The sequence below is a fragment of the Rutidosis leptorrhynchoides genome, chromosome 1 (genome assembly GCF_046630445.1).
Source record: "Rutidosis leptorrhynchoides isolate AG116_Rl617_1_P2 chromosome 1, CSIRO_AGI_Rlap_v1, whole genome shotgun sequence".
NCBI lineage: Eukaryota > Viridiplantae > Streptophyta > Magnoliopsida > Asterales > Asteraceae > Rutidosis > Rutidosis leptorrhynchoides.
Window position 1 is genome coordinate 54,322,515 of NC_092333.1, and position 72,089 is coordinate 54,394,603.

At 34.7% G+C, this 72,089-nt stretch overlaps 2 protein-coding genes across 11 annotated transcripts; one reads left to right on the forward strand and one right to left on the reverse strand.

Moving 5' to 3' along the window:
- Positions 1-12,611: 12,611 nt before the first annotated feature.
- LOC139859918 (probable lactoylglutathione lyase, chloroplastic) lies at positions 12,612-53,535 on the forward strand. 10 transcript variants are annotated; one of them, XM_071848717.1, is made up of 14 exons: positions 12,612-12,630; positions 12,763-12,851; positions 13,032-13,095; positions 13,238-13,423; positions 13,532-13,645; positions 14,080-14,161; positions 51,464-51,659; positions 51,767-51,891; positions 52,077-52,141; positions 52,267-52,482; positions 52,555-52,602; positions 52,702-52,809; positions 52,956-53,096; positions 53,314-53,534. In XM_071848717.1, exons 7-14 carry the CDS (start codon positions 51,526-51,528, stop codon positions 53,359-53,361), a joined length of 885 nt encoding a protein of 294 aa, XP_071704818.1. In that variant the 5' UTR covers positions 12,612-12,630; positions 12,763-12,851; positions 13,032-13,095; positions 13,238-13,423; positions 13,532-13,645; positions 14,080-14,161; positions 51,464-51,525; the 3' UTR covers positions 53,362-53,534. The 10 variants fall into 10 exon arrangements, with proteins under 10 accessions (XP_071704818.1, XP_071704802.1, XP_071704812.1 ...); XM_071848701.1 differs by lacking the exon at positions 12,612-12,630 and having other exon boundaries at positions 12,676-12,935; XM_071848711.1 differs by lacking the exon at positions 12,612-12,630 and having other exon boundaries at positions 12,676-12,935; positions 13,368-13,423.
- Positions 53,536-55,309: 1,774 nt separating this feature from the next.
- Positions 55,310-57,072, reverse strand: LOC139870464 (uncharacterized). The gene is made up of 2 exons (XM_071858281.1): positions 56,397-57,072; positions 55,310-56,106 (listed from the first exon to the last, which is right to left on the reverse strand). Exons 1-2 carry the CDS (start codon positions 57,070-57,072, stop codon positions 55,310-55,312), a joined length of 1,473 nt encoding a protein of 490 aa, XP_071714382.1.
- Between the last annotated feature and the right edge of the window lie 15,017 nt (positions 57,073-72,089).

A 72,089-nucleotide genomic window follows, 5' to 3' on the forward strand; every position in this document is an offset into this window, starting at 1 on the left:
GATGACTTAACGACTCAGTTAAAATGTATATACATGTAGTGTTTTAATATGTATTTATACACTTTTGAAAGACTTCAATACACTTATCAAAATACTTCTACTTAACAAAAATGCTTACAATTACATTCTCGTTCAGTTTCATCAACAATTCTACTCGTATGCACCCGTATTCGTACTCGTACAATACACAGCTTTTAGATGTATGTACTATTGGTATATACACTCCAATGATCAGCTCTTAGCAGCCCATGTGAGTCACCTAACACATGTGGGAACCATCATTTGGCAACTAGCATGAAATATCTCATAAGATTACAAAAATATGAGTAATCATTCATGACTTATTTACATGAAAACAAAATTACATATCCTTTATATCTAATCCATACACCAACGACCAAAAACACCTACAAACACTTTCATTCTTCAATTTTCTTCATCTAATTGATCTCTCTCAAGTTCTATCTTCAAGTTCTAAGTGTTCTTCATAAATTCCAAAAGTTCTAGTTTCATAAAATCAAGAATACTTTCAAGTTTGCTAGCTCACTTCCAATCTTGTAAGGTGATCATCCAACGTCAAGAAATCTTTGTTTCTTACAGTAGGTTATCATTCTAATACAAGGTAATAATCATATTCAAACTTTGGTTCAATTTCTATAACTATAACAATCTTATTTCAAGTGATGATCTTACTTGAACTTGTTTTCGTGTCATGATTTTGCTTCAAGAACTTTGAGCCATCCAAGGATCCATTGAAGCTAGATCCATTTTTCTCTTTTCCAGTAGGTTCATCCAAGGAACTTAAGGTAGTAATGATGTTCATAACATCATTCGATTCATACATATAAAGCTATCTTATTCGAAGGTTTAAACTTGTAATCACTAGAACATAGTTTAGTTAATTCTAAACTTGTTCGCAAACAAAAGTTAATCCTTCTAACTTGACTTTTAAAATCAACTAAACACATGTTCTATATCTATATGATATGCTAACTTAATGATTTAAAACCTGGAAACACGAAAAACACCGTAAAACCGGATTTACGCCGTCGTAGTAACACCGCGGGCTGTTTTGGGTTAGTTAATTAAAAACTATGATAAACTTTGATTTAAAAGTTGTTATTCTGAGAAAATGATTTTTATTATGAACATGAAACTATATCCAAAAATTATGGTTAAACTCAAAGTGGAAGTATGTTTTCTAAAATGGTCATCTAGACGTCGTTCTTTCGACTGAAATGACTACCTTTACAAAAACGACTTGTAACTTATTTTTCCGACTAGAAACCTATACTTTTTTTGTTTAGATTCATAAAATAGAGTTCAATATGAAAACATAGCAATTTGATTCACTCAAAACGGATTTAAAATGAAGAAGTTATGGGTAAAACAAGATTGGATAATTTTTCTCATTTTAGCTACGTGAAAATTGGTAACAAATCTATTCCAACCATAACTTAATCAACTTGTATTATATATTATGTAATCTTGAGATACCATAGACACGTATACAATGTTTCGACCTATCATGTCGACACATCTATATATATTTCGGAACAACCATAGACACTCTATATGTGAATGTTGGAGTTAGCTATACAGGGTTGAGGTTGATTCCAAAATATATATAGTTTGAGTTGTGATCAATACTGAGATACGTATACACTGGGTCGTGGATTGATTCAAGATAATATTTATCGATTTATTTCTGTACATCTAACTGTGGACAACTAGTTGTAGGTTACTAACGAGGACAGCTGACTTAATAAACTTAAAACATCAAAATATATTAAAAGTGTTGTAAATATATTTTGAACATACTTTGATATATATGTATATATTGTTATAGGTTCGTGAATCAACCAGTGGCCAAGTCTTACTTCCCGACGAAGTAAAAATCTGTGAAAGTGAGTTATAGTCCCACTTTTAAAATCTAATATTTTTGGGATGAGAATACATGCAGGTTTTATAAATGATTTACAAAATAGACACAAGTACGTGAAACTACATTCTATGGTTGAATTATCGAAATCGAATATGCCCCTTTTTATTAAGTCTGGTAATCTAAGAATTAGGGAACAGACACCCTAATTGACGCGAATCCTAAAGATAGATCTATTGGGCCTAACAAACCCCATCCAAAGTACCGGATGCTTTAGTACTTCGAAATTTATATCATATCCGAAGGGTGTCCCGGAATGATGGGGATATTCTTATATATGCATCTTGTTATTGTCGGTTACCAGGTGTTCACCATATGAATGATTTTTATCTCTATGTATGGGATGTGTATTGAAATATGAAATCTTGTGGTCTATTGTTACGATTTGATATATATAGGTTAAACCTATAACTCACCAACATTTTTGTTGACGTTTTAAGCATGTTTATTCTCAGGTGATTATTAAGAGCTTCCGCTGTCGCATACTTAAATAAGGACAAGATTTGGAGTCCATGCTTGTATGATATTGTGTAAAAACTGCATTCAAGAAACTTATTTTGTTGTAACATATTTGTATTGTAAACCATTATGTAATGGTCGTGTGTAAACAGGATATTTTAGATTATCATTATTTGATAATCTACGTAAAGCTTTTTAAACCTTTATTGATGAAATAAAGGTTATGGTTTGTTTAAAAATGAATGCAGTCTTTGAAAAACGTCTCATATAGAGGTCAAAACCTCGCAACGAAATCAATTAATATGGAACGTTTTTAATCAATAAGAACGGGACATTTCATTAGCCCAATCAATCTCCTTGATCTATCTCGATAGATTTTAATTCCCAAAATATATGATGCATCTTCCAAATCTTTCATGGAGAAACATTTCCCTAGCCAAGCTTTGACATCTTTCAATGTCGGGATATCGTTTCCCATGAGTAATATGTCATCGACATATAGTACAAGGAAGACTACAACACTCCCACTAGACCTAACATAGACACATGGCTCATCTTCGCTTCTGATAAAACCAAATTCTTTGATTTTCTCATTAAAGCAAAGATTCCAGCTACGAGAAGCTTGTTTAAGTCCATAAATGGACTTTTGAAGCTTGCACACACTTTTAGGATACTTAGGATGTACAAAACCCTCAGGCTGTGTCATAAACACATCCTCTGTTAGCTTACCATGAAGGAAAGCTGTTTTTACATCCATTTGCCATATTTCGTAGTCATAAAATGCAGCTATGGCAAGAAGTATTCTAATGGATTTCAACATAGCCACTGGTGAAAAGGTTTCATCGTAGTCTACACCATGTTGTTGCGTGTAACCCTTAGCCACCAGTCTGGCTTTGAATGTGTGTACATTTCCATCCATGTCGGTCTTCTTCTTGAAGACCCATTTACACCCAATGGTTTTAATTCCTGGTGTATGATCAATCAAGGTCCAGACTTGATTATCATGCATGGATTGAATCTCATTGTCCATAGCCTCCTTCCATTTGGCAGACTCGGGGCCTGTCATTGCTTCCTGATAGGTAATAGGTTCATCAGAATCTATATTTTCGTCATCACCCTCAGATATGTGTAAACTATATTTCTTTGGTGTTTGACGCACTCTATCAGATCTACGTATGGGTGGTGGCTGTAGGTCAGTTTCTTTCTCAACAGCAGGCTCGTCGACCTCTTGTAGAGAATCGGTTCCAATATCGGTTTCCATGTCGGTTGATTCTTGAATTTCTTCAAGGTCAATTTTGCTCCCACTGGTTCCTTTTGATATGAGATCCTTTTCAAGGAAGACTCCCCTTCGAGACACAAAGACTTTATTCTCAGTAGGGTTGTAAAACAAATATCCAAAAGAATCAGTCGGGTATCCAACAAATAAACACTTTTCAGATCTGGGTTCAAGTTTATCTTGAGCTTCACGACGAACGTAAGCCTCACATCCCCAGATTCTAAGATACGAGAGAGACACGGTTTTGCCATGCCATATCTCATAAGGTGTTTTGGAAACTTTCTTGGTTGGGATGAGGTTAAGGATCCTTGCGGCAGTTTGTAGGGCGTAACCCCAAAAACTGATTGGAAGCATTGTGCGACTCATCATGGATCGAACCATATCAAGTAATGTTCGATTCCTCCTTTTAGCCACACCATTATGCTGTGGTGTTCTAGGAGGAGCTAATTGTGAGATTATCCCACAACCCCGCAGATGATCACGAAATTCATCATTAAGATATTCACCACCTCTATCAGATCGGAGAATCTTAATTCTTTTGTTCAGTTGATTTTCTACTTCGTTTTGGTATGCCTTGAACACTCCCAAAGTTTCAGACTTTTGTTTAATTAAATAAACATAACCATATCTACTGAAGTCATCAGTAAATGTAACGAAGTATCGTTCCTGGTGTCTAGTAGGCGATCTGAACGGACCGCACACATCAGTGTGTACCAATCCTAACAGATCCTTAGCCCGTTCACAGTTTCCTGTGAAAGGTGCCTTTGTCATTTTTCCTGATAAGCAAGATTCGCATTCATCATATGATATTATATCAAATGATTCTAGAATTCCATCTGACTGGAGTTTGGCTATGCGTTTCTTGTTTATGTGGCCTAAACGACAATGCCATAGATACGTTTTATCCAAACCATCTTTGGATGAATCAACATTATAGATTGAACTATCATTTAGCTTTGCTGTGGTTTCTAAGATGCCTTTACAAGGACTAGCCTTGAAATAAAACATCCCATTTTTGTGAACAAGTATTGATCCATTATCAAAACTAAAATTAAAACCATCATTAAATAAAGCATCAAAAGATATAATGTTTCTTGCCATTTCGGCACTGTAGCAAACATTAGATAAAACAATACATAAACCAGAATCAAAAGAAAGCTTGTATTCTCCAATCATGTCAACAGAGGCAACATTCTTATTCCCCATGATTAGATTAAGCTCTCCGGTCTTCAGCTTCCTACTTCTTGTGAGTCCCTGCACATTAGTACAAATGTGAGTACCACATCCTGTGTCCAATACCCAGGAATTAGAAATAGTAGTATTGTTTAGTTCAATCATGAACAAACCTGAAGGTAGGGCGATTCCCTTAGCCCGTAGTTCATTAAGTTCCTTCAAGTACTTAGTACAATTGCGCCTCCAGTGTCCTTTTTCCCCACAATGAAAGCATATTGCTTCTTCAGGAGACTTGGTTTGCGAGATCTTTGAAGTAGAAGAGTTAGCAATGCCCTTAGGTTTAGGTTTGAAGTTGGACGTGCCAACCTTACCCTTGCCCTTGTTATTGCTCTTTGTTTTGTTTTTCTTCTTCTTGATCCCACCTTCACGAATGGATAGGACGGTAGTTGCGGGTTTAGCTTTGGCCATGTTAGCCTCAGCAGTTTTCAACATGCCATGGAGCTCCATGATTGTTTTCTCCATATTGTTCATATTATAGTTCATAATGAATCCTTCATATGCACTAGTCAGCGAGTTCAGGATAAAATCCGTTGCAAGCTCCTGACTTATGGAAAAACCAAGGCGCTCCAGCCGGTCTATGTACCCTTTCATTTGTAGTACATGGACACTAACGCTACTTCCCGTTGCCATTTTGCAAGATACGAGAGCTTTCACGGTGTCAAACCTTTCTTGCTTTGCTTGTTGTTGGAACATGTCCTTGAGTTGGTTAAGCATGTCATACGACCCTAAGCTCTCCATGCCCTTTTGGAGCTCCGGAGACATGGTCGCCAACATCAAGCATGCTACCTCATTAGACTCAGAACGACGTTTTTCAAACTCGTCCCTAGCCGCTTGAGTAGCTCTCGATCCGGGTTCTGCCGGTAAGGGTTCCTCAATTGCCCTGATCTTTCCTTCCATCCTAAGAGCAATTCTTAGGTTGCGAAGCCAGTCCATGTAGTTCAAGCCCGTAAGCTTGTCCTTTTCGAGGAGCCCTTTAAGGCAGAAATTAGTGATTGATGACGGAGTAGGATTTGTGTTTGTTGCAGACATCTGTCATATTTTTTAAAGTAAGTTGTATTAGTTAGTTTTGATATGTTTAATCCTTGTTAAAATAATTACCCAAGTGTGTTCAAAATTTTAACAATTATAATTAACAAGGCTAAGATCCATATTTCACTTATGGTAACGACGGGTTTGCCGCGGATCGCCAATCATAAGCTATTTAGGTAGGTAACTATATTACCAATTTCATCCATTATGAAATTCTTAGGTTCTGCGGGATTTAGTGATAATCAATTATTTCACTTGGCATGTTTAATCCCTTCTACGCAAATCCTTCCTCGTGGCGGGTTTGCCGCGAACCACGATTTCAGATTGTAAACCGTCCGTGATAGATACACGTGAAATCCGGCCCAAGACTCTCGGGTATCGCGAAATTCACCTCACCCTTCCCAACACCCAATTAAAATCCGGCCCAAGACTCTCGGGTATCGCGAACTCTAATAGGTAGAAGGTTCGGATGTGTGTACTACTCATGGATAGCGTAAAGTTTACATTTAAAACGGGTTTTTGTCTTCTTTTAGCAAAAGTAGTTTATACCATTTTAAAACATTTGCTAATTATGTATTGCGTGTTGCGTTTGTTAAACCAATTTTAACCAAACCATTTTAAGTGATTATTGTCTTTTGTTTCTATACTAATTTTCTAGCTAGCATGGCATAGACAAATAAGAACACAATAATAATCATGACACGCAATTATCGGTAGTATGCCTCAAGTCCTATGTGTTTTTCCGGTGAGCCAACACTCGGAAAAACATGGTCAACTAGGGACATAACCTTGTGTGAGAATTGGCTCCCACTAAAACCGCCATCTCCATTATATGCTCGGATGGGCCGCCTTGTGAACATCTTCTTTTTGATTCCAATCTTGGTTGCATTATCTTACAAAAAAAAAAAAACTATTCTATTTTCTATACTATTACAAATACAATATGAATAGAAAGACGACATGCAAGTCGTTTAACAAATTATTACATTCATCCCGAATAAATAATAAACACGACATGCAAGCCGTTTAATAAATTATTACATTCATCCCGAATAAATAATAAATTAAATCATACAACCAAACATCCACACAAGGGTCTTATTGAGGCAAATACTACCGATTTCATACAACAATCATATACACAACAAATGGAGTGCCAAATATCCATTTTTATGAAACATGTTTCGATAAGGATTGATTTAAACAACACTTAATGGCACACAAAATAATCAATCCTTGTTTACATAACTTATGTATGCATGTAAACCCACTTCATATTTTGTAAGTATGGTTTTCATGCCAAAACCATCCAAACAAACATATTAAGTGAATCAAAACATGTTGGAGATTTATTCACTTTAACCAAGCATAAAGTCTAAAATTAATAATTTTAATTTTTTTCATTTCATGTAAAACATGAAAAGAATTCATGTACTTTATTTTCCTAAACATTGAATCTTTAATAGTCAACATGCAAGTTACATTTTTTAATTTTCGGAATTAATTTTTTTTTTGGCAGATTCATACATCAACTTTAAATGGCCATATCTTACTCATTTCTAATCCGTTTTCGATGAATTTTTTTTTTTTAAATTTAAGTTCTTTGAGTTAGCTTTCAAATGCAATTGGCCTCATACGAAAATACGGAGTTTAAAGCCTCGAAACAGTCCATGAAAGACAGACTGTTCAAGCTGAAAAAAACTTTTAAAAGGAGATTAACCATTTAACATTTTGCCAAAACTCAAGATTCAAATATTATTTAGGAAACATAAAAACACAAATCATAATAACAGTTTTGCATGTTCGTTATGCATAATCATCTCCAAGTATCATGCATAACACATTCATCAAAACGATTATCACAAGAAAAGTTTGCTAAAACTTGTACAAGATGGCTCTGATACCACTTGTTGGAGTATGATACAAAAAAAAAGTGAGCGGAAGCATTTTAAAATTTTACAAAATCATACTCTCCCAAGGACCCATGTACAAAACTTTTAGCAAACAAAATATAAATCGAACAAGAGAAGGATAAGATTACAACCTTTGTAGTCTTTGAAGATTGTTGTGGAGAACCCGAAGAAGAGTTCCTCTAAACGGTAGACACCCAAAGTTCCAACCTTTCTTTGATATACACCTTCTAATTCTCTAATTCACTAAAATCTTTTCTACCCTTTAGCACCCGTAAAAGACTTATCAAGTTTTTAGGAAGTTATTTTTGGTCAAAAGGATGAAAAGAGAAATAATTAGAGTGGGTTCCTTATTTTCTTCTTTTTCAAAAGCCCACCGAACAAAACTTATATCTATTTATGTTTTGTTGGTCAAGATTCTTCATATAGAATGGAGAATTTTTGGACTTTTAAGATACGCACATATCGGGTTTTTAAAACCACAAGCATGCCAACCTTTTATTTGTCTTTTTAAGGTGAGGTAGGCAAGCATGCTTATTAATAAATTAATTATCAATTAAGTAATCTAAAATAATATTTATTTATTAAACCAATAACAATTGATTAATAAATTAATTCCCGATTAGAAGGTGTATCAAACAATTTACGATTGGCCTTTGTGTGTGACCGAATAGGATAAATGGACTTTATATTATTTAATGTCATGGGCATACCTTCGGAGTATATGTACCACGGTCAAATCACGGTTGAACCGTAACCAACCCGAGAACATATTTCCAACAGACTCCCACTTGCACTGACATTAATAATATTGGTTAGTCTTGAAAGACACACCCTGTGTAACACTTAGTCAGTTTAGTTACACTCCTATATTTTGATTTATATCAATCATCCTTTTGTTCTAGATATCTTTATGAACGTGTGACATGGTTGTGTCAATCATCATCGTTCAAGATTATGTTTCCCGATTGAGATTTGTGGTGATCAAATAGACTGCAATTGCATTAATTCAGTCGTTGCATGGCCATGCATTTAATTCAGTACAAACCAACGAGGGGCCCAGAGATATCGCTTCAACTTGCTAAGAGAAGAAGGAACAAATTGCTTCAGCTGTATAGACATCCACCACATCCCATATTATACCTGATCTGCACCCTTATGACTGGCATTTACGCACAGCGTTAAATACAGGTCAAAGTAGAATATAGTTTGTGTCAGGATTCCTCATACATATCCACTCTAGGATAAATGACGTTGCCATCTTAGAGCTTACTTGTGACTTAAAACCATGAAGTAGCGTCTAAGTGTGGTCATTCCAGAACCTTGAATCAACTATCAAGTTCCTCATGAATGTAGTTTCATATAAGCCTATATTACTACACTTCATAGCAGCCTTAATTCAATTCTCTCTTCCGTAGAGAATAACCGACTGTGGAGGTTTATGAAATAATATTCATTGGAAGTTAAAACATGCAAAATGAAACATGGCAATATACAATGAAATGATCGCATCGTGCGTATAATATAATCTCGATATATTAATCATCAGATCAATTGCAACATATATTATTGCCAATGTTTAAAGTGTCAAACTTACATAATAAGTAAAATCAAACTTTATCATCAATGACACGAATACCAATAGACATGCTATGAGCATCATGCTTAGTCTGTGGCAAAGGCTTGGTGAAAGGATCAGCCAAGTTCTTAGTCGTGTCTACTCTACTTAATAATATGTCATTATCTGCTACAAGTTGACGGATGTAATGGTACTTTCTGAGTATGTGCCGAGTGCGCTTTTGTGACCTCGGTTCTTGAGCCAAGACAACCGCACTCACATTGTCGCAGAAAATCTCAATAGGATCATGAATTGTAGGAACCACACCTAGATCCCCGATGAATTTCTTTATCCACATGGCCTCTTTAGCAGCTTCATTTACCGCTATATACTCGGCTTCTGTCGTAGAATCAGCAATAGTACTTTGCTTGGAGCTTCTCCAAGTGACGGCTCCACCATTCAACATAAACACAAATCCTGATTGTGAAGAGCAATCATCTCTATCTGATTGAAAACTAGCGTCAGAGTATCCTTTGACGCTCAACTCGTCATTCCCACCATAGACCAAGAACATATCTTTAGTTCTCCTAAGATACTTTAGAATGTTCTTGACTGCTATCCAATGAGCTTCACCAGGGTTGGCCTGATAACGACTAGTCATGCTTAAAGCATACGATACGTCAGGCCTAGTGCATATCATGGCATACATGATCGATCCTATAGCTGAAGCATATGGAGTCCGACTCATGGTAGCTGACTCCAAGTCAGAATTAGGACATTGAGACTTGCTCAATATCATTCCAGGGTTCATAGGAACACACCCTTTCTTGGAGTTGTGCATACCGAATTTCTTCAGTATCTTATCTACATATGCACTTTGGCTTAGCCCAATCAATCTCCTTGATCTATCTCGATAGATTTTAATTCCCAAAATATATGATGCATCTTCCAAATCTTTCATGGAGAAACATTTCCCTAGCCAAGCTTTGACATCTTTCAATGTCGGGATATCGTTTCCCATGAGTAATATGTCATCGACATATAGTACAAGGAAGACTACAACACTCCCACTAGACCTAACATAGACACATGGCTCATCTTCGCTTCTGATAAAACCAAATTCTTTGATTTTCTCATTAAAGCAAAGATTCCAGCTACGAGAAGCTTGTTTAAGTCCATAAATGGACTTTTGAAGCTTGCACACACTTTTAGGATACTTAGGATGTACAAAACCCTCAGGCTGTGTCATAAACACATCCTCTGTTAGCTTACCATGAAGGAAAGCTGTTTTTACATCCATTTGCCATATTTCGTAGTCATAAAATGCAGCTATGGCAAGAAGTATTCTAATGGATTTCAACATAGCCACTGGTGAAAAGGTTTCATCGTAGTCTACACCATGTTGTTGCGTGTAACCCTTAGCCACCAGTCTGGGTTTGAATGTGTGTACATTTCCATCCATGTCGGTCTTCTTCTTGAAGACCCATTTACACCCAATGGTTTTAATTCCTGGTGTATGATCAATCAAGGTCCAGACTTGATTATCATGCATGGATTGAATCTCATTGTCCATAGCCTCCTTCCATTTGGCAGACTCGGGGCCTGTCATTGCTTCCTGATAGGTAATAGGTTCATCAGAATCTATATTTTCGTCATCACCCTCAGATATGTGTAAACTATATTTCTTTGGTGTTTGACGCACTCTATCAGATCTACGTATGGGTGGTGGCTGTAGGTCAGTTTCTTTCTCAACAGCAGGCTCGTCGACCTCTTGTAGAGAATCGGTTCCAATATCGGTTTCCATGTCGGTTGATTCTTGAATTTCTTCAAGGTCAATTTTGCTCCCACTGGTTCCTTTTGATATGAGATCCTTTTCAAGGAAGACTCCCCTTCGAGACACAAAGACTTTATTCTCAGTAGGGTTGTAAAACAAATATCCAAAAGAATCAGTCGGGTATCCAACAAATAAACACTTTTCAGATCTGGGTTCAAGTTTATCTTGAGCTTCACGACGAACGTAAGCCTCACATCCCCAGATTCTAAGATACGAGAGAGACACGGTTTTGCCATGCCATATCTCATAAGGTGTTTTGGAAACTTTCTTGGTTGGGATGAGGTTAAGGATCCTTGCGGCAGTTTGTAGGGCGTAACCCCAAAAACTGATTGGAAGCATTGTGCGACTCATCATGGATCGAACCATATCAAGTAATGTTCGATTCCTCCTTTCAGCCACACCATTATGCTGTGGTGTTCTAGGAGGAGCTAATTGTGAGATTATCCCACAACCCCGCAGATGATCACGAAATTCATCATTAAGATATTCACCACCTCTATCAGATCGGAGAATCTTAATTCTTTTGTTCAGTTGATTTTCTACTTCGTTTTGGTATGCCTTGAACACTCCCAAAGTTTCAGACTTTTGTTTAATTAAATAAACATAACCATATCTACTGAAGTCATCAGTAAATGTAACGAAGTATCGTTCCTGGTGTCTAGTAGGCGATCTGAACGGACCGCACACATCAGTGTGTACCAATCCTAACAGATCCTTAGCCCGTTCACAGTTTCCTGTGAAAGGTGCCTTTGTCATTTTTCCTGATAAGCAAGATTCGCATTCATCATATGATATTATATCAAATGATTCTAGAATTCCATCTGACTGGAGTTTGGCTATGCGTTTCTTGTTTATGTGGCCTAAACGACAATGCCATAGATACGTTTTATCCAAACCATCTTTGGATGAATCAACATTATAGATTGAACTATCATTTAGCTTTGCTGTGGTTTCTAAGATGCCTTTACAAGGACTAGCCTTGAAATAAAACATCCCATTTTTGTGAACAAGTATTGATCCATTATCAAAACTAAAATTAAAACCATCATTAAATAAAGCATCAAAAGATATAATGTTTCTTGCCATTTCTAAAATAATATTTATTTATTAAACCAATAACAATTGATTAATAAATTAATTCCCGATTAGAAGGTGTATCAAACAATTTACGATTGGCCTTTGTGTGTGACCGAATAGGATAAATGGACTTTATATTATTTAATGTCATGGGCATACCTTCGGAGTATATGTACCACGGTCAAATCACGGTTGAACCGTAACCAACCCGAGAACATATTTCCAACACTTATAAATTGGTAAATAATTAACTTAATTAATTAATATAATGTTTTCATCGTGTTTAAAATTATGTACTCCGTACATTTTTTGGTAGGAGTATATTTTCACATTTACATGCTATTCAGCTGTCGTCAATGAATTGTGTATCCCATAGTACTGTATTTTTGTATTAATCAAAAAATTATTAACATGTGTGTTTTTGCTTGGATTAAATTTTTGTAGAAGGATATCAGATTCAAGGCTCGAGATCAGCAGTACAATTCATTATCATTCGAAAATTCCATCGAGCCTATGGTTTGCCCTAAACCTAGGTTACTCAGTTTATTCAATTCTATCTTTAACGAGCCTGATAGCCCTTTCCGTTATTTTTTGCTTTAATCATTTCCAGTTTATCAGTTAAGCTTTAATTTTTTTATTACTATTATTAAGTTTTTTTTTGTATCTATCAATCTATCTATTTATTTACTCCGTATAATTTTGATTTTTTGCAGGTACCAATCACAGAGTTTCAAATCGAAAGCTGTCCCTGAGCTTCTTGACCTCATATTTTCAAAGGTAATTTATTAAATTCGCTTTATCATTAATTCTAATATTAATGGATATATTAGTTGAATAATCAGTTAATGATCTGTATGAAAATAATTAAAGCTACTTAATTAACTACGTAACTTTTTGGTATATTGTTTATTAATTATAGGATGTCAGTATTGTTGGATCAGATCAACCATACTTTTAAGTTTTAAATGAGTTGGGGTTTATTTATTGTTTGAATCTTTTGATTTTGAACCTCTTTTTTCTAAAAGTCTGATGTTATCTGCTATGGTTAGTTGTTGTTTATCAATTTAGAGCATTTTGACCAACAGTTTTGCACTTTCATGGACGGGTAATTACGATTTCTATTTTATCGTTTTTGGTCTCTTTATTTTCTGTATTTTGCTTTCTTAGGGTTTTTGATTGTGATATGCCATTTGTACTGGTTGTTTGTTTTCAGGTGTGATATGCTAAATGGCATCCGATTCGGTGGCGATGGGAACGACGGTGATAGGTTTTTTCAGCTCTGATGGGGCAAATTATGGATATGCTCTAACCATTCGATTGATTTGAAGTAAGTGATACAATAAATGCATCATTTTTCATTCATTATTTTGTTACAACTAGAATTTTTAATATGAAATTATGTGTAAAACTGCTCATTTGAATTTATAAATTGAAATTATGTGTAGAACTTTTGAGTATAATTAAATAAATGAGTAATGAAATATTCTTCATTCCTTTTTATTTCGGTTTTTTCACTGTTATGTTTGTTGATGATATTCCAGATTGGCTTTATGTTTTTCTATTAGTTGAAGGTTTTCGTCGTTTGCAGATTTGATTTTCAAATATTCACATATATCTGTCGGTTTTAAGGTTGTCTGTTCATCAAATTTCAGGGTTTTACTCCTTTTTTTGTAGGATTACTTATTTGTTGTTCATGTGTTACTTTCGACAACGTAACACATTTTATCATTGTTTTTTTCCTTTCATGGTTGCTTTTACTAGGTAGTAGTAGCAGAATACAACGTCTCACTGTATTGGGATAGATGTGAAGAGGTGGTTGCAGAAACAATTTCAAATATTAAAGGTTTGGTCATTTCATTATGGGTATTTTCTACTTAAATTTTTGGGCCCAGTTTGTCCACTTAATTGATGTGGAAATCAAAATTTAGTTATAGGAACACTTCCAATATAATGAAATATGAAATAGAAGGGAAATTGATCAAAATACACCTTTTTTTTAAAAAATTGTCTTTTTACACCATTCGGTAGACGGGATTCCGTCTACCACCTTTATCTGTCGTCTACTACCATTTTTACAAAGTAGTCGACGGTGAGATATAGGTGGTAGACGAATTCCCGTCTACTGGCAGGGTTAGTAGACAGCGAGAACAAAGCAGTAGACAGACATTTACAAAGTAGTCGACCGTCTACTGCCTTGTTGTTGCTGTCTACTGCCTTGTTAGTGTCTACAAGGCAGTAGACAGCAACAACAAGGCAGTAGACAGCAACAACAAGGCAGTACCACCTTTATCTGTCGTCTACTACCATTTTTACAAAGTAGTCGACGGTGAGATAAAGGTGGTAGACAGAATTTACAAAGTAGTCAACCGTCTACTACCTTGTTATTGCTGTCTACTGCCTTGTTGTTGCTGTCTGCTGCCTTGTAGACACTAACAAGGCAGTAGACAGCAACAACAAGGCAGTAGACGGTCGACTACTTTGTAAATGTCTGTCTACTGCTTTGTTCTCGCTGTCTACTAACCCTGCCAGTAGACGGGAATTCTGTCTACCACCTTTATCTCACCGTCGACTACTTTGTAAAAATGGTAGTAGACGACAGATAAAGGTGGTAGACGGAATCCCGTCTACCGAATGGTGTAAAAAGACAATTTTAAAAAAAGAAGTGTATTTTGTTTGAAGTCTAAAAAAAAAGTGTATTTTGAACAATTTCCCGAAATAGAAATATTATGCAGGAGTTGAGAAGTTTATGACAAATATGACAAGACATCAAGTTGTGGTAATAGGCAGTGGATCTATAAAAAGTGAAACGACCCCGAACCCGTTTACCAAAAACGAAGCACATTTTTTTTTTTTTAAAGTTAGGTCCCATTAATACAATACATTTCCAACTCTGTTTTAACCAAAAACATAATATCATAACGTTGCATTTAACAACTTAATATAACTCTTAGTACACAAATGACACATTACAAAAGCATTTGTAATAACGACCCAATTACCCAAAACACGGGTTAATACTCAATAACCCAACCCAATACCAAGAGCATAATCCCGGGGACTACCAAATTCCCAATCCGCGTCCGAATATCCAAAAGCTAATCCTCCAAGCTTAAGCAACGTCTAACAACCATAGTCTAGCAACTAGGCAACTCCGCATCAACAATACCTATAAAAAGGTAAACGACGAGAGGGTAAGAATAAAGCTTAGTGAATGCAATAATTATACATATACATATATAATCTACTTACTTGCAAACACTTACACAAATACCGCATACATGCTAGCAATCTAATTAGCATACCATCGCAAGTATAAAGCTAATAATCTCCCATACCACAAGCTAGCATAACCAATAGCATATATCCATCACAATATTAAATGCTAAATAAACAACACACACAATATGGTTAATCATACCCACGCTATGGTGCTACCTGCTCTTTGGTTCACACCATACGTCACATGCTACGGCGCTACCGGCTCTTTGGTTCACGCCACTACGCATTTGTCATGATGCTACCGGCTCTTTGGTTCACATCATAACACTGAGTCTACCGGCTCTTTGGTTCACCCCCTAACAACTCGCGCTATAGTGCTACCGGCTCTTTGGTTCACACTACAACATACGTACCATGATGCTACCGGCTCCTTGGTTCACATCACAACACACTCACACATACTATGGCACTATCGGCTCTTTGGTTCATACCATAGCACACAAATAAATACACTATATACATACACGTATAATTATTCCACTCACCTAGCGACGCACGCACAAGTACAAGCCATGTATGTACAACCTTCGTCATCCCATCCGAGCACGTAATCACCTATATAACACATAGGCACATAAACAGATAAAAACCAATTCTCTAAAAGAGAATCTAATACAAACACCCTTAACCAAGGGTTTCCACCTTGCCCACTAACACTCGCCCATTTAGACATCTAAATGGACATCACTAAATTACCACTACGGGTGTTAATTCTAACCCGCACACAAACAAGTACAAATTTAACGCCTATCGCACTTGATCCGAAAGACCTAACCCATTACCACTATATGTGGTAATTTTGAACCCAACAACACTCTAAAATGGTTGACACTACTATCATGTTCAAAATCCCAAACAACAACACTTTATTGACTTTTTAACCATTTACCCAACTTTGGACAGCCCACTTTGACAGCAGGTTTTGACCCTTTTAAACCCCAATTCAGTAAATACAAACTTTTTCATTGAAAAGTACACTCAAAGACCTTTCCGAAAAGTGCTCACACGCCTTAAACGGAGTCACGGTTTGCAAGATATGTCCTTCACAAAATCATGTTTCGTGCAGTTTTTTATGGTGACGGATTTCATCATACTTCAACCAATTTCAATCCATAATAAACCATAACACTTTTAATTGTTCAAAATCAGTTTATATACATTAAAGGACTCATTTTATCTACAATAATCATCAACATCATCATCCACACTTCTTTGAGGCATTTCATCAAACACTTTGTATGCATGCCCCAAAATCTAAACAATCAAGACCCAAAATCACCAAATTTAGGGTCTTTGAATACTAACAACCCCAAACCCACTTCTAAACCAAGAATCAAAATCATTAAATTCGGATTTGGAACTTACAAAGGGTGTAGAGATCAATCTCTAGCTTGAAGAAGACAACAACACACCTAAATGAGCAAGAGTTAGCACATCATCTTCATCTTCTTAGCTTTCTCTCTCTAAAATAGCCTCTCTCTCTCTCTCTCTAAAATGTGAGTGAATTTTCCAGAAGTTCTTGAGCTGGAAATGAGCTCCAAGAACTGATTTTGAGAGCCAAAAAACGTTTTTGGCATTTGCCCCTTTTAGTCCCTCAAGTTTGCAAAGCTGTCACACCCATTTTTAACTCGTTTTCGGCCTATTTACCGCTAATCGGGGCAGAATTTTGAAAAATTTAAAACACGAAAGTTGTCACATATTTAATTACGGACGTCTGGGTTTTTGAATCACCTTAATCCGAGAAATTATGAGCAAGTTATGCTCGTTTTACGAAACAGCTCCAAAATGACAACTTATCGAAAAGTTAACCGTTAAGCATTTCGGCTTAATATTTTTAGCCCACGACCACCAACACTTATTATTATTAAAAATAATAATATTTTAAGTCACTTCTAACATCTCGAAGCATCTCGATCACCTCCGGCATTATTAATTAATATATAAGAATATAATACAATAATACTCCGAAATTTCGGGATGTTACAACTCTCCCCCACTTATAACTGATCACGTCCCCGTGATCCGCGCTACTCATCAGTAAAATTCACACATTCACAACCCACACTCAAACCAATTTGTTTCAAGGCGAAATCTCAGGTACCACCATTGCTAACCTTCTCAGGGCAGTAGAAGTCACTTCGACCTACACACGTCAATTGCTCGTCCTTGAATTAATTCAGGGAAACGTCATTAAGCAATACGTTCAATAGTTCACCACCCTATTACACATGGTTTCTTCTCGATCCCCATCAAATTCCAATGAACAACGGCTTTCTAGCACTAGTATGGATACTATTCGTGTACTAACAAGCCATCACCAAAAGATCTCTCCCCGTCAACCATCGCACAACCCGCAACACGCTCACCAACACCGGACGAGCCTCTCGCATTGACCGCCCGTTAAGGAAGGTCTTGACATCACAACACACCAAAATCTCACAAATCAAGGTGACACACCCTCGAACGTTAAGTCGCAACCGAGCGCTTCTAAGTGAAACACTTGGAACCGACACAATACACCCACGATCACTCGCAAAACGGAATAATCCACTAGCGACTTCCACGAACACGCTTCCCAAAACAGGGAAAACGATTCAATCTCCTCGACACGAAACTCAGAATTGCTTACCGACACCATCTGATATTCACAACTTTCCGAATTTACGCTACGGATACACCCTTTGGGGTATACCCTCACCCCTACTTCAGGACTCTAAGGAATCACAATGGGCCTCGCACTACCATTTGGCGATTCCCGATCCCCCTTTTTTATGAGGACCTAAGCCCCACACAACCATCATTACGAAAATCCCGCGCACAATCTCTTCGAATCATGACTAGGCGTTCGTAACGCCCGACCTTGAGTCCCATACCATCAGCACATCGCTCAACCTCGTTAGGAATTCGCATCCTTATTGAGGTCCATAACGTTACCGTCCGACACTTCTGGCCATAAAATACTACCAAAACTTCCTCATGGAATAATAGAACTCCCCCACTTAGGATTTAACTTCACACTTCAATCACGAAGATGGTAACGTCTCGTGAACTTATCGTTCACCAACATACATGACCATCATCATCACTGGTCATATGAACACCGAAATTCCAAGAATCAATTTCAAACCCCTGCATTCATCTAACGCAAACATCCAGGACGTCATACTTACAATGACATCACACCTTTACTAACGCGAGTCACACCCGTCTCCCTCAGGAAGACTCTCACAAAATTTCTACGCACATCTCCAAGCCTAGGCATAAGCCATCACGCTCCATCAGTCCTACCAATTAGTCGATCTCACTCGAACTTCCACCTAATCATCAGCTGATCACTATCGGGCTCTTGCTCACTCTCATGGAGAAGAGTGACCACTCCGACACAACAAAACAGTCGCCCGCACTAAACAACGTGTCATCATCAGTCGCAACCTAGTAGACAGTTATGTCTATAGTCTCCTTGCCAATCATTACAACCCACCGAGCTCTTAAGAGCAATAAGAAACACCCGTCTCGCGAGCTCATCAACACACGCAACTCATCACCCCCCTCGAGTTGTACATAGCAAATGACTACATTGTTCATCTGCCCTACTTCACTTCATGTGAAGCACGCACTGTAACCATCTCTCTAACATCGGCTTTTGTAATTAGTGAATCCCAATCGCCAAACAATTTCCATGGCCATCACCATTGCACCAAAGGGTCTCTCGATCATACCCTAGGTACACCATGTTTACACCAACATCGGAGTCACACATCACACTAGCAGGTATAAAAGAGGCACCTGACGCAGTGTCATCAAACTCCCATTACCTTATACCGAAGTTTACATCTCGGTCCTTAGGGTTCCACACACCTGACTTTGTCCAGCACGCTACTGTTTCACCCGAGGTCATACATACCCGATGAACCTTACGATTCACTAGACCACCAATTGTGATGACCCGGGAATTTTCGACCAAATTTAAACTTGAATCTTATTTGATTTCGATACGATAAGCAAAGTCTGTAATGTCGATGTTTCAAAAACTTTGAACTGTGTTCATGTAATCAATTACCTTTCGACTGTTCTCGACGATTCACGAACCATCGATCGTAAATAGAAATGTATATATAAATAAATATATATGTAAATAATTATATATTATGAATTAAATATATTAATAAACCAGTATGTGATTTAGAAAGAAAACTTAAACTTGATATTTAAAACATGATTAAATATGAAGTAGTTGAAATATATAAATATATAAATATATACACATATATATAGGATTAATATACATAATTATTAATTGTATGCATATTTGAAATATACATATGAAATATTTGATATTATTTAATATATAATAGATTACATAAATAATAATAGGTAATATTGATATATTCAATTTAAATTTAATAATAAATATAATTGTTATACTAAGAATATTATTATTACTTTTACTATTATTGTCAATATTATTATTAATATTAAAATCAGTATTATTAATAGTATTATTTTCAATATATAACATATAAATATAAAATTGATAATAATATTATAAGTAGTAATAATATATCAATTTATATATATATATATATATATATATATATATATATATATATATATATATATATATATATATATATATATATATATATATATATATAAATTGATATATTATTACTACTTATAATATTATTATCTTTATTAATAATATAATTAGTATTATTATTATTATCGATAATAATATTATTATTACCATTTTTATTATTATTATTATGGTTAGTTATTATTATTATTATTATGATTATTATTATTTCTATTATTATTATTATTATTATTATTATTAGTATTTTATTTTATTATTAACAAATTTTAATAATATAATTATTAATTAGTATTATTATTATGAATACATTTATTAATAAAGTTAATTATATAATCAGTCTATTACACGTAAATTATATCATATCACTGTCAAATTTTATATATATTTTTTTCTGCATTCTATTTCGCTCGTGATTATTAGCCGACACCTGCAGTATATGATTGATCCTCTTATTGATAAAAATCATTCAATATTTCCAGCATCACATTCAAATACCGCTAGTTCTATAAGGTACCAGTTGAGGAATCAAATTTTTATTTATTTATTTCGATATCTCTGTTCGCATGACCTTTTTGCTCATATTTCGAAATCGGATTCATTTTAAAAATCTAATAATGCAGAAGTGTCCCAAATCACGTCGTGAATGTTCCCTCAAATTCTCAGGTTCCAATTCCTTTTAACGAATTCAAATTTTCGAGTCAAACCTTAAAAAAGAAAAGGTCAAATTTATGTTCTTCGATCAAATTGAAGTTTTAGAAGTTATCTTAGTTGAAATTAACGACTCATAAAGTTTTTATAGATGATTTAAAACATGATTCATGTTGTAACAATTGGCCAAATCTTTAAAGAATTCGAAATCAAATATTTTTTTTTTTTGAAGACCTGCGACGGACACAGCTTTCTGTTTTTTTTTTTTTGATGTCTTTTAATTTACAAACACAACTTTAAATCACATATGCCTCAATTTTACATCTTAAATTATACCTCTGGTCGATGCAGTTGAATCCCTGATCGATTTAAATTTGAAGAAGATAGAAGATGAAGTTAGGACAAATTAATACGGATTATATAATTTAAAGTTCAGTTAATTTCAGAAAAATTGGAACGGTCGGATGGTTAAAGTGTTGGTGCGGGTGAGCGAGAGGTCGGGGGTTCGAGTCTGGTTCGCGACATTAATTTTTTTTAAAAGCTTATTCTAAGGTAGTCCCTTTTTCTTTTATTATTATTATTATTAATATTATCATTTTTATTATTATTATGATTATTATTGTTATGTTTATCATTAGTAATTGTTATTATTACAAGTATTATTATTATGGTTATTAGTGTTATTACTATGGTTATTATTATTATTATTATTATTATTATTATTATTATTATTATTATATTATTATTATTATTATTATTATTATTATTGTTATTATAAGCATTATAATAATTATTATTAGTATCATAATATGTGTTATAACAATTATCATTATCATTATTATTACTATAAGTATCATCCATGTTATTATCATTATTAATTTATCATTTTAGTACTACTATTATTATTATGATTATGATTATGTTTAGGATTATTATTATTGTTATTATAAAAACAATACAAGTTATTATTATTCTCACTAATATTAGCATAAATATCTTTTTTCGTAATTATTAGTTTTACTATTATTATTATTAACATAAGTATCAATCTTTAACAATATCGTTATTATTATTAGTATTACCAATATTAAGAAAGTTATTATTATTAGTAAATCATTATTATTAAAACTATCATTTTTTGTTACAAATAAATATTTTGTACCTAAAATATACGTAATACATATATATTATGATTATATTAATAGTTTATATACCACATATCAAACATAATAACATTACTTATATAAATACTTGTATATAACAAATTAAGGATATTTTTATATAATACTAACCATATATATATATATATATATATATATATATATATATATATATATATATATATATATATATATATATATATGTATATATATATATATTAAATATTTTGAATATATACACAAACTAAATAAGTATAATATATAATTTAAGTTATAATATATAAACTTGTTCGAATACAATTATACATTTTAATAAATATACAAATGATATAGGTTCGAGAATCCGAGGCCAACCCTGCATTGTTCAGTATCGTCATATGTATTTTTACTACAAAATACATTATGGTGAGTTTCATTTACCTTTTTACCCTTTATATTTTTGGGCTGAGAATACATGCGCAATTTTTATAAATGTTTTACGAAATAGACACAAGTAATCGAAACTACATTATATGGTTGAATGATATAAGCCGAATATGCCCCTTTTTGCTTGGTAGCCTAAGAATTAGGGAACATCACTAATTTTGAGAATTAGTGCACGCCTAATTGACGCGAATCTTAAAGATAGATCTTTTGGGCCTAACGAACCCCATCCAAAGTACCGGATGCTTTAGTACTTCGAATTCGTTTTTATCATGTCCGAAGGATTTCCCGGAATGATAGGGGATATTCTTATATGCATCTTGTTAATGTCGGTTACCAGGTGTTCACCATATGAATGATTTTTGTCTCTATGCATGAGACGTATATTTATGAGAACTGAAAATGAAATTCTTGCGGTCTATTAAAATGATAGAAATGATTATTTATGTTAAACTAATGAACACACCAACCTTTTGGTTGACACTTTAAAGCATGTTTATTCTCAGGTATGAAAGAAGTCTTCCGCTGTGCAATTGCTCATTTTAAAGATATTACTTGGAGTCGTTCATGACATATTTCAAAAGACGTTGCATTCGAGTCATTGAGTTCATCAAGATTATTATCAAGTCAATTATAGTTAGATATATTATAAAATGATATGCATGCCGTCAACTTTCGATGTAATGAAAGATTGTCTTTTCAAAAACGAATGCAATGTTTGTAAAATGTATCATATAGAGGTCAAGTACCTCGCGATGAAATCAACTGTTGTGAATCGTTTATAATCGATATGAACTTCGTCCGGATGGATTAGGATGGGTCGCTTCAGTTGGTATCAGAGCGGTGGTCTTAGCGAACCAGGTCTGCATTAGTGTGTCTAACTGATAAGTCGTTAGGATGCATTAGTGAGTCTGGACTTCGACCGTATCTACATGTCAAAAGTTTTGCTTATCATTTTGTGTCGAAAATTACCTACTTATCATCCTTAGGAAAATACCAGCTTATCATTCTTAGTCTAGACACGTCTTGCTGCATTGATTGCATGAATAGTGTATAGACAAATTCATATCTCAGCGTATCTGCTAATTCATATCTTAGCGTATCTGTTATTGTTACCTTTGTCTGACAGCTTCCGTAGATTCCTCCGTAACTTATGGGATTTTAGTATTATATATGCATATGTAAATTATGTATTGCAGGGTACTAATCTACATTCTATAATCTATTTCTTATCAAAAATCATTCATCTGATCGTACGAGAGGAATCCCTCAACCAGTTCGAGTCCTCAGATTCCGATAGCTATTCCGATAGTTATTCCGACAGCTATTCCTATATGAATATCCACTCAAACTTCGAAAGCAGTGAGACCGGAATGAATCAACCAAATCAGCCATCCCCAATTCATCTGATGTGTTCGTAGTCGACTTAATCAATGGAGACGCGAAGAAAGCAATCCTTTCCACCAACCAAATTGCCCTCTTGGCGAAGATCCTGAAACACTTACCGGCGAATCAGTCTGAAACACCATTTTCACCCTTATTTTCAGGATATCTCGTCACGAATATACTATCTCAAATTCTAAACCTTATTCATTCGCTCGTTCTTACCGACAATCATCCCTGAGTAATCGAAGAAGTCAACGAACTTCGCGCTCGAGTAATTAATTTGAAAAACGTGGTGCAAAACCTACCAGCTTCAGCAACAGCACCGGGAACACCAAAACAACCCAAGTTTCAACATCACACGCCTCAACATCTCATTCCGTACCTCGAGATCTCATTCCGTACCTCGAGTATAATCATCGTTCTACGTATCGTTCTACATCAATTATCTTCGTTCAGTATGGCGATTATGTAATCTCTAATGTTTTAGAAATTTTATATTCTTGTTCTAACAATAAATCAAATGAGATTAATATCACATTAACTCATTAAATCCGTGATTATATCTGAAGAAAATATATATGTATATATATTTTCATAAAGATTGTAATTAAAAATTCTTTCGTACAAACTGTTAATGGTGAAAATATTTTAACGGGTAGGTAATACCCGAGAAATATTTAGATTTCACATTAATAAGTTGCACGGTACATTCTTCGAATCTGATTCAACAGTCATTTACTATCCTATTTACAACCACCGATATACGTATCCGTTCACCGCAGAATAACCATTTTCATTCAATTTTATATTTGGATTTTGACTTCTCAGAATCCAACAAGTGGCATAATGAAGAAAACATTGGACAAAATAAAATTTGTTAGAAACAAACAATTTAACTATGAGAAGAATTTTGCTAAGAATTCACGCTAATTGTTCCTAGCTAACTGTTCCTAGCTAACTGGTTACATTTTATTTATCGCAATTTAATTATCGCAATTTACATTCTCGTAATTTACATTCTCGCAATTTTAATTTATCGTCATTTAACTTCTGTTATTTATTTTACGCACTTTAAATATCGGGACACGTATACAAGGTTTTGACATATCATATCGACGCATATATATATATATATATATATATATATATATATATATATATATATATATATATATATATATATATATATATATATATATATATATATATATATATATATATATATATATATATATATATTATTTGGAATAACCATAGACACTCTATATGCAGTAATGATCGAGTTCTCTATACAGGGTTGAGGTTGATTCTATAATAATATATATACTTTGAGTTGTGATCGAGTCTGAGACATGTACACGGGTCACGATACGTATTAATTAATTCGAATATTGTATATTAAACTATTTATGAATTATTGAGTTAGTGACTGTGGACTGCTAACTGTGGACTACCAAGATTGGACAATTAAAATGAATTAAAATATTGATTATAACATATGAAACTAAACAATTCTTCAAGTTGCCACTTGATTTCATCTTAAACCTCATTTGTATCTTCACGATTACAATATGCGTTCAAACCTTTCATGATTCTTGACAATACTTCAGTCGAGAGAATGAACCAACCGCACTTCATCTACGGAAGGAAAGATTTATGTATATAGTATTGCACTTGAGAAACTTTCGACAACTGAGAAAAAGTTTAACACGTAGCCGCGTCAGATCCTTTGGCATTTATTTAGCAAAAAATAACTTTGCGATCCCTTTTCAAAGTAGCCAATTTTGTCACAGCTCCAGCAAGTCAACTTCGACTTTTCATTCGAAGTAGCCTTACTATAATCCTGATATATACGATTACCCTTTTGATACCGGAGAATTCTTTTATATTTCACTATATTACCAGCAGACGTACCAGCAACCTCGTTGCTCCTTGGCTCAAATCTCTACGACAAATCAATATATTTATCTATTGAATTCTTATCATGAACTCCATATATTTATCTATTGAAGTCTTATCATGAACTCATCGGTATCTTGTAACGATAATTACCATACCAAGTACCGGAAGGCATCAATCGAAATTCTCAGCGATTCTACGACAACAATTTATATATATATATATATATATATATATATATATATATATATATATATATATATATATATAACTTCTATCTCCTGGATTTACGAATTCCAATTCTGAAATTCTGAAAAGCACCCATTCTGCAAATTAATGCTCTGAATTTTGAAAATGTTGAATGAAGCAACAAAAAAAACTGTAAACGACCTCAACAGCCAAAAGTTGATGATAAAGAATTGTATGTTGGCAAAGCTTAGAAAAAGTTTGAAACTGAAAAACTGATTGAGCAAACTACGAAGGAGTCTCTGAACAAATCACAAGAACTAAACTTGTACATTAAGAATCCTGATGATTCTGTTTCTGATGAAATCTTTAGCGAATACCTTGCTTCTGACTCCAAACTCTTGCGGACAAATTTTCTTCACCATCCTTCGATATTAGAAATTCCAAGATATCATCGTATCTTTCATTATAAATATCCTCCATATTTCTGAAGATATTTTCATAACTATTCTTATCTGAAATCATTAATCTCTTCGTGCTATCAGTATTACATCATATAGAAACTGTTAGTTTCTATATTCTGTAAACTTTCGAGCTTAAAATATGAATGTTATTGAAGTAATGTTGGTAACTGATGCATGAGTTAGTATAATATAACGACACTTGATCAACGTGATTATATTACAGTAAGTCATGCTGAGTTTCTAAATGGAACATGATGATTCACAGATTATAACGTCATCATGTGTCATGTTACATAACTCTTTCATTCTGATTAACTTCTGAACATATCAAGAAAATATATTCTTGATAGTTCTATTCTTAGTGATTCTGGTAATTTGACAAATCAAATCGTGCGATTTCGTTCTTTCCTGTTTAGAACATTAAGTTCATTCGAAATTCCACACTTAAGAATTCTGGACCATTACTCGCTTGATTTAAAGCCGAGAAGAGAAAAACAAGAGCATGAAGCTCCGATATATAAGTGAAAATATAAAGCCCAATAACAACACGAGGTTGCAAACCGTGGATATTAATACGAATAGCAATATAAAGACATGGTATAATTAAAAATAGTATCACCCCAAGGTAATAGTAGAAGTAAACAGATTCTTCTGGTGGAAGATTGAAAAGAAGGATGACAGAAATGATAATTAGAAAAATATCAAGGATTAGAACTGGATTAAGCATTTTCACAATCTTTTGGATGTATGAACTAAGAAAGAAAGTATAGGAATGGTGAGAATAATGGAACGGAAGAGTTTAATTTATAAGGGAAATATCAGACAGAGTAATCGAGGCAGATCACCGTATTTAATTATAGAGATCTTAATTTCCTTATTCGCCGAAGAATCAAATTTTTTAGATTTCGAAGATTTTCTTTAATTTCCTTGAATTCCGGAATTTAACAGTGACGACGTCAAAAGTCAAGACGCACCTTATTTTCTAAATTCCATCGTGACTACGTCAAAAGTTAAAACGAAACTTCATTTATTCATTTCACTCTTTTGTGATAGCTTCATTCGTGCTCTTGGAATAATCGAATTATTTTATCTGTATTATTTAATAATGATAAAACTCTATTTTATCAGCTCATATTCGTCAGGAAAACATATTTATTGTTAGCCATGACGACCCCACTCAAATTTCGGGACGAAATTTCTTTAACGGGTAGGTACTGTGATGACCCGGGAATTTCCGACCAAATTTAAACTTGAATCTTATTTGATTTCGATACGATAAGCAAAGTCTGTAATGTCGATGTTTCAAAAACTTTGAACCGTGTTCATGTAATCAATTACCTTTCGACTGTTCTCGACGATTCACGAACCATTGATCGTAAATAGAAATGTATATATATAAATAAATATATATGTAAATAATTATATATTATGAATTAAATATATTAATAAACCAGTATGTGATTTAGAAAGAAAACTTAAACTTGATATTTAAAACATGATTAAATATGAAGTAGTTGAAATATATAAATATATAAATATATACACATATATATAGGATTAATATACATAATTATTAATTGTATGCATATTTGAAATATACATATGAAATATTTGATATTATTTAATATATAATACATTACATAAATAATAATAGGTAATATTGATATATTCAATTTAAATAATAAATATAATTGTTATACTAAGAATATTATTATTACTTTTACTATTATTGTCAATATTATTATTAATATTAAAATCAGTATTATTAATAGTATTATTTTCAATATATAACATATAAATATGAAATTGGATATATATATATATATATATATATATATATATATATATATATATATATATATATATATATATATATATATATATAAATTGATATATTTTTACTACTTATAATATTATTATCTTTATTAATAATATAATTAGTATTATTATTATTATCGATAATAATATTATTATTATTACCATTTTTATTATTATGATTATGATTATTATTATTTCTATTATTATTATTATTATTATTAGTATTTTATTTTATTATTAACAAATTTTAATAATATAATTATTAATTAGTATTATTATTATGAATACATTTATTAATAAAGTTAATTATATAATCAGTCTATTACACGTAAATTATATCATATCACTGTCAATTTTTTTTTCTTCTGCATTCTATTTCGCTCGTGATTATTAGCCGACACCTGCAGTATATGATTGATCCTCTTATTGATAAAAATCATTCAATATTTCCAGCATCAAATTCAAATACCGCTAGTTCTATAAGGTACCAGTTGAGGAATCAAATTTTTTATTTATTTATTTCGATATCTCTGTTCGTATGACCTTTTTGCTCATATTTCGAAATCAGTTCATTTTAAAAATCTAATAACGCAGAAGTGTCCCAAATCACGTCGTGAATGTTTCCTCAAATTCTCAGGTTCCAATTCCTTTTAACGAATTCAAATTTTCGAGTCAAACCTTAAAAAAGAAAGAGTCAAACTTATGTTCTTCGATCAAATTGAAGTTTTAGAAGTTATCTTAGTTGAAATTAACGACTCATAAAGTTTTTATAGATGATTTAAAACATGATTCATGTTGTAACAATTGGCCAAATCTTTAAAGAATTCGAAATCAAATATTTTTTTTTTTAAGACCTGCGACGGATACAGCTTTCTGTTTTTTTTTTTTTTTTTGATGTCTTTTAATTTACAAACACAACTTTAAATCACATATGCCTCAATTTTACATCTTAAATTATACCTCTGGTCGATGCAGTTGAATCCCTGATCGATTTAAATTTGAAGAAGATAGAAGATGAAGTTAGAACAAATTAATACGGATTATATAATTTAAAGTTCAGTTAATTTCAGAAAAATTGGAACGGTCGGATGGTTAAAGTGTTGGTGCGGGTGAGCGAGAGGTCGGGGATTCGAGTCTGGTTCGCGACATTAATTTTTTTTAAAAGCTTCTTCTAAGGTAGTCCCTTTTTCTTTTATTATTATTATTATTATTAATATTATCATTTTTATTATTATTATGATTATTATTGTTATGTTTATCATTAGTAATTGTTATTATTACAAGTATTATTATTATGGTTATTAGTGTTATTACTATGGTTATTGATATTGTTATTATTATTATTATTATTATTATTATTATTATTATTATTATTATTATTAATTATTATTATTATTATTGTTATTATAAGTATTATAATAATTATTATTAGTATCATAATATGTGTTATAACAATTATCATTATTATTACTATAAGTATCATCCATGTTATTATCATTATTAATTTATCATTTTAGTACTACTATTATTATTATGATTATGATTATGTTTAGGATTATTATTATTATTATTGTTATTATAAAAACAATACAAGTTATTATTATTCTCACTAATATTAGCATAAATATGTTTTTTCGTAATTATTAGTTTTACTATTATTATTATTAACATAAGTATCAATTTTTAACAATATCGTTATTATTATTATTAGTATTACCAATATTAAGAAAGTTATTATTATTAGTAAATCATTATTATCAAAACTATCATTTTTGTTACAAATAAATATTTTGTACCTAAAATATACTTAATACATATATATTATGATTATATTAATAGTTTATATACCACATATCAAACATAATAACATTACTTATATAAATACTTGTATATAACAAATTAAGGATATTTTTATATAATACTAACCATATATATATATATATATATATATATATATATATATATATATATATATATATATATATATATATATATATATATATATATATATATATATATATATATAACTAAATTTATAGATATTAAATATTTTGAATATATACACAAACTAAATAAGTATAATATATAATTTAAGTTATAATATATAAACTTGTTCGAATACAATTATACATTTTAATAAATATACAAATGATATAGGTTCGTGAATCCGAGGCCAACCCTGCATTGTTCAGTATCGTCATATGTATTTTTACTACAAAATACATTATGGTGAGTTTCATTTGCCTTTTTACCCTTTATAATTTTGGGCTTAGAATACATGCGCAATTTTTATAAATGTTTTACGAAATAGACACAAGTAATCGAAACATTATATGGTTGAATGATCGAAGCCGAATATGCCCCTTTTTGCTTGGTAGCCTAAGAATTAGGGAACATCACTAATTTTGAGAATTAGTGCACGCCTAATTGACGCGAATCCTAAAGATAGATCTATTGGGCCTAACGAACCCCATCCAAAGTACCGGATGCTTTAGTACTTCGAATTCGTTTTTATCATGTCCGAAGTATTTTCCGGAATGATAGGGGATATTTTTATATGCATCTTGTTAATGTCGGTTACCAGGTGTTCACCATATGAATGATTTTTGTCTCTATACGTGGGACGTATATTTATGAGAACTGGAAATGAAATTCTTGTGGTCTATTAAAATGATGGAAATGATTATTTATGTTAAACTAATGAAATCACCAACCTTTTGGTTGACACTTTAAAGCATGTTTATTCTCAGGTATGAAAGAAGTCTTCCGATGTGCAATTGCTCATTTTAAAGATATTACTTGGAGTCATTCATGACATATTTCAAAAGACGTTGCATTCGAGTCATTGAGTTCATCAAGATTATTATCAAGTCAATTATAGTTAGATATATTATAAAATGATATGCATGCCGTCAACTTTCGATGTAATGAAAGATTGCCTTTTCAAAAACGAATGCAATGTTTGTAAAATTTATCATATAGAGGTCAAGTACCTCGCGATGAAATCAACTGTTGTGAATCGTTTATAATCGATATGGACTTCGTCCGGATGGATTAGGACGGGTCGCTTCACCAATCACCCCAGTGAACACATGCCACAACGAACTCTCCTAAGCTATGTAACATAGCTTAGCTAAATCCTTCACAACACACTAGGGATTGCTTGGTAACACCAAGTCTTACACTCTACCGCATATCGACACAACCATCAATACGGGGAAGATTCCATAAGGATCTTACCCTACTTCCACAAACAACCACACAAAGCATCAACATGAAGGGTCTCACTCCCGCGAGTTTAATGACCCAAGCACACATACCGATACATCATCGTCGTAGACGACCAACACCCTGAATCACAACCGGATTCACTAACCTCGTACCCACCCGAGTACCAGCACAAAACGCACCCAAGCGACCTATTACATCCCAGCACGGGATCTAAGTCTCCGTCAGACACTCACATCCAACATCCTAGTTATGGTAAATCATTATACCAAAATCAATTTCAACAGTACACCCAATACTTAGGGTGACCACGTACGCGTCAATACCATGAGTTCACCTACCCACTTTAACTAACCGAATTCACCGTAACACACTTCGACCAAAGATAAACCTGATGTGACACAAGCACATCACCCGAAACCACCATAATCTAGGAACCAATACACGAGTCCTAAATCGTCCCGAAACTACCCCAACCATGCTACAATCGTCCGTTCGGTACTTGACATGTCATGTTTGGTGCCAATATACACGATTGTAATAATGGTGATCAGTCACTATTACAATTGCGTACCTTACCATTTTCGCATGGTCACGCAAAGTACTTTACCCGGACTGACGCGACATTTACACAAAATAACACGCGATAACTCCTAGTACCCGAATGACCAAAGTCCTTACCGTCAACTTGATCACTCAAACCGCCAAATATTCGAATCTTTCCAATAGATTCGTCTCTAGGACATCGCACCAATAGATACATGTATATATACACATATATACAATAAAATAATAAATATACACAAGTACACCCCAACAACAAGTCAACCTACAACCTAGGTGACTATCACTAAAACAACGTCCAGGTTCACCTACTTACATTAGACACTAGCAATCTAAGGCACTAATTTACACACGAAATAAGGCCCCACATAATCACGCTTTGGACAATCACAAATCCTGGTTAGTCACCTACTCTAAGGCACTAACAAATCTCAAACCGACCCGTATTCCTACAAGTCCCGCAAATAACGCACAACCGTCAATAAGTCTAAGACTAGGAACCTATTCCAAGGTCACCTAATTCCCTTAGACTATGCTCTGATACCACTTGAAACGACCCCGAACCCGTTTACCAAAAATTCCCTTAGATATATTATACATTTTCAACTCTGTTTTAACCAAAAACATAATATCATAACGTTGCATTTAACAACTTAATATAACTCTTAGTACACAAATGACACATTACAAAAGCATTTGTAATAATGACCCAATTACCCAAAACACGGGTTAATACTCAATAACCCAACCTAATACCAAGAGCATAATCCCGGGGACTACCAAATCCCCAATCCGCGTCCGAATATCCAAAAGCTAATCCTCCAAGCTTAAGCAACGTCTAACAACCCTAGTCTAGCAACTAGGCAACTCCGCATCAACAATACCTATAAAAAGGTAAACAACGAGAGGGTAAGCATAAAGCTTAGTGAATGCAATAATTATACATATACATATATAATCTACTTACTTGCAAACACTTACACAAATACCGCATACATGCTAGCAATCTAATTAGCATACCATCGCAAGTATAAAGCTAATAATCTCCCATACCACAAGCTAGCATAACCAATAGCATATCTCCATCACAATATTAAATGCTAAATAAACAACACACACAATATGGTTAATCATACCCACGCTATGGTGCTACCTGCTCTTTGGTTCACACCATACGTCACATGCTATGGCGCTACCGGCTCTTTGGTTCACGCCACTACGCATTTGTCATGATGCTACCGGCTCTTTGGTTCACATCATAACACTGAGTCATACTCGCGCTAAGGTGCTACCGGCTCTTTGGTTCACACCCTAACAACTCGCGCTATAGTGCTACCGGCTCTTTGGTTCACACTACAACATACGTACCATGATGCTACCAGCTCCTTGATTCACATCACAGCACACTCACACATACTATGGCACTACCGGCTCTTTGGTTCATACCATAGCACACAAATAAATACACTATATACATACACGTATAATTATTCCACTCACCTAGCGACGCACGCACAAGTACAAGCCATGTATGTACAACCTTCGTCATCCCATCCGAGCAAGTAATCACCTATATAACACATAGGCATATAAACAGATAAAAACCAATTCTCTAAAAGAGAATCTAATACCAACACCCTTAACCAAGGGTTTCCACCTTGCCCACTAACACTCGCCCATTTAGACATCTAAGTGATGTGTCTAAATGGACATCACTAAATTACCACTACGGGTGGTAATTCTAACCCGCACACAAACAAGTACAAATTTAACGCCTATCGCACTTGATCCGAAAGACCCAACCCATTACCACTATATGTGGTAATTTTGAACCCAACAACACTCTAAAATGGTTGACACTACTATCATGTTCAAAATCCCAAACAACAACACTTTATTGACTTTTTAACCATTTACCCAACTTTGGACAGCCCACTTTGACAGCAGGTTTTGACCCATTTAAACCCCAATTCAGTAAATACAAACTTTTTCATTGAAAAGTACACTCAAAGACCTTTCCGAAAAGTGCTCACACGCCTTAAACGGAGTCACGGTTTGCAAGATATGTCCTTCACAAAATCATGTTTCGTGCAGTTTTTTATGGTGACGGATTTCATCATACTTCAACCAATTTCAACCCATAATAAACCATAACACTTTTAATTGTTCAAAATCAGTTTATATACATTAAAAGGACTCATTTTATCTACAATAATCATCAACATCATCATCCACACTTCTTTGAGGCATTTCATCAAACACTTTGTATGCATGCCCCAAAATCTAAACAATCAAGACCCAAAATCACCAAATTTAGGGTCTTTGAACACTAACAACCTCAAACCCACTTCTAAACCAAGAATCAAAATCATTAAATTCGGATTTGGAACTTACAAAGGGTGTAGAGATCAATCTCTAGCTTGAAGAAGACAACAACACACCTAAATGAGCAAGAGTTAGCACATCATCTTCATCTTCTTAGCTTTCTCTCTCTAAAATCGCCTCTCTCTCTCTCTCTCTAAAATGTGAGTGAATTTTCCAGAAGTTCTTGAGCTGGAAATGAGCTCCAAGAACTGATTTTGAGAGCCAAAAAACGTTTTTGGCATTTGCCCCTTTTAGTCCCTCAAGTTTGCAAAGCTGTCACACCCGTTTTTAACTCGTTTTCGACCTATTTACCGCTAATCGGGGCAGAATTTTGAAAAACTTAAAACACGAAAGTTGTCACATATTTAATTACGGACGTCTGGGTTTTTGAATCACCTTAATCCGAGAAATTATGAGCAAGTTATGCTCGTTTTACGAAACAGCTCCAAAATGACAACTTATCGAAAAGTTAACCGTTAAGCATTTCGGCTTAGCCCACGACCACCAACACTTATTATTATTAAAAATAATAATATTTTAAGTCACTTCTAACATCTCGAAGCATCTCGATCACCTCCGGCATTATTAATTAATATATAAGAATATAATACAATAATACTCCGAAATTTCGGGATGTTACAAAAAGTCTTGAAGAAATTGAAAAGGACGGAAAAATGAGTAGAATAAAATCAAGAATGCAAAAACCCATCTTCCAAATCACCTCATTTTTTATGTAAACTTTGCCTTCGGTTTTAGTGGTTCTTATGTTTCGTACTGTCTATTTCTATATGCATGATTGTTTAGTGTTTTATATTTTGTTTTGCCACATAGTTAAGTATCGTAGAGATGGGTGATGTGTGTATTTTAGATTGTAGTAGGAGCATCATTTCCAGTTGTCGTGTTTCCTTTTTTTGATCCATATCATTGTATGCATACTTATTATATATACTTATTTTATTTGCAGTTGCTTATGTACCGCAGTTGCTCAACTTTGTTCAAGAAACTCATGAGTGATGGTGCATCTAATGACCGAGTGCTAAAATTCGATGTGGAAGCTGTAGAGACCCGTTGTAACAACCCAACATTGATTTACCAAAAACACGACACAAAAAAAAAATTTCTGTGACTGCCCATCTGGACGGCGTCCAGAAATCGGGACGGCGTCCAGCCTTTACAACTGGGACGGCGTCCAAGGATTTGGGACGGCATCCCAATGAACTAAAAAGTACTGATCAGTTTTTGTTTACACGCGAGCGAAAAACTCGCTCCCCGACACTTTTCAACGAAACCATTTTCACAATATGACATATTAAGTAAAACTAAGATATTGCCACCATAAAAACAAGCTTTACAACCCCGGGCTCACAATGACCCGTTTTACAAATAAAGTAGCAGTTTCGACCCATTTATCTCTTTAGACGGATTAGAACTCTACAACCCAACCCGATACCAAGAGCATAATCCCGGGGACTACTAAAACCCCCATCCGCGTCCAATTATCCGAAAGCTACCCCATCAAGCCCTACCGCTCCTGCACGTCTAGTCTAACAACTAGCTAGCATCAATAACACAATACCTGTAAAAAGGTAAACAACGAGAGGGGTAAGCCGAGGCTTAGTGAATGCAATAATTATACACATACATATATAATATACCTACTTGCAAACACTTACTCACATACCGCATACATGCTAGCTACACAATTAGCTTATCATCACAATTACAAGCTATAACCTCCAATAATCAAGCTAGCATAACAAAAGCATATATAATATGAACAAATATAATATGCTTACGCTACAACACAAATAACCATGGTTAACCAATAGTACAAGGGAACGGCGCTCGCGAAAACGCCATCGGTGTTCATAACATCCGTTAGGGCACTTAACACCTCGCACCACTAACCCCTAGGGTGGCACCTTAACACCTCGACACATCACCCCGAGTGGCATCTTAACACCTCGATGCAACACTCATTATTTAACGGAGTGGTGTCTTAACACCTCGACACTACACTCCTAGGTGGCATCTTAACACCTCGATGCTACACCCGAGTGGCATCTTAACACCTCGATGCTACACTCTTCACGTGAAACGTGGTGTCTTAACACCTCGACACTACACATTTCACGCTACAACAAATAGATACATTATATACCTACGCATATAATTATTCCACTCACCTTATCACGTCGGTGGTGATTTAGCACTTCCGTATGCTTCGAGCAAGGTACCTAATACATAAGTACACATTCAATACACAACTTGTGAAATTAACCACAATACTCACTCATACCCAAAACCGCCCATAAAATGGCCAAGACTCATCTTTAATTACTAAAACTAGTGATGTAAGTCTACTAACACCAATTAGCACAAACTTAGGGTGTTTCATACCCATTTCACCCAATTAGGTCAACCTTAACTTATTTGACCCATTTCAACACTTATACATACCATTTTAGCCAAACATGACCCATTTACAATTCTTCCATCATTTACAAGTGTATTAATGACTAATCAACACAATTTAACACTTACAACTTCAATTCACATGGCCAAACCCTAGATCATAGCTATTAGGGTTTTCCTTATCTCAACATAACCCAAAACCCGCAAAATATCAAAATAGTGGGTTTCCATAAACCCTCTTCATCATCTAATAGGGTTTTACAAATAACAAGCTCAAACCCTAAATGTACACAAGAATCTTAACAATGAAATTCGGAGTTGAGACTTACCAATACTACCAAAATGTAGCCGTGAATGAAAGGAACAACTTTAACTCTCGAGCTTTGACCCGAAACGCTCATCTTCTTCACCAAACCAAGCTTTCTCACTCTAAATTAACCCTCTCTCTCTAAAATAAGATGAGAGTGTTTTGTGTGGGTGAGAATGAGCTCCAAATGGAGTCCTAGATCATTTTTGATGATCCCAAACCGACCCCAAGTGAAAAGACCCATATACCCCTTTTAATTTGAGTAAAATAGAGCTGCTGGCCCGTCAGGCCTTCTGGACGGCGTCCAAAAAGCTTGGACGGCGTCCTAACCTTCATTGTTGGACGGCGTCCTAAAGTCTGGACGGAGTCCCAATGAACTGAGTCTGAAACTGAACTTGTTTTGGTCGTAACTTTCAAACCGTAACTCCGTTTTCGACGAATCAAATATCGTTGGAAACGTAATGAGATTTACTATCCAATGGTAAGGTTTTAGAACATCAACTCCAACTTTATTTGGGATCCAAATATACACTTACATGCCTCGTATTTCGAATGTCGTTCGAAATAACTCGTAACTGAAAACGGGTGTTACAACTCTCCCCCACTTAAATTGGATCACGTCCTCGTGATCCGCACAAACACTAGAAGTTAAGCACTTCTCCCACGAACATTTCCGCTTCCAACGCGGAGTCACACAAGTAGTAAACTCATCCGAATCCTCGCTTCGTGCACTAACGCATCATAATACAACAACCGTACTTCACAATCGTCCTAAAAGAAGGACAATTCACCGGCAACCATCGTCGTCACACCTCACGATTCCTACAAAACACAACAAAGCCCGTCATCCATAACATCATCCTTGAATTCTAAGATCCCACCACACGCTAATGATCACTAGCGTGCACTACCGCAATAAACGATATCTCATACACTCAACGTCCAGAATTTCCATTTAGGAAATACGAAAAATACCACATTTTCCTTCAAGTTCTCACGGCTGCAACACGCATCAAGCGTCATCCATAACTATATCGCCCTATGCGATCTTCTAAATTCACTACGCCGCGAACCAAGTCTTACATTAATCCAAATCAAGAAGGATTCATGCTTCCTTAAAATTTCGTACTCATTCGGTTCATAACCGTACTACTCGACCGATCATTCCTGAATATTCTTTAGGCCAAGAACCAAACTCAAGCCGGATCATTCCTTCAATGAAAAAATTTTAATAACCCCGCAATAACACTTAAGAAGCACCACTTTCCCGCCGATCGATCCACACACGACTATACGTCACTGGATTAATCCAGGACGACAATAATACACCACGAATTAGACGAAACATCAACACATCGTCATAGGGTTTCTCCTCTGAACCATACAATACGGCTTCCTAGTACTAGCATAGAAGCTATTCGTATACCAAAATCCCGTCAACGGCGAATCATCATCACAAAATTTCCGCAATTCGCCACACGACTCACAAAAATATTCACCACGCCGGGTGAACTTTCCTACCTAGACCGTCCGTTAAGGATGGTCTCAACATTTCAATGCAACTAACAGTCGCATCACTAGGGAGCACACTCTCGCAAACAAACAACATCTGCGTGTCTCGATGTGAGACAGTCAAAATCGACACTCTCCGCCTCACATTCGTCCATAAAGTGGAATAATCCACTGACAATCTTCACGATTGCGTTTCCTGACAGGGAAAATATGATATTCGCCACGATATCGAACTCGTTCTCATTCAATTATACTGTCCGGGTTTCATGACAACCCAGATTTTTCACTACGGGAGCACTCGCAACGACACTTCATTCTCTCACTCCGGGTTCTCAAACTTCACATTTGGTCTCATACCGCACATTGGTACTACACGACCACCTTACATAGGAAGTCTTACACTTCCTTCAATCCCATCATCACAATCTTCACGCATAACATTCCAGAGTTGTAACTCACAATCGTAAAGCACGATCTCGAGTCGACATTAGCAACCCGTCACTCTTCCTCGTTAAGAACTCCGAATACCTATTGAGGCTTAGCACGGTACGCTCCAACATTTCACTATACATAACACCACTGGAGTTTTCCTCGGGCGGCAGTAAAAACTCCCCCACTTAGGATTTATCTCCCTATTCTCACCGCCAAGATGATAACATCCCGCGGAATTGTAATTCCACGTCACACCTGACCATTCTCACCGTTGGTCATAAACATCAATTCACCGCAAATTCGCTTTAGGCTCTCAGAGCCGACATGCACAATCACTTGAGACGTCGTACACGCAATGAAATCGCACCTTCATACCACACTTCACAACTAACTACCTTAATCGTTCGAAAAGCAAACTCCACCAAAGTCTTACATATGCCTCTAAGCCTAGGCATATGTCACGCCGCTTACTTAGTCGTGATTCTCAGTCGAGATCATCCGACCTTCCACTTGACGAATCGTTATCAACAATTGCTCACTCTCATGGAGAAGAGTGACCAATTCTGACACCATAATTGCGTCCACCACAATATCAACACTTCATCAAAACCCTTCGGACTAACCGACCATTAAGTCCGTCACCGGCTCACCGGCTCACCGGTCATCTTTACCCGTCTATCACTTAAGAGCAACAAGATTTGCTCACCCGTCACTTCATAAGAAGTATTCATCACAATGCTCTTAAACTTCGACTTTTGCAACCGTCGTATTACTATCATCCGTCGATCACTATTATAATCTCCGCTGCTTCCAAGGGTATCTCACCGGCACCCTAAGCACAAAGTGATCACACCATCATCGGAGTTGAACATCACACTAGCAGGTATAAGAAGGCACCTGATGCAGTGTCATACAGACTCCCGCCACAACCTACTAAATTTTTGAACTCGATCTTTAGGTTCCATACACCCGACGTCACCCGTCTCTCTATAATAATGACCCGAAGTCATACATACCCGACAAACCTTAAGGTTTATTGTCTTATCGAAGGTTCCTAGCGATCACACGCTACCCGCAATTTTCGCAAGGCCAAAACGATATAACCTAACGAAACCCTTCATCTAACACTAAGGAGATGCTTGAGAACACCAAGTCTTACACCCTTCCACCTATCGGCACAGTCACAACGACAGGGGTATTCCGTTAGGAATGTTACCCTATAATCCACAACACACCAACACACTATCGTAAACATCGTCATATGGGTCCCACTCCCATGAGTTTAATGACCCGAAGACTCCTCGATTCGCCAATTCCAAGGCGACTCACAATTAGAATCCTAACACGATTCTCTACCCACACACTCTACCGAGTGTAACTCAAAACTACAATCATTAGACTTGTCGCATTCCATTACGGAATTTAAGTCCTCGTCGCACACACGCAAGCGTAAATCGGTCATCCTAGTTACGATGGGTAACTAAAACCAATTACAATCTCACTAATGCACCCACTACTTAGGGTGGCTAAGCACGCACCAAACTCGTAAGTTAGCTCGCTCACTTAACTAACCGATTCCATCGTACACTTCCCGACTCACAAAGAACCTGATGTGATAACAAGCACATCACTCGAGACTACTATATCCTAGGAACCAATAAAAGATTCCTAATTCGTCCCGTTCTACCCCAACCATGTCACGTCTCCTCCGTTCAGTACTTGTCATGTCATGTTTAGTGTCAAGATACACTTTCATAATAATGGTGATCAGTCATTATTACAAATGCGTATCTTACCATTTCCACATGGTCACGCAAAGTACTTTACCCGGACTGACGCAACATTCACACAAAATAACACGCGATAACTCCTAGTACCCGAATGACCAAAGTCCTTACCGTGAACTTGATCACTCAAAACCGCCAAACCTTTGAATCTCTCCAATAGATTCATCTCTAAGACAACGCACCAATTAGATACCTGTATATATATACACCAATATACAATAGTAATAAATGTACACAAGTACACCACAACGACAAGTCAACCTACAACCTAGGTGACTATCACTAAAACAACGTCCATGTTCGCCTACTTACCTTAGGCACTAGCAATCTAAGGCACTAATTTACACGCGAAATAAGGCCCCACATCATCACACTTTGGACAAAAACAAGTCCTAGTTAGTCACCTACTCTAAGGCACTAACAAATCTCAATCCGACCCGTAATCCTACAAGTCCCGCAAATAACGCACGACCGCCAATAAGTCTAAGACTAGGAACCTATTCCAAGGTCACCTAATTCCCTTAGACTATGCTCTGATACCACTTGTAACAACCCAACATTGATTTACCAAAAACACGACACAAAAAAAAAATTTCTGTGACTGCCCATCTGGACGGCATCCAGAAATCGGGACAGCGTCCAGCCTTTACAACTGGGACGGTGTCCAAGGATTTGGGACGGCGTCCCAATGAACTAAAAAGTACTGATCAGTTTTTGTTTACACGCGAGCGAAAAACTCGCTCCCCGACACTTTTCAACGAAACCATTTTCACAATATGACATATTAAGTAAAACTAAGATATTGCCACCATAAAAACAAGTTTTACAACCCCGGGCTCACAATGACCCGTTTTACAAATAAAGTAGCAGTTTCGACCCATTTATCTCTTTAGACGGATTAGAACTCTACAACCCAACCCGATACCAAGAGCATAATCCCGGGGACTACTAAAACCCCCATCCGCGTCCAATTATCCGAAAGCTACCCCATCAAGCCCTACCGCTCCTGCACGTCTAGTCTAACAACTAGCTAGCATCAATAACACAATACCTGTAAAAAGGTAAACAACGAGAGGGGTAAGCCGAGGCTTAGTGAATGCAATAATTATACACATACATATATAATATACCTACTTGCAAACACTTACTCACATACCGCATACATGCTAGCTACACAATTAGCTTATCATCACAATTACAAGCTATAACCTCCAATAATCAAGCTAGCATAACAAAAGCATATATAATATGAACAAATATAATATGCTTACGCTACAACACAATTAACCATGGTTAACCAATAGTACAAGGGAACGGCGCTCGCGAAAACGCCATCGGTGTTCATAACATCCGTTAGGGCACTTAACACCTCGCACCACTAACCTCTAGGGTGGCACCTTAACACCTCGGCACATCACCCTGAGTGGCATCTTAACACCTCGATGCAACACTCATTATTTAACGGAGTGGTGTCTTAACACCTCGACACTACACTCCTAGGTGGCATCTTAACACCTCGATGCTACACCCGAGTGGCATCTTAACACCTCGATGCTACACTCTTCACGTGAAACGTGGTGTCTTAACACCTCGACACTACACATTTCACGCTACAACAAATAGATACATTATATACCTACGCATATAATTATTCCACTCACCTTATCACGTCGGTGGTGATTTAGCACTTCCGTATGCTTCGAGCAAGGTACCTAATACATAAGTACACATTCAATACACAACTTGTGGAATTAACCACAATACTCACTCATACCCAAAACCGCCCATAAAATGGCCAAGACTCATCTTTAATTACTAAAACTAGTGAGGTAAGTCTACTAACACCAATTAGCACAAACTTAGGGTGTTTCATACCCATTTCACCCAATTAGGTCAACCTTAACTTATTTGACCCATTTCAACACTTATACATACCATTTTAGCCAAACATGACCCATTTACAATTCTTCCATCATTTACAAGTGTATTAATGACTAATCAACACAATTTAACACTTACAACTTCAATTCACATGGCCAAACCCTAGATCATAGCTATTAGGGTTTTCCTTATCTCAACATAACCCAAAACCCGCAAAATATCAAAATAGTGGGTTTCCATAAACCCTCTTCATCATCTAATAGGGTTTTACAAATAACAAGCTCAAACCCTAAATGTACACAAGAATCTTAACAATGAAATTCGGAGTTGAGACTTACCAATACTACCAAAATGTAGCCGTGAATGAAAGGAACAACTTTAACTCTCGAGCTTTGACCCGAAACGCTCATCTTCTTCACCAAACCAAGCTTTCTCACTCTAAATTAACCCTCTATCTCTAAAATAAGATGAGAGTGTTTTGTGTGGGTGAAAATGAGCTCCAAATGGAGTCCTAGATCATTTTTGATGATCCCAAACCGACCCCAAGTGAAAAGACCCATATACCCCTTTTAATTTGAGTAAAATAGAACTGCTGGCCCGTCAGGCCTTCTGGACAGCGTCCAAAAAGCTTGGACGGCGTCCTAACCTTCATTGTTGGACGGCGTCCTAAAGTCTGGACGGAGTCCCAATGAACTGAGTCTGAAACTGAACTTGTTTTGGTCGTAACTTTCAAACCGTAACTCCGTTTTCGACGAATCAAATATCGTTGGAAACGTAATGAGATTTACTATCCAATGGTAAGGTTTTAGAACATAAACTTCAACTTTATTTGGGATCCAAATATACACTTACATGCCTCGTATTTCGAATGTCGTTCGAAATAACTCGTAACTGAAAACGGGTGTTACACCCGTCCTAATCCATCCGGACGAAGTCCATATCGATTATAAACGATTCACAACAGTTGATTACATCACGAGGTACTTGACCTCTATATGATACATTTTACAAACATTGCATTCGTTTTTGAAAAGACAATCTTTCGTTACATCGAAAGTTGACGGCGTGCATACCATTTTATAATATATCTAACTATAATTGACTTAATAATAATCTTGATGAACTCAACGACTCGAATGCAACGTCTTTTGAAATATGTCATGAATGACTCCAAGTAATATCTTTAAAATGAGCAATTGCACAGCGGAAGACTTCTTTCATACCTGAGAATAAACATGCTTTCAAGTGTCAACCAAAAGGTTGGTGAGTTCATTAGTTTAACATAAATAATAATTTCATAATTTTAATAGACCACAAGATTTCATATTTCCATTTCTCATAAACATACGTCCCATGCATAGAGACAAAAATATCATTCATATGGACTGAACACCTGGTAACTGACATTCACAATATGCATATAAGAATATCCCCATCATTCCGGGATCCTCCTTCGGACATGATATAAATTTCGAAGTACTAAAGCATCCGGTACTTTGGATGGGGCTTGTTGGGCCCAATAGATCTATCTTTAGGATTCGCGTCAATTAGGGTGTCTGTTCCCTAATTCTTAGATTACCAGACTTAATAAAAAGGGGCATATTCAGTTTAATAATCCAACCATAGAATGTAGTTTCATTTACTCGTGTCTATTTCGTAAAACAGTTATAAAAGCAGCGCATGTATTCTCAGCCCAAAAATATAAAGGGTAAGAAGGCAAATGAAACTCACCTAATGTATTTTGTAGTAAAAATACATATAACGTCATTGAACAACTAAACAATGCAGGGTTGGTCTCGGATTCACGAACCTATATCATTTGTATATTTATTAATATTCATAGTTGTAATTGAACACACACATATAAATATATAAATGTATTAGTTATATCAGTTTTATGTTAATAACTTATATATGCTTTATATGTTCATTTTATATATATATAAATATTAAATTTTTGTTATGTTATATGTGTTAAATATCTATATTTATGTATGTATTTCATTTGTTTATCGGAACAGTGGTTCAACTTATACCAAGTTAGTATTAGTAAGAATAATGATAGTAACTTTAATAATATATTTAGGTTAATAATAACTCTATTAGTGATAATAACGATGATAATAATAATAATACTTGTAAACATATAAATTCTATGGTTAATGATCATTATGATATCGATTTTTAATAATTACATAATAATAATACTCGTGATAATATAATTAATAATATTTATGTTAATATTAACAATTCTAATATTTGTAAAAAAAATATACTAATACTAATATTTGCGAAAATAATTATAATTTGTATTATTTTCATAATAATAATCATAATAATCCTAATCATAATCATAATAATAATAAAAATGCAACTATTAGTGATATATATAATAGTAATCTTCATACTTGTGTATATATCATAATTTTATCATAATGCTTATAATTGTAAAGATAATAATAATTATATTACTAATAATAACAATATTGATAATTATATTAATGATGACCTTAAAAATAATAATACAAATAATAATAATGATTCTAATACTACATGGTAATAATAATAATAACAATAATACTAAGTGTAATAATAATAATAACAATCATCATAATAATAACTCTAATAATAATCTAATAATAATAATAATAATAATTAAAATAAAAGTAATAAAAATATACCCTTGAAGCTTTTTGTAAAAAGAATTGCCCCGTACAGGACTCGAACTCATGACCACTCGCAAACCCGCTAACGCCTTAACCAACTGGGCTGATGTTCATTTTCTATTTAACAACAGAACCAATTTATATATAAACTGTATTAATTCTGTTTCTATTTCCTCTCCTTCATCTTGAAATCAAATCTACCAAAATCAAAGCTCATTCACATAGTGGGTTAAATCATTAAGTTAAGACTTTTAATCCAAACATAAACGATTTAGTCTAAATGATTTAATCAATTAAATCAGACAAAAAAAAAATGGTATACTTGCAGTTTGAAAAAGAAACACGAAGAACACTCAACTCAAAATCATAATCACGATTTGCAAATTCAGTTTAGAACTTTCAAACAATATACAAGCATCATATATTAATCCTAGTCTTAACTGTAAACGAATAAAAAAAATAATAATAAAGGTCTGCTGTATAGCGACGGTACAAACAACAAAAAAAAAAATTTGATTTTGATTTCAAGAAAATTTTAGACTAAACTTATAACATGAAAATGGTTTCAAATCACCTCTATAAACTATAAAAATTATCAATTTTGCCAGAAACATCTTAACAGATACGAATTTGATGATGAACAATTTGTTGACTTTTAAAAATTAAAACTTTGACCTCGAAATTGGAATTCGATATTAGAAATTGGGACTTGAATTTTTGCAGGTAGATTAGTTATACGATTCCAAACAACACCACATTTATAGATTTTGCAATATCATTCGAAATCAAATTTTGAGCAAAAAGTAGGCGTACAGGGGAGGAGAAGAGAAGAAAAGAAAAAAAAATATGAATCAGTTTTTAAAATCCTAATAGCAGTAGATACAGACAGTGAATCATTGGTACCCCAGCTGGAAATCGAATTATAGAAGCAGAGAGTAAAAGACAATCGGTTTGGTTTTTGTAGGGTTGATGTGCCACGAGGGTAATAGAAGTGCAGATATACAAAAATAAAAGTCTGATAATGATATAAATATCCCACGCGTATATATTTCTTTATTTATATATATTATGTTTATTAATTAATAAATATATGAAATATAATAATATAATAACATTAATAATACTATTAATATTATTAATAATAATATGAGTACTAATAATATCAGTAATATAATCAATATTAATATTAATGGTGACTAAATTTAATAATATTAATAAAAATAATAATAATATTATTATTCATGATAATAATACTAATTTGTATTTTGTATTATTTATGATAACTATATTAATAATAACAATTTTAATGATAATGGTAATAATACTTATATTCACAATAATACAAAATTTAACATTTTAATTCTAATTATAATAATAATGTTATTAGTAATAATAACGATAATATTAGTTATAATAAGTATAACAAATTAACTGTATTCAATTTCATATATATTTAAATGTTATTATTTATTTTGATAATAAAAAAAAATAATAAACTATATAACAACTATATTTCAACTTTTAATTAAATTAAATAATACATATTATTAATTATGTAACACCTATATTATATATTAACATATTTGGATATTTATATATTTTATATATGTTACAATACATATAACATTAATTATGTTTAGAAATCATGTATTCATTTTAATGATAACTTAATTACTTTGTATATTATTTTACATATTTAATTTTAATGATTAGCTTGTATTTTATTATCTCAAATTATTATTATATATATATATATACTTACCTTTATACTTACGTAATTATTTACACACAATTGTTCGTGAATCGTCGGGAATCATCAATGGTTAAATGTATACATGAAATAGTTCAAACTTTTTGAGACTCAACTTTACAGACTTTGCTTATCGTGTCGAAACCATATAAGATTCAAAATTTGGTCGGAAATTCCCGGGTCATCACAGAAGCCATGAGAGTACAAGTGCCAGAATAGACCCATATACATATACATATAGATATAGACATGGACATTATACACATATACATATACATATACATATACATATACATATATATGTCTGCGTGTTATAATAAGTGTGTACTTTTCCGTCCCGAGTTGAGTACACGTTTATAGGAGAACTAAATAATGTCGGTCAACAACAATCGTTAACGTAGAACATAGGCTTCAATAGAAGTTCCTTCCTTGTTTGCTTCTTCTTAATGAATACTAAATTGCATCAGGTAGTATTTTGAATGAATCTATACATGTATACTATTGATCAAACAAATATGTTCCAGAAGATATTATCAGCTCAGGTTGTTTTTTATACCCAAATTTTATGTATGCATGTTTTGTTTTACTTTGTTATTTTTGGACCTTTTTTTGTTGTTTCGATTGTGATGTGTGTTGTCTTCCAGTTTCTTCAACGTTGTTGTATGATAAGTTCTGGAGTCTAATATTTTATTTGCTAGAGGAGTCCCTGAAGTGTTCATCAGTCATTTGATAATTGATATGGTTAATTAATGTTTATAGTTTTAAACTAATGGGTCAATTTTGTATGGGGAAAAATGAAGGTGTATGTGTATGTATCCCTTGAACCACTCTACTGGAACCAAGATATATGCTTTTACTTCCAAGACAAAAGCTTTAGTACGAAATCGGTATATGTTACAAGACAAAAGATTAACTATAAGTAGTACTATCTGTTATAATTCAGTAGGCTTATAACTACCTTTAGTGGTTTGATTCTTGATGTTATAATTCAGTAGGCTTATAACTACCTTTAGTGGTTTGATTCTTGATGTTATAATTCAGTAGGCTTATAACTACCTTTAGTGGTTTGATTCTTGATTTAGAATACTAATAATGAAGTGTAAGAACAAAGATGATAATGGAGAGAAAGAAAGAAACACTTTGTAAGTGTGAGAAATGGTGCAATTTTAATGCTTGCATTCATGAGTATTTATAGCCTAAAATCTCAATATAAAAATACATACTTTGTGCTGTGATGTTTGCAGCATTCATTGTGGAGAAAGTTTTCTCCATCATGTCTGCATCACTAATTTCATGTCCACAGAATTTAAGTTGTGAACATGTATTATACAGAGCTGAGCTGTATTCATTTACTTTCTTAAAGTCTTGGAACCTTAATGTTCTCCATTGTTCCATTGCAGCTGGAAGTAAAATTTCTCTTTGATTATTGAATCTGCTTTTGAGACCTTCCCATAAAACATGGGGATCTTCTACAGTCACATAATTATTTTGTAAGCATTCATCAATATGTTGATGAATAAAGCAACATGCCGTAGCTTGTTCTTTTTCAGAACAAGTGTTGTTTTCATTTATGGTTTCAAGAATGCCCATTGATTTAAGATGCATTTTTACTTTTATAACCCATGGCATGTAGTTGTTTCCAGTTGATTCTAAAGGAGTAAATTTAAGCTTTTCCAGATTCGACATTTTCTATTATCAAAAATTAAAACAAACATCATGATAAATTAGAGTCAATTTATATTCATAAGTATATAAACATTAAACATAAATTTAATATAACATAAATGATAAGTAGGTGACAGTGTCGACCATGTGTAAGCAATCATAAATAAATGTTATATAACAAAAATATAAATATTAGTAAACATAAATGAAAATTTGGCGACAGTGTCGACCATATATTTTTTCAGGTGGTATAACCGACCTATATCATTCTGGTGGTATAACCGACCATATATCATTTTGGTGGTATAACCGACCATATATCATTTTGGTGGTATAACCGACCATATATCATTTTGGTGGCAGAGCCAACCATATTTAGTATTATCGTGCTGATAACGTGTTATAATTCAGTAGGCTTATAACTACCTTTAGTGGTTTGATTCTTGATGTTATAATTCAGTAGGCTTATAACTACCTTTAGTGGTTTGATTCTTGATGTTATAATTCAGTAGGCTTATAACTACCTTTAGTGGTTTGATTCTTGATTTAGAATACTAATAATGAAGTGTAAGAACAAAGATGATAATGGAGAGAAAGAAAGAAACACTTTGTAAGTGTGAGAAATGGTGCAATTTTAATGCTTGCATTCATGAGTATTTATAGCCTAAAATCTCAATATAAAAATACATACTTTGTGTACCAAAATTGACTATATGTATACACCAAAATTGACTATCCATATCTATATTATTATTATTATTATAACACTATCACCTTTCTTTTTTAATTTGTTTTTGTTGCACAGTCCTCACAACCCAACTTGAAAAGTTTTTAATATGATTAGTTTGTTTAGGTATGGAGGCAGGATAGGTAACCTCTTTTGATGTATGTATGAAGCTAATGTGTATGTCTTTTGATACTTAAACATTATGTGCTTCTAACCTTGAAGTATTTGGTTAGTTTATGATGTAAAGTATGTTAAATTTGCAACTGTTTAATAGTTTCGGATGTGTGTTAACTTTATAATGAATACCTATAATGGTAAATTTTGAACTATATAATACTCTGACAATCGTTATCTTAATAGAATAGCAATCAATAATTCAAGCCGCGTAGCGCGTACCCCTCAATCTTGTTGGAAAGAAAATTGAGATCGGGAATGAAATAATGGTTACCGGTGATCAATCTATTTTTATAAAAAGAAAAAATTACTTGGGGATGAAAGAGACGAAGAAGACGAATAAAAAGACAAAATTATCCCTCACGTATTCACGTTCAGCGCACATGTTATCACTTAACGGAAATAACTCACGCTTCGTTTAACGCAGGGGCCACTTATGCAACGATTTAAAATTATAGTGACCAGCCATGTCAAAAGAAACAATACATGGATGCCCCATAAAATTTGGAGTAAAACAGAGGACCACACAATTAATTACGGATTATATATTTAATCTTTCATAATTTTAGAATTAGAATTAGAATTAAAATTAGAATTAAATGAATTGAGTAAAAACAACAACAACAACAACAATAACAATAAAACCCAATAACACATGAGTGGTGTATGGGGATGTGAGATGTAGATCCTTCCTCTATCCGAGAATAAAGACAAGTCATTTTTTCACCCAGAGTGAAACACTCTCAAGAGTAGAGAAAGTCATCCATCTCTTTATTCGACGGATAAAGAGATTGCTTCCGAGAAGACCTCCGATCTTTAAGTAGGAAAAAGTTAAAAAAAAAAAAAAAAATACTAAAATAAAAACTATTGAGTAAAAACTATTATCCAAATAGTAACTCCTCAAATCAAATCTCGACGACCTCCTTGGACAGTTTGAGACCGTGTGTATAGAAACTGGGGTGAGTGCAGAACATGTAACCAACACAAAAAAATGGCATCTTTTTCATCTCTTACTATTAATTCATCACAATTTCGTCCATTTCATCAATTCCCATCTTCATCTTCATCTTCATCTTCATCATCATCATCATCTGAGCTAAATGTATCTACTGCTGCCTACACAACTTCTCGCAGACTTGCACTTATCCAACTTGGAACCGGTAAATTTCAATATTTTCAAATTATCTCATTTTTAATACAGAGTATATATTTTTTGCACAGTTTATGTTAGTTCAACTGGAATTATAAAAAAGTACTAATCTTGATATTAATTAAATTAAATAATTTAGGAAAATAAAAATTGTTGTCGACAAAAATGACTAACATATATATATATATATATATATATATATATATATATATATATATATATATATATATATATATATATATATATATATCAATGTATATTTCAATTTGATACATATATCATAACAATTTTGCATTTGAAAAATAATAAGGTAGTGGTCTTGATATTAAAGAATTGTGGTTTTAGCTCTTCAATCTTCATACTGAACTAGAGAGATAATAAATGAGATAATTGAGTGCCACATTGTATGTATGTTGTATTTTAGGTATGCATTGTAGTTACCTGACCTCATATGCTTAGGGTAGTGTTTGGTTTATGGGTATAGGAAAATGGGAATGACTTCTGTTTTTACTACCAGGGTTTGTGACTTTGGCTGATGGGTTTAGCCACTTAGGTTTTCAAAATGGATATTTTACCCACAAATTTTAGGTAGGTGGATTTGAAGATTATTATTTATTAACAATGTGCTGATAACTAACCTGATTTATATGGTTAATGATACAGTTATACCTCAGTCACAACTATTGAGTGTTAGTGCATCAACACTGCTGACATCTGATGCAAACATGACTGATGTCAGCACACTTACAAATATAGCACAACCTATCACCGAGGAAAATGCATTGGATTGGTCTGCCAAGGATAACAGAAAAATGTTACATGTCGTTTATCGTGTTGGAAATTTGGAGAAAACTATCAAGTAGAGTCCTTTCTGTATCGATTTCTCCTTCTGAAACCATTTATCGCAGAACATGTGATGCATTTCTTGAAATCGGAACTTTAATAGATTTGTATTTATTCTTTCAGGTTTTATACCGAGTGCTTGGGTATGAAAGTGCTGAGGCAACGTAACATACCAGAAGAAAAATATGCAAATGCTTTTTTGGGATATGGTCCCGAGACCTCTAATTTTGTTATTGAACTTACTTACAGTACGTCATGTAGTTGTGTCTAATAGTTTCGCTACATATTAACCGATTATCCTTTATGTGTTTACTACTTATAAATTGTTACCTGATGTATATCGAAAGTCGAAACTATAATTAATAGATTACATCATTATAGTTTGCAACTTGCTACTGATCTTGAATTTCACATTTTAACAATCTTTATGTAGATTATGGAGTTGATAAGTATGACATTGGAACTGGTTTTGGACATCTTGGTATTGCAGTTGAGGATGTGAGTCCTTTTGACCTAATAACAAATTATCAGTTTATCACAAAAATTATCAGTTTATCACAAATATGCATCCAACAGTTTTTTTTTTTTTTTTTTTTGGCATACAATGTCTGATGTCTCTTTAGGTTTCTAAAGCAGTGGATCTTATAAAATCCAAGGGAGGAAAAGTTACGAGAAAACCTGGTCCAGTTAAAAGTGGCAGTCAAGTAATCGCGTTGGTTGAAGATCCAGATGGCTACACGTTCGAGTTCCTTGAAAAGAAGGGACCTATACGTGAACCCTTATGTCAGTTGATGTTAAGAGTAGGAGATATAGATCGCTCGATCAAATTCTATAAGCAGGTGAACACTAACATATACTTTTTGAACTAATTAAACAGAACAAAAGCGTCTTAACACGTCTTATATGTGAAGGCATATGGCATGAAACTCCTCCAAAAAACGGACGACCCTGAGAATAAGGTGATTAGTTTATTAGAGTATGAGAATCACTCTTTCTTTTTAAATATACATATCATACAATTTTGTCTGAATTCATGTATTTGGCGAAATACGATTTAGTGTACGGTAGCCGTGATGGGTTATGGCTCTGAAGATGAATCTGCAGTTTTGGAGTTGACGTACAACTACGGCATCACAAAATATAACAAAGGAAACGGTTACGGACAGGTGAATTATTAAACTTATTTAACTCTGTTGTACACGTTTATCAGAAAAATATGAACAATGTTAAGTCTGTTTTTGTAACAATTGAAAGTAGTGATTTTTTCTATTTTAGAAACTTATATATTATATATATACTTTATATGAAGCAGATTGCAGTAGGGACAGATGATGTATATAAGACTGCAGAAGTTGTTAAACAATTTGGTGGCGAGATTGTACTTGAACCCGGGCCGTTGCCTGTTATAAATACTAAGATAACTGCGTGTTTGGATCCAGATGGTTGGAAATCGGCAAGTTATCTTTTTTCACTGATCAAACATAAAGATTAAGGATATGTTTTACATAGGAACAATCAAGACAACAGTCTGTTTGTTGTTTTCTTAAAAGTCTTTGAGTTAAATAGCAAAACTCTTTTTTTCAATTTTTCATTTAGATATCAAACAAATTTACCAGTTTTGGTACTTTTAACCATGTCTTTCTTCTTACTTTATATTTCACATTTTGCAGGTGTTTGTTGATAACATTGATTTCATGAAGGAACTCTCATTGATATAGAAACTGACAGCTGTCAATTAAGTATTGAACAAATCCAACTATAGAGTTTGTAACGATCGTTGTGTAACGAACAATGCAATTATGTAAACCTTGACATATTGGCTCGGCAATTCAACAAATGTTGCAGGCCGTCTATCCATTTTTAACAAACCTTGACACCATGCATGACTCCGGACAACTTTCAAAGCAGGTTGTCGTCTCGAAACTAGCCTGCTCGCAAAAAACGAGTTGGAAACTCGGGCCCGAAAAAAAAGAAGAAAATATATAGTTAACACATGTGATTGAATATTCAAATTAATTTAAGGATGTGCTTATTTCTGCAAATGGTCTTAAACACGAAAAATCTTGATATTTTATAATAAAAATTAAGTACAGAGTTTAGTGGTTGGGCCATCGGTGCCAAATGTTGATAGTTTAGGATCATCTAAGTCAAAATATTAGATAAAGGTTAGCTGTGCTATTAGATACAAATATTATGGACCATTGGCGCAATTTTCTCTATAAAAAACCTAGAGTTTCATCAGGAAAATTGAAAATCACTATTAAATAAGTCTCATGACAATTTTTAGATGGACATTTTTTTTTTCATGCTTAAGTAGAGGTCATCACTATAAATTGACTTTATTGGCCCCCATTTGATTCTCAAACTTCCATATCTATCTCTATCCTTTTTCATATTTCTATGAGAAAATTGGGCGGTTGGTCCCTGTGGTTTACATGAAATGAGGTGTTTGGTCCCTGAACTTCATTTTCGGGGTTGTTGGTCTCTATGATTTTCATAAGACGTGTAATTGGTCCCTGACAGGGACCAACTACACCTGTTTTGAACTTTCATTTTCGGGGTTGTTGGTCCTTGTCAGGGACCAATTACACGTGTTTTGAAAATCACATGGACCAACAACCCCGAAAATGAAGTTCAGGGACCAAACACCCCATTTCATGTAAATCACATGGAGCAACCGTCCAATTTTCTCTATTTCTATCTCAATATGAAAATGAAAATCACATTGGGTTTTGTTTTGCTGGCTAGTTTACTCGTTAATATTTTTGTTCATAAAGATTGTCTATCGAACACTTAATTGTCACTTGTTTGCTTCCATATGTATCAAGAACATCATGTCTCGCCATCCGCCAAGGAGTCCAAGAACCAAAACTACGCATTATTGCTGGAAGACGAGAGAAGAGGGAAAAGGCCAAACCACCAGCGAGAACGATGGAATCAAAGGGCTACAAAAGGCTGAGCGAAACCGTCAGGAAGGGAGATGTCGACGCAAAAATTAGGGCGACGAGGGGAGGTGACGATAGGGCAAGAAGCCAACAAAGGGAGGTGACGAATATATAAATGTTTTGTTTTATTTTTTTTTTTTGAACAGCAAAACAGATAATATTATAACTCAATCAAAGATTACAAGGTTCTCATAGGAAATTACATCACAAAAAAAACATACAAAGCTCACTGATGAGCGACATCGCAGACATAAAGATTCGACTATGAGGCGTATGCTGAGAAAGCAGACACTAAACGAAGTTACGAAATACTAAGGTACAATTGAGGGTTTGAAATCCATGTGCACCAATCAAGCCTTGGACCTTTTAATCTTCGGGATATCCAATCGAAGCTAATGAATTGAACTTCGTTTAAAATAGACGGAACACACCAAACCTTGTTTTTGAATACCTTATATTTCTACTTTTCCACAAAATATAACCGCAAGCCCATTCCACTGCTTGCCATATTTTTTCCCCGAGATTAGAAGTGGGCATGTTTATCTTCCCGACAAAAGCTTCATTTATACTCAAGTTGCAAAAATTGCCCAAACCCCACCATTTATATATTCTTGTCCACACATCAAAAGCGTAGTTGCAAAATATCAACACATGATCGATTGACTCAACATCATTATCGCAAATAGGACAACGTACGGAATGTAAGTCGATCCCACGTTTGTCAAGTTCCATAAGAACCATATTTTTTTCTTTCGCACTCTCCAAATGAAGATTTCGACCTTTTTGGAATTAAGGAGTTTCTCAAAGTTACGGGTTGACTTCTAAACTCGGATAGCATCTTTTCTGATATAATCACGTTTGCTTTTTTTGTGGTGAAAATACCATTCGAAGCAAGTGACCAATACCACGTACCGGCTACCCTGATATCTCGATTGAAACCACAGATCATTTGTTGCAAAGTCTCTAGATCATCCGTAGCTCGGCCGATCAGTTCCCTGCACCAGTCCCACGAGAAAACACATCCTGCATTAGTCCATCGAACACGTTCGCACACCTTCACATCTTTGTTTGCGTCTAATTCGAACAACCGCTTAAAGTTTTGTTGTAGACATTCGTCCGTAAGCCACCGGTCTTTCCATAATGAAGAAGCAGAGCCGTCGCCTACTGACATCTTGAAAGAATTGGAAAATTGAATACTGACGTCTGAAAGGTAGTTTCTTGCATTCACAATTGAAGTCCATGTACTGGAGAAATTAATGTTAAAAAGGGGCCTATTTTGAGTTAGCCCACCCGAAGGCCCATACAAGCTAATGATGATTTTGGCCCATAATGAACTAGGTTCATTATGCAACCTCCACCACCATTTGCAAAGCAATGCCAAATTCTTGCACTTTAGAGAACCAATATTAAGACCTCCATCCGCATAAGGTAACATGATTTTTTCCCCATTTAAGCCAATGTATTTTTTCCCCATCCCGGAAATACCCCAAAAAAACTCTCGCCTCACTCTCTCTAACCCTTTTATCACACAAAGCGGGGTACGAAATAACGAAAAGTAGTACAATGGAAGACTCGAGAGGACCGATTTGATGAGTGTTACCCGACCACCAAAAGAGACCGTTTTAGCTTTCCATTCCTAAAGTTTGGACTTGAATTTTTCAATTACTACCTTCCAATCCTTTAGTTTACTCATTTTGGATCCAATTGGCAATCCAAGGTATTTAAAAGGAAAACTCCCAATACTACACCCGAAACTATTGACGAAAAATTTATTTCATTTGCATCAACCCCCACACCAAAGATATTACTTTTACTCATATTTATTTTGAGACCCGAAGTTAGCTCGAAACATTTTAGTAAATTTAGAAGGCTTTTTAGATTGTCATGATCCCATTCGCCAAAAAAGATGGTGTCGTCCGCATATTTCAAATGCGAAACCACCACTTTATCATTACCCAACTCCATGCCTTTAAATAATTTCTTTTCCACCACCGATTTTGCTAACACGTTTAAACCTTCTACCGCCACAATGAAAAGAAAAGGCGATAACGGTTCGCCTTGTCTAACCCCTCCCCCCATATTATATTCGGTTGCGGGAGATCCGTTGACCAAAATAGAAATGGAGGCCGATTCAAGACAAGCGTATATCCACTTACACCATTTATCCCCAAAACCCATGCATTTCATAATCTCCATTAAATAATCCCAATCAAGGCTATCGAACGCCTTTTCAAAATCGACTTTAAAAATTAGGCCTTTATGTTTCGACCTCTTCATAAAATCCACTGTCTCGTTCGCTACTAGTACACCGTTAAGAATATATCTACCTTTTATAAACGCGCTTTGTTCGACACCCACAATATTTGAAACAACCATACGTAGCCTATTAGACAATGCTTTCGACAATATTTTGTAAACACCGCCAATGAGACTAATGGGTCTATACTCATTGAGACCTAACGGGTCTTTTAATTTTGGGATCATGGAGATGAAAGACGCGTTACAACCTTTTGAAATTTCTCCTTTTTTCCAAAACTAATGCAATGCACACATAAGGTCGCTTTTGATGTGATCCCAATATTTCTTAAAAAAGTTCATGTTGAAACCATCGGGTCCTGGCGCTTTATTTCTATCACAATCTTTTAACGCTTCTAAGATTTCACTCTCACTAAACTGATCTTCTAAACTTTTCGTCTCAACTGATGAGAATACCGGATATTTTATGTTACCATTTAATATTGTTTTAAATAAACGTTTATAAATAAACACCGAGACAAAATGAAAATATATAAATGCTTAATGTATGCATTTGACAACTAGGGTTGTTAACGAACCGAACTCGATCGATCAAATAGATTTTGAGTTTGGATCGTTTAAGTATTACTCGGCTCGAACTCGACTCGAACTCGAATAGAACTCGATAAAAAGTCTCATATTTTGTTCGAGATCGAACTCGAATTTTTTTTCTATGTTCGAACTCGAGCTCGATATTCGTATAAATTTTTTAATTAATTGTTCAAAATTCTAACTAGTTTGATGCTCGTATTAATGCTCGAACTCGAGCTCGTTTAAGATCTTGAAAGATCTTTTAAAAAATTAAAATAAGTTATAATTATTAGATTAATGTAGGAAGTATTAAACTAAAAATTTAAACTTATTTGAATTGAATTAATACTTGAATTAAGATTGTTATAGTTATAGAAATTGAATGAAAGTTTGAATATAAATTATACCTTGAATTAGAATGATAACCTACTGTAAATAACAGAGGTTTCTTGATCTTAGATGATTACTTGGAATGGATTAGAAAGCTTGGAAGTTAACTTGTAAACTTTAAAGTGTTTATGAAGTGTTCTTGAGTAGTTATTTTGTATGTTGATCTAGGTTAACTAGATTGAGCTAGATTGAGCTAGATTATGAAGAAAATGATGAAGAACACTTAAAACAATAAGAGATGAATTGAGAGAGAGTAATTTGATGCATAAAAGTTGGAATGAAAATGTGTTTATGGTTGGTGAAGAAAAACGTGATCCTACCCTTGAATATAAGGTTCCATTAGTTTGTATTTTTGTTAGATATTTCATGCTAGTTACCAAATGATGGTTCCCACATGTTTAGGTGACTCATTAAGGCTGCTAAGAGCTGATCATTGAAGTGTATATACCAATAGTATATACATTTAGAAGTTGTGTATTGTACGAGTACGAATACGGATTGAATACGAGTAAATAGTGTTACTGTAGTAAATAGTGTTTACTGTAGCAAATAGTATTTTACTGTAGCCTTTGGATAGTAAATTTTTACTCGAATTAGCAAATGGTAAATTAATTTCAGCAGATAATATATGTCGGAATCGAGAAATTAAACTGGTTAGCGAAACATTTAAGATTGATTTGATACCAGTAGAGTTAGGGAGTTTTGATGTGATAATCGGTATGGACTGGTTGAAAGAAGTGAAAGCAGAGATCGTTTGTTACAAAAATGCAATTCGCATTATACGAGAAAAAGGAAAACCCTTAATAGTGTACGGAGAAAAGGGCAACACGAAGCTACATTTTATTAGTAATTTGAAGGCACAAAAACTAATAAGAAAAAGTTGCTATGCTGTTCTAGCACACGTCGAGAAAGTACAAACTGAAGAAAAGAGCATCAATGATGTTCCCATTGCAAAAGAATTTCCCGATGTATTTTCGAAAGAATTACCGGGATTACCCCCACATCGATCCGTTGAATTTCAAATAGATCTTGTACCAGGAGCTGCACCAATAGCTCGTGCTCCTTACAGACTCGCACCCAGCGAGATGAAAGAACTGCAAAGCCAATTACAAGAACTTTTAGAGCGTGGTTTCATTCGACCAAGCACATCACCGTGGGGAGCTCCTGTTTTGTTTGTCAAGAAGAAAGATGGTACATTCAGGTTGTGTATCGACTACCGAGAGTTGAACAAACTTACCATCAAGAACCGCTACCCACTACCGAGAATCGACGACTTATTTGATCAACTACAAGGCTCGTCTGTTTATTCAAAGATTGACTTATGTTCCGGGTATCATCAAATGCGGGTGAAAGAAGATGATATTCCAAAGACTGCTTTCAGAACACGTTACGGTCATTACGAGTTTATGGTCATGCCGTTTGGTTTAACTAATGCACCAGCTGTGTTCATGGACCTTATGAACCGAGTGTGTGGACCATACCTTGACAAGTTTGTCATTGTTTTCATTGATGACATACTTATTTACTCAAAGAATGACCAAGAACACGGTGAACATTTGATAAAGGTGTTAGAAGTATTGAGGAAGGAAGAATTGTACGCTAAGTTTTCAAAGTGTGCATTTTGGTTGGAAGAAGTTCAATTCCTCGGTCACATAGTGAACAAAGAAGGTATTAAGGTGGATCCGGCAAAGATAGAAACTGTTGAAAAGTGGGAAACCCCGAAAACTCCGAAACACATACGCCAGTTTTTAGGACTAGCTGGTTACTACAGAAGGTTCATCCAAGACTTTTCCAGAATAGCAAAACCCTTGACTGCATTAACGCATAAAGGGAAGAAATTTGAATGGAATGATGAACAATAGAAAGCGTTTCAGTTATTGAAGAAAAAGCTAACTACGGCACCTATATTGTCATTGCCTGAAGGGAATGATGATTTTGTGATTTATTGTGACGCATCAAAGCAAGGTCTCGGTTGTGTATTAATGCAACGAACGAAGGTGATTGCTTATGCGTCTAGACAATTGAAGATTCACGAACAAAATTATACGACGCATGATTTGGAATTAGGCGCGGTTGTTTTTGAATTAAAGACTTGGAGGCACTACTTATATGGGGTCAAAAGTATTATATATACCGACCACAAAAGTCTTCAACACATATTTAATCAGAAACAACTGAATATGAGGCAGCGTAGGTGGATTGAATTATTGAATGATTACGACTTTGAGATTCGTTACCACCCAGGGAAGGCAAATGTGGTAGTCGATGCCTTGAGTAGGAAGGACAGAGAACCCATTCGAGTAAAATCTATGAATATAATGATTCATAATAACCTTACTACTCAAATAAAGGAGGCGCAACAAGGAGTTTTAAAAGAGGGAAATTTAAAGGATGAAATACCCAAAGAATCGGAGAAGCATCTTAATATTCGGGAAGACGGAACCCGGTATAGGGCTGAAAGGATTTGGGTACCAAAATTTGGAGATATGAGAGAAATGGTACTTAGAGAAGCTCATAAAACCAGATACTCAATACATCCTGGAACGGGGAAGATGTACAAGGATCTCAAGAAACATTTTTGGTGGCCGGATATGAAAGCCGATGTTGCTAAATACGTAGGAAAATGTTTGACGTGTTCTAAGGTGAAAGCTGAGCATCAGAAACCATCAGGTCTACTTCAACAACCCGAAATCCCGGAATGGAAATGGGAAAACATTACCATGGATTTCATCACTAAATTGCCAAGGACTGCAAGTGGTTTTGATACTATTTGGGTAATAGTTGATCGTCTCACCAAATCAGCACACTTCCTGCCAATAAGAGAAGATGACAAGATGGAGAAGTTAGCACGACTGTATTTGAAGGAAGTCGTCTCCAGACATGGAATACCAATCTCTATTATCTCTGATAGGGATGGCAGATTTATTTCAAGATTCTGGCAGACATTACAGCAAGCATTAGGAACTCGTCTAGACATGAGTACTGCCTATCATCCACAAACTGATGGGCAGAGTGAAAGGACGATACAAACGCTTGAAGACATGCTACGAGCATGTGTTATTGATTTTGGAAACAGTTGGGATCGACATCTACCGTTAGCAGAATTTTCCTACAACAACAGCTACCATTCAAGCATTGAGATGGCGCCGTTTGAAGCACTTTATGGTAGAAAGTGCAGGTCTCCGATTTGTTGGAGTGAAGTGGGGGATAGACAGATTACGGGTCCGGAGATTATACAAGAAACTACCGAGAAGATCATCCAAATTCAACAACGGTTGAAAACCGCCCAAAGTCGACAAAAGAGCTACGCTGACATTAAAAGAAAAGATATAGAATTTGAAATTGGAGAGATGGTCATACTTAAAGTTGCACCTTGGAAAGGTGTTGTTCGATTTGGTAAACGAGGGAAATTAAATCCAAGGTATATTGGACCATTCAAGATTATTGATCGTGTCAGACCAGTAGCTTACCGACTTGAGTTACCTCAACAACTCGCGGCTGTACATAACACTTTCCACGTCTCGAATTTGAAGAAATGTTTTGCTAAAGAAGATCTCACTATTCCGTTAGATGAAATCCAAATCAACGGAAAACTTCAATTCATCGAAGAACCCATCGAAATAATGGATCGTGAGGTTAAAAGACTTAAGCAAAACAAGATACCAATTGTTAAGGTTCGATGGAATGCTCGTAGAGTACCCGAGTTCACCTGGGAGCATGAAGATCAGATGAAGAAGAAATACCCGCATCTATTTCCAGAAGATTCGTCAACACCTTCAACAGCTTAAAATTTCGGGACGAAATTTATTTAACGGGTAGGTACTGTAGTGACCTGAACTTTTCCATGTTTATATATATTAATTGAAATTGATATTTACATGATTAAATGTTTCCAAAATGTTAAGCAATCAAACTTGTTAAGACTTGATTAATTGAAATATGTTTCATATAGACAATTGACCACCCAAGTTGACCGGTGATTCACGAACGTTAAAACTTGTAAAAACTATATGATGACATATATATGGATATATATATATAGTTAACATGATACTATGATAAGTAAACATATCATTAAGTATATTAACAATGAACTATATATGTAAAAACAAGACTACTAACTTAATGATTTTTAAACGAGACATATATGTAACGATTATCGTTGTAAAGACATTTAATGTATATATATCATATTAAGAGATATTCATACATGATAATATCATGATAATATAATAATTTAAAATCTCATTTGATATTATAAACATTGGGTTAACAACATTTAACAAGATCGTTAACCTAAAGGTTTCAAAACAACACTTACATGTAACGACTAACGATGACTTAACGACTCAGTTAAAATGTATATACATGTAGTGTTTTAATATGTATTTATACACTTTTGAAAGACTTCAATACACTTATCAAAATACTTCTACTTAACAAAAATACTTACAATTACATCCTCGTTCAGTTTCATCAACAATTCTACTCGTATGCACCCGTATTCGTACTCGTACAATACACAGCTTTTAGATGTATGTACTATTGGTATATACACTCCAATGATCAGCTCTTAGCAGCCCATGTGAGTCACCTAACACATGTGGGAACCATCATTTGGCAACTAGCATGAAATATCTCATAAAATTACAAAAATACGAGTAATCATTCATGACTTATTTACATGAAAACAAAATTACATATCCTTTATATCTAATTCATACACCAATGACCAAAAACACCTACAAACACTTTAATTCTTCAATTTTCTTCATCTAATTGATCTCTCTCAAGTTCTATCTTCAAGTTCTAAGTGTTCTTCATAAATTTTACAAGTTCTTGTTACATAAAATCAAGAATACTTTCAAGTTTGCTAGCTCACTTCCAATCTTGTAAGGTGATCATCCAACCTCAAGAAATCTTTGTTTCTTATAGTAGGTTATCATTCTAATACAAGGTAATAATCATATTCAAACTTTGGTTCAATTTCTATAACTATAACAATCTTATTTCAAGTGATGATCTTACTTGAACTTGTTTTCGTGTCATGATTCTGCTTCAAGAACTTCGAGCCATCCAAGGATCCGTTGAAGCTAGATCCATTTTTCTCTTTTCCAGTAGGTTTATCCAAGGAACTTAAGGTAGTAATGATGTTCATAACATCATTCGATTCATACATATAAAGCTATCTTATTCGAAGGTTTAAACTTGTAATCACTAGAACATAGTTTAGTTAATTCTAAACTTGTTCGCAAACAAAAGTTAATCCTTCTAACTTGACTTTTAAAATCAACTAAACACATGTTCTATATCTATATGATATGCTAACTTAATGATTTAAAACCTGGAAACACGAAAAACACCATAAAACCGGATTTACGCCGTCGTAGTAACACCGCGGGCTGTTTTGGGTTAGTTAATTAAAAACTATGATAAACTTTGATTTAGAAGTTGTTATTCTGAGAAAATGATTTTTATTATGAACATGAAACTATATCCAAAAATTATGGTTAAACTCAAAGTGGAAGTATGTTTTCTAAAATGGTCATCTAGACGTCGTTCTTTCGACTGAAATGACTACCTTTACAAAAATGACTTGTAACTTATTTTTCCGACTATAAACCTATACTTTTTCTGTTTAGATTCATAAAATAGAGTTCAATATGAAACCATAGCAATTTGATTCACTCAAAACGGATTTAAAATGAAGAAGTTATGGGCAAAACAAGATTGGATAATTTTTCTCATTTTAGCTACGTGAAAATTGGTAACAAATCTATTCCAACCATAACTTAATCAACTTGTATTGTATATTATGTAATCTTGAGATACCATAGACACGTATACAATGTTTCGACCTATCATGTCGATACATCTATATATATTTCGGAACAACCATAGACACTCTATATGTAAATGTTGGAGTTAGCTATACAGGGTTGAGGTTGATTCCAAAATATATATAGTTTGAGTTGTGATCAATACTGAGATACGTATACACTGGGTCGTGGATTGATTCAAGATAATATTTATCGATTTATTTCTGTACATCTAACTGTGGACAACTAGTTGTAGGTTACTAACGAGGACAGCTGACTTAATAAACTTAAAACATCAAAATATATTAAAAGTGTTGTAAATATATTTTGAACATACTTTGATATATATGTATATATTGTTATAGGTTCGTGAATCTACCAGTGGCCAAGTCTTACTTCCCGACGAAGTAAAAATCTGTGAAAGTGAGTTATAGTCCCACTTTTAAAATCTAATATTTTTGGGATGAGAATACATGCAGGTTTTATAAATGATTTACAAAATAGACACAAGTACGTGAAACTACATTCTATGGTTGAATTATAGAAATCGAATATGCCCCTTTTTATTAAGTCTGGTAATCTAAGAATTAGGGAACAGACACCCTAATTGACGCGAATCCTAAAGATAGATCTATTGAGCCTAACAAACCCCATCAAAAGTACCGGATGCTTTAGTACTTCGAAATTTATATCATATCCGAAGGGTGTCCCGGAATGATGGGGATATTCTTATATATGCATCTTGTTAATGTCGGTTACCAGGTGTTCACCATATGAATGATTTTTATCTCTATGTATGGGATGTGTATTGAAATATGAAATCTTGTGGTCTATTATTATGATTTGATATATATAGGTTAAACCTATAACTCACCAACATTTTTGTTGACGTTTTAAGCATGTTTATTCTCAGGTGATTATTAAGAGCTTCCGCTGTCGCATACTTAAATAAGGACGAGATTTGGAGTCCATGCTTGTATGATATTGTGTAAAAACTGCATTCAAGAAACTTATTTTGTTGTAACATATTTGTATTGTAAACCATTATGTAATGGTCGTGTGTAAACAGGATATTTTAGATTATCATTATTTGATAATCTACGTAAAGCTTTTTAAACCTTTATTGATGAAATAAAGGTTATGGGTTGTTTTAAAATGAATGCAGTCTTTGAAAAACGTCTCATATAGAGGTCAAAACCTCGCAACGAAATCAATTAATATGGAACGTTTTTAATCAATAAGAACGGGACATTTCAGTTGGTATCCGAGCGTTGGTCTTAGAGAACCAGAGTTTTGCATTAGTGTGTCTTATCGAGTTTGTTAGGATGCATTAGTGAGTCTGGACTTCGACCGTGTTTACTTGAAAAATGATTGCTTAACAAATTTTGTTGGAAACTATATATTTTTAACATGTGAATATTATGTGATATATTAATCTCTTAACGCGTTTGATATTATGTGATAGATGTCTACCTCTAGAACAAGTCCCATTGACTCACCTAATAATAATGAAGAGTCAAATGTAAATTGGAATGATTCGTGGACTGATTCACAAGTTCCCGAAGAGGAACCGGAAGAAGAGTCGGAACCGGAAGAAGAATCGGAACCGGAAGAAGAATCGGAACCGGATGAAGAAATAGAACCGGTGGGGGAAATAATAAAACGGTTAAGTAAAAGAAAATCCTCAACCAACCGACCAAGGTTAATTATGGTCAATGGTGTTTCCGCCAAGGAAGCAAAATATTGGGAGGATTACCAATTCTCCGATGAATCGGATTCCGACGAGAATTCCGATGATGTTATAGAAATTACCCCAACTGAATTTAAAAAGGCAAAAGAAAATAATAAGGGAAAGGGCATAAAAATAGAGAAATCTAATTCCAACCCAGATGAACTTTATATGTATCGTCAACCCCCGAAGTCCTTAAGTTGTAACAATGACCCGGGAACCCCTAAACCACCAGGTTTTTCTAAACCAATGTGGAAAACGACGGCTCGTATTAGGGGAACATCATATATCCCTAGAAACTTGGCAAAACGAACCAAAACCGAAGAAGAAGAAACAAGCGAGTCGGAATAAGATAGTTGTATTCGTGTGGTGTAATATATGTAATATAGTGTGCTTATGCTTTATGATATATGTAAAAATTACTTGTATTAATAAGTATTTTTTTTATGAATCTAACTCTTGTCTATTTTACAGTATAAAAACACAAAATGGATAGACAACCCAATATTTTAAGAGACCTACCCGGAGACATGATTGATGAAATCTTGTCTAGAGTCGGTCAGAATTCTTCGGCACTACTATTTAAGGCGAGATCAGTTTGTAAGACATTCGAAGAACGTTACAAGAATGCCTTGGTTTATAAAAGGCTTTCGTTCGAAAGATGGGGGATATCACATTGGGAAATCCATAAGTTACGATATGTTTACTTTGACGCATATATTGCGGGGAACCCAAATGCTATTTTACGCAATGGGTTAAGAAATTATTTTGACTCAATATATCCGAATATTGGACTTCGTGATTTAGAAAAAGCGGCTAACATGCAACATAAAGAAGCATGTTATGCTTACGGATTAGTAATGTTCGCTTCTCACCAAAGTGAGAACAAGAACATCGGGCTACAACTATTAAACAAAACATTCCCACAAGTGACGGAGTCGGTAATTGGGGTAAGAAATGAGGTTTTTAGATTATTACGGGACTGTTGGACAATACGTAACCCTCGTCCCTTTGACGACGTTACAACACGCTGTCTTATCAACGGCCATAACGGTTATGTTCCACAAGACCAAGGATGGGAAGTAATCCTAGTAAAACCAGAATGCATGACTTGTTTCTGGACGTATGAATTACGTGTCTTTATTGCCTTTGCTGAACGACTTGTGTACTAGCTAGAATTATCTTCACAACCATCTTGTATCAAATTTATTGTGTGCTATATTTCATGCTATATGTAAAATAAGCGGTATTGTAAGTTCGTAAAATATTGTGTAAAAGTTTGAACGCGAAATATTATTATAATCAGTTTTTCATATAGAATTGTAGTAGTTGAATTGTATATTAGCTACTAAGTATGAACTTAACGGGTAGGTACTACCCGAATTTAAACTTATAAAACGCTAATATGAAGAAAAAGCTTTTATAAATGAGTTCATATTATGCTACGAAATACTATTAACTACTCTTAATATTCTGTATGATTAACTTATTCCATTTGACTATTTTGAAGGAAATGGCACCGACTATTCGACACACCGTGAATATGAATGAAGAGGAATTCCGTACTTTTCTAGCTTCAAACATAGCCGCAGTACAGGTTGCGCTACATACCAACAATAACCTTGGATCTAGCAGTACAGGAAATCGTGTAGGATACACCTACAAAGAATTCACTGCCTGCAAACCTTTGGAATTTGATGGAACCGAAGGACCGATCGGATTGAAACGGTGGACCGAGAAGGTCGAATCGGTGTTTGCCATAAGCAAGTGTACTGAAGAGGACAAAGTGAAGTACACTACGCATACCTTCACAGGTTCTGCGTTAACATGGTGGAATACCTATCTAGAGCAAGTGGGACAAGACGATGCGTACGCACTACCATGGTCAGCATTCAAGCACTTGATGAACGAGAAGTACCGTCCCAGAACCGAGGTCAATAAGCTCAAGACAGAACTTAGAGGGTTACGAACCCAAGGATTTGATATTACCACGTACGAAAGACGATTCACAGAATTGTGCCTATTGTGTCCGGGAGCATTCGAAGATGAGGAAGAGAAGATCGACGCATTTTTGAAAGGATTACCGGAAAGAATCCAAGAAGATATAAGTTCACACGAGCCCGCCTCCATACAACAGGCATGTAGAATGGCTCACAAACTAGTGAACCAGATTGAAGAAAGAATTAAAGAACAGACTGCTGAAGAGGCCAATGTGAAGCAAGTCAAAAGAAAGTGGGAGGAAAACGGTGAAAGAATCAGCAATACAACAACAACAGCAATTACAACAATAATCGCAACAATTATCCCAACAATCGCAACATCAATCGTAACTACAACAAACGGCCCAACAACAACAACAACAACAACAACAACAGCAACTACAACAATCATCCCAACAACAATAATAACCGCAACAACAACAACAATTAGAAGCAGCTATGCCAAAGGTGTGAAAAGTATCACTCGGGGTTCTGCACCAAATTTTGCAACAAGTGTAAAAGAAATGGTCATAGCGCGGCGAAGTGTGAGGTCTACGGACCAGGGGTTAATAGAACGAAAGGAACAAATGGTGTCGGAACGAGTAATGGCGGAGCAAGTAGTGTCGGAGCAAGTTATACTAATGTAGTTTGTTATAAATGTGGAAAACCGGGCCACATTATTAGAAATTGCCCGAACCAGGAGAACACGAATGGACAAGGCCGCGGAAGAGTTTTAATATTAATGCGGCAGAGGCACAGGAAGACCCGGAGCTTGTTACGGGTACGTTTCTTATTGACAATAAATCTGCTTACGTTTTATTTAATTCGGGTGCGGATAGAAGCTATATGAGTAGAGATTTTTGTGCTAAATTAAGTTGTCCATTGACGCCTTTGGATAGTAAATTTTTACTCGAATTAGCAAATGGTAAATTAATTTCAGCAGATAATATATGTCGGAATCGAGAAATTAAACTGGTTAGCGAAACATTTAAGATTGATTTGATACCAGTAGAGTTAGGGAGTTTTGATGTGATAATCGGTATGGACTGGTTGAAAGAAGTGAAAGCAGAGATCGTTTGTTACAAAATGCAATTCGCATTATACGAGAAAAAGGAAAACCCTTAATGGGGTACGGAGAAAAGGGCAACACGAAGCTACATCTTATTAGTAATTTGAAGGCACAAAAACTAATAAGAAAAGGTTGCTATGCTGTTCTAGCACACGTCGAGAAAGTACAAACTGAAGAAAAAAGCATCAATGATGTTCCCATTGCAAAAGAATTTCCCGATGTATTTTCGAAAGAATTACCGGGATTACCCCCACATCGATCCGTTGAATTTCAAATAGATCTTGTACCAGGAGCTGCACCAATAGCTCGTGCTCCTTACAGACTCGCACCCAGCAAGATGAAAGAACTGCAAAGCCAATTACAAGAAATTTTAGAGCGTGGTTTCATTCGACCAAGCACATCACCGTGGGGAGCTCCTGTTTTGTTTGTCAAGAAGAAAGATGGTACATTCAGGTTGTGTATCGACTACCGAGAGTTGAACAAACTTACCATCAAGAACCGCTACCCACTACCGAGAATCGACGACTTATTTGATCAACTACAAGGCTCGTCTGTTTATTCAAAGATTGACTTACATTCCGGGTATCATCAAATGCGGGTGAAAGAAGATGATATTCCAAAGACTGCTTTCAGAACACGTTACGGTCATTACGAGTTTATGGTCATGCCGTTTGGTTTAACTAATGCACCAGCTGTGTTCATGGACCTTATGAACCGAGTGTGTGGACCATACCTTGACAAGTTTGTCATTGTTTTCATTGATGACATACTTATTTACTCAAAGAATGACCAAGAACACGGTGAACATTTGAGAAAGGTGTTAGAAGTATTGAGGAAGGAAGAATTGTACGCTAAGTTTTCAAAGTGTGCATTTTGGTTGGAAGAAGTTCAATTCCTCGGTCACATAGTGAACAAAGAAGGTATTAAGGTGGATCCGGCAAAGATAGAAACTGTTGAAAAGTGGGAAACCCCGAAAACTCCGAAACACATACGCCAGTTTTTAGGACTAGCTGGTTACTACAGAAGGTTCATCCAAGACTTTTCCAGAATAGCAAAACCCTTGACTGCATTAACGCATAAAGGGAAGAAATTTGAATGGAATGATGAACAAGAGAAAGCGTTTCAGTTATTGAAGAAAAAGCTAACTACGGCACCTATATTGTCATTGCCTGAAGGGAATGATGATTTTGTGATTTATTGTGACGCATCAAAGCAAGGTCTCGGTTGTGTATTAATGTAACGAACGAAGGTGATTGCTTATGCGTCTAGACAATTGAAGATTCACGAACAAAATTATACGACGCATGATTTAGAATTAGGCGCGGTTGTTTTTGCATTAAAGACTTGGAGGCACTACTTATATGGGGTCAAAAGTATTATATATACAGACCATAAAAGTCTTCAACACATATTTAATCAGAAACAACTGAATATGAGGCAGCGTAGGTGGATTGAATTATTGAATGATTACGACTTTGAGATTCGTTACCACCCGGGGAAGGCAAATGTGGTAGCCGATGCCTTGAGCAGGAAGGACAGAGAACCCATTCGAGTAAAATCTATGAATATAATGATTCATAATAACCTTACTACTCAAATAAAGGAGGCGCAACAAGGAGTTTTAAAAGAGGGAAATTTAAAGGATGAAATACCCAAAGGATCGGAGAAGCATCTTAATATTCGGGAAGACGGAACCCGGTATAGGGCTGAAAGGATTTGGGTACCAAAATTTGGAGATATGAGAGAAATGGTACTTAGAGAAGCTCATAAAACCAGATACTCAATACATCCTAGAACGGGGAAGATGTACAAGGATCTCAAGAAACATTTTTGGTGGCCGGGTATGAAAGCCGATGTTGCTAAATACGTAGGAGAATGTTTGACGTGTTCTAAGGTCAAAGCTGAGCATCAGAAACCATCAGGTCTACTTCAACAACCCGAAATCCCGGAATGGAAATGGGAAAACATTACCATGGATTTCATCACTAAATTGCCAAGGACTGCAAGTGGTTTTGATACTATTTGGGTAATAGTTGATCGTCTCACCAAATCAGCACACTTCCTGCCAATAAGAGAAGATGACAAGATAGAGAAGTTAGCACGACTGTATTTGAAGGAAGTCGTCTCCAGACATGGAATACCAATCTCTATTATCTCTGATAGGGATGGCAGATTTATTTCAAGATTCTGGTAGACATTACAGCAAGCATTAGGAACTCGTCTAGACATGAGTACTGCCTATCATCTACAAACTGATGGGCAGAGCGAAAGGATGATACAAACGCTTGAAGACATGCTACGAGCATGTGTTATTGATTTCGAAAACAGTTGGGATCGACATCTACCGTTAGCAGAATTTTCCTACAACAACAGCTACCATTCAAGCATTGAGATGGCGCCGTTTGAAGCACTTTATGGTAGAAAGTACAGGTCTCCAATTTGTTGGAGTGAAGTGGGGGATAGACAGATTACGGGTCCGGAGATTATACAAGAAACTACCGAGAAGATCATCCAAATTCAACAACGGTTGAAAACCGCCCAAAGTCGACAAAAGAGCTACGCTGACATTAAAAGAAAAGATATAGAATTTGAAATTGGAGAGATGGTCATACTTAAAGTTGCACCTTGGAAAGGCGTTGTTCAATTTGGTAAACGAGGGAAATTAAATCCAAGGTATATTGGACCATTCAAGATTATTGATCGTGTCGGACCAGTAGCTTACCGACTTGAGTAACCTCAACAACTCGCGGCTGTACATAACACTTTCCACGTCTCGAATTTGAAGAAATGTTTTGCTAAAGAAGATCTCACTATTCCGTTAGATGAAATCCAAATCAACGAAAAACTTCAATTCATCGAAGAACCCGTCGAAATAATGGATCGTGAGGTTAAAAGACTTAAGCAAAACAAGATACCAATTGTTAAGGTTCGATGGAATGCTCGTAGAGGACCCGAGTTCACCTGGGAGCATGAAGATCAGATGAAGAAGAAATACCCGCATCTATTTCTAGAAGATTCGTCAACACCTTCAACAGCTTAAAATTTCGGGACAAAATTTATTTAACGGGTAGGTACTGTAGTGACCCGAATTTTTCCATGTTTATATATATTAATTGAGATTGATATTTACATGATTAAATGTTTCCAACATTTTAAGCAATCAAACTTGTTAAGACTTGATTAATTGAAATATGTTTCATATAGACAATTGACCACCCAAGTTGACCGGTGATTCACGAACGTTAAAACTTGTAAAAACTATATGATGACATATATATGGATATATATATATAGTTAACATGATACTATGATAAGTAAAAATATCATTAAGTATATTAACAATGAACTACATATGTAAAAACAAGACTACTAACTTAATGATTTTTAAACGAGACATATATGTAACGATTATCGTTGTAAAGACATTTAATGTGTATATATCATATTAAGAGATATTCATACATGATAATATCATGATAATATAAAAATTTAAAATCTCATTTGATATTATAAACATTGGGTTAACAACATTTAACAAGATCGTTAACCTAAAAGTTTCAAAACAACACTTACATGTAACGACTAACGATGACTTAACGACTCAGTTAAAATGTATATACATGTAGTGTTTTAATATGTATTTATACACTTTTGAAAGACTTCAATACACTTATCAAAATACTTCTACT

Coding starts and splice junctions, on each gene's coding strand:
- LOC139870464 (XM_071858281.1), bottom strand. CDS start 57,072: ATGATCCCAAAATTAAAAGACCCGTTAGGTCTCAATGAGTATAGACCC. Junction 56,107..56,396: donor CAAAATAAATATGAGTAAAA/GTAATATCTTTG, acceptor GTGTGATAAAAG/GGTTAGAGAGAGTGAGGCGA.
- LOC139859918 (XM_071848695.1), top strand. CDS start 50,642: ATGGCATCTTTTTCATCTCTTACTATTAATTCATCACAATTTCGTCCA. Junction 51,892..52,076: donor TGTTATTGAACTTACTTACA/GTACGTCATGTA, acceptor ATCTTTATGTAG/ATTATGGAGTTGATAAGTAT. Junction 52,810..52,955: donor AAGGAAACGGTTACGGACAG/GTGAATTATTAA, acceptor TATATGAAGCAG/ATTGCAGTAGGGACAGATGA.